General features: G+C 35.6%; 3 protein-coding genes and 1 long non-coding RNA gene across 5 annotated transcripts; 1 reads left to right on the top strand and 3 right to left on the bottom strand.

Moving 5' to 3' along the window:
• The first annotated feature begins 39,044 nt into the window (after nucleotides 1-39,044).
• On the top strand, nucleotides 39,045-44,515 carry HOT5 (GroES-like zinc-binding dehydrogenase family protein). The gene is made up of 9 exons (XM_028260633.2): nucleotides 39,045-39,327; nucleotides 39,484-39,620; nucleotides 40,308-40,354; nucleotides 40,449-40,774; nucleotides 41,273-41,355; nucleotides 41,441-41,516; nucleotides 43,595-43,752; nucleotides 43,845-44,006; nucleotides 44,090-44,515. Exons 1-9 carry the CDS (start codon nucleotides 39,294-39,296, stop codon nucleotides 44,204-44,206), a joined length of 1,140 nt encoding a protein of 379 aa, XP_028116434.2. The 5' UTR covers nucleotides 39,045-39,293; the 3' UTR covers nucleotides 44,207-44,515.
• A 602-nt stretch (nucleotides 44,516-45,117) lies between these two features.
• On the bottom strand, nucleotides 45,118-45,670 carry LOC114314615 (uncharacterized). The gene is made up of 2 exons (XR_003647517.2): nucleotides 45,535-45,670; nucleotides 45,118-45,450 (listed from the first exon to the last, which is right to left on the bottom strand). It is a non-coding gene; the product is annotated as an uncharacterized LOC114314615 (long non-coding RNA).
• A 774-nt stretch (nucleotides 45,671-46,444) lies between these two features.
• On the bottom strand, nucleotides 46,445-50,901 carry TPR2 (Tetratricopeptide repeat (TPR)-like superfamily protein). The gene is made up of 8 exons (XM_028260631.2): nucleotides 50,563-50,901; nucleotides 49,568-49,780; nucleotides 49,245-49,436; nucleotides 48,965-49,165; nucleotides 48,707-48,787; nucleotides 47,665-47,803; nucleotides 46,964-47,056; nucleotides 46,445-46,854 (listed from the first exon to the last, which is right to left on the bottom strand). The coding sequence occupies exons 1-8, from the start codon at nucleotides 50,665-50,667 to the stop codon at nucleotides 46,769-46,771; spliced, it is 1,110 nt and encodes a 369-aa protein (XP_028116432.2). The 5' UTR covers nucleotides 50,668-50,901; the 3' UTR covers nucleotides 46,445-46,768.
• An 826-nt stretch (nucleotides 50,902-51,727) lies between these two features.
• RIN13 (RPM1 interacting protein 13) lies at nucleotides 51,728-60,133 on the bottom strand. 2 transcript variants are annotated; one of them, XM_028260629.2, is made up of 4 exons: nucleotides 59,465-60,131; nucleotides 53,962-54,007; nucleotides 53,486-53,572; nucleotides 51,728-53,377 (listed from the first exon to the last, which is right to left on the bottom strand). In XM_028260629.2, the coding sequence occupies exons 1-4, from the start codon at nucleotides 59,512-59,514 to the stop codon at nucleotides 51,983-51,985; spliced, it is 1,578 nt and encodes a 525-aa protein (XP_028116430.1). In that variant the 5' UTR covers nucleotides 59,515-60,131; the 3' UTR covers nucleotides 51,728-51,982. The 2 variants fall into 2 exon arrangements, with proteins under 2 accessions (XP_028116430.1, XP_028116429.2); XM_028260628.2 differs by lacking the exon at nucleotides 53,962-54,007 and having other exon boundaries at nucleotides 59,465-60,133.
• Nucleotides 60,134-72,089: the final 11,956 nt, after the last annotated feature.

Genomic DNA, 72,089 nt, shown 5'->3' with positions numbered 1-72,089 from the left:
AATTCATATATTCGGGTCGTCTTTGTTTTAATTTCCTTTTTCAAATCATTAATTCTTTCCTTAGCCCTTCTTAATTCAGTACTGCGGCTGTCTATTCCGGTGTTACATGTATCATCGTACTAGACAAGTCAGGCAAATCCGAGAACAAAATCGGCCATGACTCTCTGGCTGCACGTATTTTCCTGCTGAAATTTATTTTATCAACTAGTGTCATACTATTGAGGTTCTCATTGCCACATGCTCCATTCATTTCAACATTACCATCGTTTGGCGAATTAAGCTGCCACCAATCAAAGTTTGCTTCCATATCATCCATACCAACATCAGCCCCATGTCCAACCCACACATTTACTGGATCAACATCAAGCACGATCCCCTAATTTTGTTTGGCCTCCTTCCCAACCGGAGCCGATTTTAATAAATAACACTCATTACTTCTTCCAACAATTTTATCATAGTTAATCTGCAAGCTGTAAATAGTATCACATACATAAATAATAACTTACAGACAACAAAAACCAACATTTTTTAAATGTTTCGTGCCATACCTTAATGGAGCCTTTCGCAATAAAATTTACCCCTTTTAACCTCCCTATGAGTATACTAATGTTCCATTTGCAAAATTGAGACATTATATTACTACGCTCCAGTTTCACAATCTCCGAGTGCTCACAAATAAGAAACTAAAATAACAATGTCGGCAAATACGTTAGATGAACACGTACAAAACACATAAATGTGTATGCGAAGCAACATATGCGCTATGGTAATTTGTATGGCATACGTACCAGTAATGCAACGACACAACCTGTAACCCTTTCTGGCTTGTTGTGAGTTTCATTTAGTGAATTAATCAGGGTGTTACAAATTGTCGTAGTCCAGTCGTATAACCTTAGGCTTTCAAGTTTGTCAATCACGGGCACAAATGCCTAACCTATATGCTCACCGGTAGTTGCGAAAATAATTTAGCATAGATATAAAGGGAAAACAGCTTCGTTACATCTTCCTCGTTCCATTCTGTACGACCACAATTTGCCTCTATGCGCAAATCTTTGATTATTTTCGAAGAAATCCGACCAACATTTGGATACCGCCTCTACATAAAATTCGATGGACCTTTCACACCGTCTGCCAAATCTAATTTGTCTTTCCCACACTGTATTCCAAACATCAATCGGATGTCGTTGTTCCTCAATGGAAGTCCAATCCCACCAACATAAAACTTCTCATCCGTTGGATCATATGTTTGAATTATTCGACAAACCGTTGCATCACACTTCATATATGCTCTTGGATCTATATTTTGGACACGAATAACATCAATCATTGGCCAGAACAGCGTTTTCTCCAATTGCCGAATATGCCTTTCACCCAACTCTAACTCAAGCACGGTCTTGATGACCCCCAAAATGTTGGATCAGTACGTTAGTCTCGCAGTGTCGATCTCAGAATGTTTAACAGTACCACACTTTACTTTATGTTTCTTGAATAGTAGTTAGGTTTGCCTCTTTGTGGCCAACCTTGTGGACGTGTTGCTAGTTCGTTGCGAACATAATGAATTGTTCTTAGCAATCCATTTCCCATGTTGGCAATCAATGCTACCTGCCGTCATTGTCACACCCACGTCAAAGTAATACCCAAAAATCAAACACGTTGATGACACAAATCGTAATATTAAGCAAACATGTAATTAAAAACCCAAACTAAATTATATTCATAATGAAAGACGCAACGTAATATGCAAAACCAATTGCAGTTAACATACATAATATCACACATCACACGCCCCACTACACATTACCAAACCAATCACAAACCACACATACAAGGGAAATCTTGTGCACACAACAACATACGTACCTCCACAAACAAATACGTCCAGTACTACCAACTCTACAGAATCTCAACACACAGCAAAACACTGTATAAGTATATCGTAAGTCTGTATTTCGTGCCATAATTATCAGTAGATTATTGTAAGTCCGTCACATTGCGTTTAAACAGCATGCATGTACGTCACGTATTTTCAAAACAACTAATGTTCATACACTAGTACCAACCAAATCCAACCTCACAAACATCACAAAAACCATGCATGAACGGCATAACCCCACAACATAATTAACTACTCCATCCTCACACCTCAAACCTCCTAACACTATTACGACCCGGAATGTGATCACGTACCAACATTGCACAGCGCTGTAAACTACGCAAAACTTCTAATTCTACAAATGACATTCTCAGAACACATTACCATAATCTAATGTACACCAAATCAAAAACAGATAAGTTGTTAACAAATTACCATAACCATTAATGTGTAAATACCCTCATATGTAAATACCCCCATACGGACAAACCCCAATCACAAATTAACATAAACAGTTAACAAAACACAACAACTACACAAAGGAATCCAAAACAACATTACCACATTTCATGTGGAATTAAAAAAAAAATTATGTATCAAACGTATGCACCCAATCCCCATTACATTCAACCCACATTTCGTTGTCTCGACCATCAACACTACTCAATAGCATCAACACTTTACACATTTCTACGAAGTACAATACACTTCAAAACACTTCCACAACTCAATCTAAACAACACTAAATATATCTAAACAACACTAAATATATCATTTACTTTACATACACAACGAAACAACTTACCGACGTTATTTGCGATGTCACAATCATCGGCGACAACGACTGGAGGTTGTTTTCTTTTCGCACCACTGCGCAACGTCTCGACGGCCTCTCCTAATTCACAACATAAACGTCTGGCCACAACATGGGGCTTCGTATGTTTCTAGGGTTTATGAAGAAAAGAAATGTTTAACTCAGAGTACCAATTTACACCGAATCAACGTGTACCCATTACACATAGATCATCAATACACCAACCAATATCCCATTAACATCGGAACAAAACACAAATTTCCTATTACGTCTCTTCCGTTCCGATTGCTTCGGAGGGAAACCAATATTCACTTTGGAGCATATTTGGGGCATTCGCGTAAATTCAACATCAACAAAACCCACAGTTACCCTTACTTTGAGTCATAAAACATGGGCAACTTTGTCTTCAACACTGGGATGAGACTTATTGGTTTACAAGATTAAAGTTAGGACTAAATGGATCAAAAGATTAGAATTTGGGATTTATTGGTGCATCTCTCATATTTTTACTATTATTAAATGAAATGATTATAAAAAAAAAAATTATGCCATAAATAAAAAATATTTTTGAGCTAATGATTTTTTTTAAATAACATTTTTTTGGACAACACTTTACAGCTAACTAAATTAAAAAATATTTACAATTATTAAATGACATAATTATAAAAAAAAATTATGCTTTGAGCTAATGATTAAAGAAAGAAACAACACTTTTATTGTTGAGCTAATGATTTTTGAGCTAATAACATTTTTTTTGGACAACACTTTACAACTAACTAAATTAAATTATTTACAATTAAGTATTAAATAAAATGATTATAAAAATAAAAATTGTTCTATAACCAAAAATTATTTTTGAGCTACTAATTTTTTTTTTAACTACATTTTTTAGACAACACATTATTATAGTAACAAAATAAAAATATTTACAATTAAATATTAAATAAAATAATTAAAAAAATAAATCAACCATTGTTTATATATATATATATATTACATGCTAATGTAATGAAATAAAAATTAAAAATAAATTATAAAGAAAGAAAAATTCATACAAAGTTTTTTCTTTGGGTTTAGATCATTTGAGTATTCGTTCTTTTTTTTTTAATAAATTATTATTTTATTTTTTTTGAAAGGAAACTATTTAAAATATCATAACAATGTGTAACAGGTTGTTACGGTACCGCTACGGCTGTTACGTAACACCGAAACAGCTATTATTGTTGGTTTTTTTGGCTTTCGAAGGTTATTTTTGTAATTGTGAGTGTACCAGCATGGATCAATCAGTCCTTACAGAATGTTAATTGCCAACCAATTATCAGACGATTGTGTTTTAGTGCTTTCAGCCTCAATGAAGAGGACTTTTACTGGTGGCTTTGTTTAGGAGAATTAAGCAAACAATAGTCAAATGAAGAACAGTTGTAGTATTTCATTAAGCAAAATGAAAGACTTACAAAGATCTTAACTAGCCTCGTAGAGGTTTACAGCAACAAGCTACCTGAAAACTACTCCTATGAACGAAATGCAATGCATGAATTTAAAGTACAGAAATATAAAGAACAAGAAATGTAAAAACTGGAAAAGAAATAAAGTAAAATAAAATTGATTTTTTGGATCTGAGTCTGGGCTTTTTCTGGGGCCTTCTTTGCTATTTATACTTCTCAAGGATAACCATCGAACTGCACTTCTAACCGTCGAAACGCTCCTCCATGATCGCTGATCATGTTGCCTTATATTTAGCTCCACTATTTCAATACCTGCAGTTAGGCTTCCCCCTTGATTTTGAATTTAAATGTGAGTAACCGTTGAAGCCACATCACTTTGCATCTCTTTGTTGTTCCAATACTACGCAGATCTTATGAAAACCAATACTAACCGCCACGTGGGTGATCACGATCGAATGTTTGAATTGTCTTCCCGTATTACCCTCAACCTGCCACGTGTTGAACTATGATTGGCTTTATACAAAATATGTAGCCAACATTACCCTCCGCATTAATATACCCAATACTTAGCGATATTAGTGGATCAAGGTATTTCCCCACGTCTTAGAATGTGCATGGGCTTTTGCATTTCTCAGAAATGCAACTGTCATTCATCATTTGCATTAAATTCTCGTGTAACCCTTGAACACTCCTACAATCTCAATATTCGAAAAGACTGATACTTCTTTTATAGCCAAACCAATCTTCTCTTCTATTGATCGAGTATACGATGAGTCATCTGATGATGCTGTTCTTCCTCGAAAGAACCTTCATGCATTGATTAGCCACCTTTACCCACCTTCCTATATTCAAGTCATGGAAGCTTTTGCAAACTATCAACCTTTGGATTACGCACTTGCTACTCATAATTCTCTAACCCAAAATTTTGCAAAAATGGACATTGGAAGCTCTTCTTCTAATCCACAATCTTCTACATGAGATGAGACTGTGGCTTCTTCTTCCTCTGGGGCTTCTGGTTGGAGAAGCTAGTCAGACCCTGAGGCACGGGAGTTAAGGGAGCGAGTTAATCATCACTTTGTTGAGTTCATTGATCCTCTAGAATTCCCTTATGATGCTCGAAGTTCAGTGGTTTATCCTTACGTGCTTATCGACCGCCAACGCAATTTAGAGGACAATCTGTTTATAGCATGGTACACATTTCCCATGTCTACAAGGGTATAACCCATCGTTCTTAGCCCAGAAGGTGAGGCTTTGCTCTTCTGACTGGCTTGATTGTGTTAATGCCCCCCAATTTTCTCCTTCTTTTGAAATGGAAGCTTCTATACCTCCTCCTCCGCAAAATCCCCGCTGGATAGAGAGACTAAAGCTTACCCTCTTTGCGGACAAGGTTTCTCTCCCCTATAAGCCTCCACCTCCCCCTACTCCAGCTCAGCGAAAGCAAGCCCAACTTCTGCTTGCGGCCTTTTCTCAATTGCCTTTCAATGTTCTTGAAGATGATCTTCCTCTCAAGAACCTTCGATGGGCATGTGATGTTATGACTGGGGGTCACGTCCTCAACCCATCGCCCAAGCAGAACTCTAAATGTTTTTGGACCAACTCCCATCGCTTCTTCATTGGCACCGGACTTCTGTGGCCACCACCCAATCTTTGAACCAACTTTCATTCCTTCGAGTTCATACCCAGTACGAAGTAGAGAACCTCATCGAAGAATATGATGACTTCAAGAATAAAGACTCTGCGTACTGGGATGACTTGGATATGGATGAGCTGGAACAAGGGTTAAAAGAAACAGCGTTTGAAATAAAGGCTGAAGAACTCTTCGATCAAGTAAGAGCACATCAACTTCAGTATTGGGCTCACTACAGCTCAGGACTCTCAAATTGTCACGGTTCTAAGTCTGAACCAAAGAGTCCAAATCCAGCAAATCGTTTTTGAGAAAACAGATTTTTTTGAGAAAAGAAGTGCCAAACATGAACTGCTTTGCCAGATACAGAGTCGCCACCTAAATGTTTTATTTTGGAAAAATTTAGGAAACCCTGACTCGTTTGCCTAAGGCCACGTGTCCGTCATCACCAAAGTTGCCTCGGCTCGGGAACTTGGGTACGATTGGGGAAGGTCACTTCGTGAGCACCCCCACTCGCCCGATCAAAGATCGGCCTCTACTAACCATGATATCGAGTTTTGAAAACATTATGTGTTCTTATTCCGGTTATTAGCCTAGATTTACTATGTGATGCGCACAGCATACAAGTATAGACTGGATCGCCTGAATTGGAACAAAACATGTCATGTTTGTTTGTTTTGAAAATAGTTTGATGGTGCTACCCACAAGTAGGCTAAGACATGGACTTGCCACCCTCGGGTGGGCTTAGAAAACATGATTTTGCCACTATCTAGTGGGCTTAAAACACACATTTGATGAATTGTTCCAATTCAAATAACCCAACCTTCACCCACAGGCATTCAGGCAGTTATATCACATAAGCACATAGCCTCATGGTAAGCATGCTATTCATGGTGGTCACTCACACGCATGCGAGGATGCTAAAGCATAAAACTTACCGAGTACTCCAAGCCAAAAAAGAAGCTAATTAGAAATCCATGCATGATCCTAATTATACAGAAGTGCCTAATGCAATACATCCAAAAATGCAACTATAGCAGGCTCGGCTATTCTAAACATGGCATATGAAATGCTACAGCTAACATGTATTCAATTTGGAATTGAAAATACAATGCAGTTAGTATGATGCGCCGAGCCCGGTGCATGCAATACAGATGAATGAATGCAAACATGCTATCATACTGTATGCTAATTGAAACATGCCCTAATCTAACCATCATAAGCTGGTAAATAAAAGGGAGAAAGACGTGGGGTTGGAAGACATACATCACACACACGCACACTTATTACAGTTGTGCCCTCGCGCAGAGGGTCCGAATAAATAGTACAGTCCAAATAATACAGTCCAAATATATACAAATTCCTAATTAATTTACAAATTAACTAAGAAAAATAATAAACTGGCATGCAAGCCAGGGACTGCCTTGACTCTTCTTCAGATAATGGATGATGCATGTCTGGGCTGCCTTGCGCGGAAATCCACTGGGATGCCCCAATTAGCCTCTATTTCACAATTACTCTTGGAAAGCGCGCCAAGCTCCGGAAGGTTGCTAATTCTTGATTTGCTGCAACAGAGAGCAGAAAATGGGCATAGCAATGTATTTTCACAAATGTATGCATGCCTCGATCCTCGTGCCACCAATCACGCATCTCGATGCATGATGGCCGAGGGGTCGAATTGTGCAACTCAATATAGAATGAATGCACATATAAACACAACAAAACCTAACTCCATCATGGATAATCCGGAGTGTCGATGACTTGGAATTGAGACACGTTCCGTCACTCGGAGTACGAAACGTACCTCATTTCCCGTGCTCGGGCTAACCCCTATCCCAAGCACGATGCAATATGCATGATATGCATGAAATGCAACTAAGATACAACCTAGCATACACAATTCTATGAAATGGCATACACGATGCACGAGATAACATGGCATACACAATGCGCTAACATACAACCTAGCATACGCAATGCTATGAAATAAAATGACATACACAATGCACAATGGACTTACACCAACACAAGTGGACCTCAGCCACACTCACATAAGAGGCCATGAGATGAAAATGAGACACTCGAGATGTGTGCACGCATGCACGCAAACCGAGGACCGACCCTAAGGCACCAAATGCAACTCTAACAAGACATGGCAAGGCATGGAATATGGAATATTAACATGCAAATTTCAGCGCTAAAATATGACCCAAAACAGTCCCGAATCATGGAAACATGGCTCCCAATGCATGAAATGAAACCGAAATACAAAACTAGGCCTATGCATTGGCCTATAGCTATACAAAACATGCACTATTTGAACATCGAATGTAAATACAGAGTCAAGACAGCCCAAAAATAAGCACATTCACAGTTCTAAGTAAGGTCAAACAATAAACACAAATAGGGCAAAACTAGCATGCAAAAATGGCCCTAAATGTGAGATAAAGAAGCAAGTCACAGCTTCTGACCCCAAACAAGAGAGGGCCCTTCAACAAAGTTGAAGAGGGGCCCAAAAAATGATATTTTCCAGTTGGTGGAAAGACCCAAAACAGTGTACAAGAATTCTCAAAATGCTATGCAAAATAAGGCCAAAAAGAGAGTTATAACACTAAGTATAAAAAGTATGCCTCAAAAAATGAAAGACCCTTAATGAAACATGAATAGAGGGTCAAAATAAGGTCATTTGTAGTTTGGACCAGAGCCCAAAAACAGAAGCATAAGAGGCTAACAAATCATGCAAAAATGGAGCCAAAAGAGAGATATAAAGGCAAGTGGCAAATAGAAGCCTCAAACAATGATGAGCCCTTCAAAAATGTTGAAGAAGGACTCAAAATAAGCAACTTTACAGTTTATGACATGCCTCGAAACAATTTATACATAGGCCAAAAATACTACACAAGAAAATGGCATACAAGAGAGGCAATGAAGCAAGTGCAACAAGGAGGCCTCAAACAGTGAGAGGCCCTTAATCAAACATGAAAAATGGCTCAAAATAAGCCTAGTTCCAGTTAGGGTCGGAGCCCAAAACATCAAGAAAGTATGGCTAATGTATAAATCAAGAAAAGGCTAGAAAAGGGAAAAGGGAAACTCACCCTTGAAGACTATGCCTTGGCAGCTTCTTGGCTTGAGTTTGGTGGCTCCTTAGCTCTGGAAAACAACTTCAAGTGGCTGCAATGGAGGTTGGAGGTATGGTGCTAGGTGGTGGTGTAGAGAGGGGTGTAGGAACTTGAGAGTTTGGAGCTTGGAAATATAGAGAAAGAGAGATACAAGGCAAGAGGCTTGGGGGGGATTTTTGTAACCCTAATAACAGAGCTGGAGCTGCTGTTATATAGACAAAAGAGGGGGGGGAAAAGGGGGAAAAAATGGAGGTAAAACAATCCAAGTTTCCCTCCAAAAATGCACCCCCCCGGATACACAATCTGGGGGGAAAAGAGATGCATATTTGGAATGTGCCTGCAGCAAGGAGCATGGCCGGCCGGTTATTGAGGTTACAGGTGGCCGGCCGGCTACCTCCCATGGCCGGCCGGCGAAGGGTCAAAAGGTTCAATGAGAATTAGTGGCCGGCCATACCAAATTGGTGGCCTCCCATGTGTGCACAACACAATTATGTGGTCAAAAGCTGGAGATAGTGAACTAGGAGGGAGAACAACCCACTTTTCAAAGGGGTTCAAAAGGTTCAAAAGCAATTACTGGCCGGCCACCAAATATTGGTGGCCTCCCAGATGTGTACATCACAAACATGGGATTTAGGGTTCAAGAAAATGGCCCAAGGGTGGTCAACATTGGCTTTGAAGTGAGAAAAAACGGGCGACGGAGGGCGATGAAGGGATAAAATTGGCTGACAGAACAATTACTGGCCTCCCACCCCTCTACGGCCTTCTTACCAATGAAACAGAGGTCCCTGCCAAAAATGAACCCAAACCGATGCAGAATGAAGGTTCGGGGTCCGAAACACGCAGCCCGAGGCCCCGAAAACTGACTGTTAGGCACCGGGAGTGGTGTTCGACCACGAAGTCGGTCTCTCGGACCACAGTGTCCCTCAAAAGGGAGCAAATAAGATGTATGCCAAAAACTGGGGCAAACAAAGGTGGTTAAGCGGTCCCGAACCGAGGCACACGGCCAACGGCTCCGAAAAACTGGAAATCGGACTCCAAACGGGCAAAATGGCCTACGACCACGAAACGTAGCCTACGGCCACTGAGAGATGGTCTACGAGACCTCTCCCTCCCTTTAGGAAGAGAAAACTGAGAAAACAGAGCCTGGTTCGCAAACCGAGGCAAAACATGAAAGAGTCCGAAAGTTCGGAGGTAAGGCTCGCAGCCAAGACTCCGAAACCTCTGAACGAGCACGATATGCAACATTACCAAGCGCTCAATCGGTGACGTCTGAGTCTTAAGGTTGGTCAAAAATGGGGTGTCTACACATAGCTGGACCAAATTCTATGATCTTTTTATTTATTCTATTCCTTACTTTTATGAACTCGAATTTGTACCCAAAGAGGGCCTTTCGATGTAATTGTTTTTGTTTCAATACAGCTAAGAATTTTCTCTTTGTTTGGCATGGTTTGACTTTATCTCTATTTCTCTTTATAAGCAAATTTAGGGCTCCGAACTCAACAATCTCATCCTTCGAATCTGGATTTAATCATCGCAAATGAAACTCTGAAAAACCAACATGAACTTTTCCAATTCATGGAATACAGTTGACAACTTTTGCTGATTTCTATTTAGAATCAGTGCTTCGAATTTAACAACCTTTCCCTTTAAAGCTTGTTTTAATCATATCCAGCATATGGTCATATGGTTAGTACGATCAATCAGTTTTAAATTGACCATTTTTGCTTCGAACAACAATTCATACTTTCAAAAATATGGAAGCCCCTTTCAAGGGCTGCACTGTTTTAATTCGAAAGAGCAATCTCTTCTGTATATTACCAAACCAACTATTGGTTTTGATACTTCAAACAACAATTTCCATCCTTAAGGGATCTCAAATTTTGCTTCGAAGGATTTATTCTCATTAAGAAACCATAAAACAGGTTCTTAATCCTTTTGAGGTAAACAAATCTCTAAACATTCTTTCACCGTGAAGCATGGAATGTGCTTCGAAGTAAGCTTTCGACATTCGAAGCTGTTTGTCATTTCATTTTGGTGCCAAAAATTGGCTTCGAAGCCAAATATTTTATTTCGAATCTGACATTAGTATTTGAGATGTGTTTCCCTCCAGAAATCATCAATATTGAGAGAAACTCTTCGCATCCGTAATTTTAATACTTCTTTGTGAATTCCATTTGTGCAACACGACTAGGTATATTTTCATACACAAAAAATTTAAAACCCTTTTTATTTCATGCTTTGAATTCACCTATTTTCCTATTACATAAACCCTTCGTCTCTACTGACCTTCCTTTTCCTCCTACTCTCTCCCGACTTTGTCTTCTGAGAAAATTCTTTTATCAATGGCTTCTTCTTCTCCGAAAATACCGGTTATGGAGCGTACGAGTCCGTCTGTGACCTTGAAAAGGATTATTGCCGAAGAGTGTGAGAAGTATAAGGCCGGTGAGAAAAGCGCCATTGACGAACGCATCTTCATTTCCCGCCGTCATGAGCAGCAAGAGTGTGTGCTTGGGTCCATCTTCAAAGAGATTCCTATTGAGCTTCCAGCTCTATATCCACGTCTAGAAGACCATTGTCTCCTTTACGGAGGTGGTCTTGACTGGGGAAACTGGAGGATGAACCGCCCCCATCGCTGCTGGCCCACGGTGAGACCAGAGTGGCAAGAATGGTATGATCGGGTTGTTCCTGATAGGACTCTGGACCTTCAAGAGCTCTGTCTTTTCGATGCCCTCTAATTATCCAAGTTCACTATTTCAGAGGACCCTTTATTAATACCTACTACCCTTTGTTTTTGGAATTCTGCCTTTAATTTCTTTCAATTCAGATGTGGGATGATGACCCCTACTGTTCTTGATATCTGCCATCTATTAGGATTGCCCGCCATTAGAACCCCCTTTGGACCAGATTATCCTGATCTACCAACCCATTTTTCCCTCCCCCCTCTTAACTCATCCTATAGTGACTTTGTCAAAGCTGATAATAAAAGGGAGGGCCCTGTGACTGATAGGGAATTCTTTTGTTTCATATTGTATTGGCTTTGCAAATTCCTTTTCTGCACCTCTTCTCAAAGAATCATGCCTGAATTTGCCCCTCTTGCCAAAGCCCTCGTTTTACAGAAAAAGTGGCCTTAGCTCCATACGTTCTAGGTCACGTATACAAAGCCTGTTCTATTTTTTGTAAGAAACCTTTGGATGCCAATCAAGGAGGTCCATTTTGGATACTTCAGCTTTGGCTTTTTGCATATTTTACTGAACTACAATCCAAATGCCTTAAGTTTTTGGAGCCAAATCCTGCTACTCATGGCATGTTGCTAGCCAGCATTTCACTCTATCCTTCTACCTTTGCTTTTTACTTCTCTTTCTTCCACCAACTTCCAGTTTCCTTTCCTTCCCATAACTTCCGTCCCTTCGAACCTACTACCATTGGCTCATCTTGGTTGAAAACCTTTCTAAGTAATAGGTTCTGCTCTCACTACAAGAATCTGCACTTTTAGCGACCACTTTCCGCGACCAATATAAAAGTTGGTAGCTAAAAGTTACCTTTTAGCGACCAAATATTAATTAGTCGCGAATGATCATTATTTTTGGCGACCAAATATGAGTTGGTCATAGAAGGTCATATTTTGGCGACCAAAAAATGAGTTGGTCACAGAAAGTGGTATGCTTTTGGCGACCAACTACAAATTTGGTCGCGGAAGGTCACATTTTGGCGACCAAAAAATAATTTGGTCGCGGAAGATCAAAAATAAATTGGTTATGGAATTGGCGACCAAAATTTTAGTCACCAAAAACTTATTTTTCCCGGCCAAATTTTTTTTAGTCGCTGTATATTAAGTTTTGGCTACTAAAATAATTTAGTCGCTGAATGTAAAATAAAAAATTATTTTTTTTATCTTTGCCGACCAAAAGTTTGTCACCAAAAACATATTTTTAGCTACAAAATTTTTTTTTAGTCGCCGTATATTGACTTTTGGCTACTAAAATAATTTAGTCGCCGAATGTAAAATAAAAAATTATTTTTTTATCTTTGGCGACCAAAAATTTGGTCGCCAAAAACTTATTTTCAACGACAAAAAAAAAATTTAGTCGCCAAAAGACTAAAATATGTAGAGGGAAACATTTCAAATTTTGGAAGGATTTTATAAAATTAATTGGCGACTAAAAGTATTTAGTCGCTAATGGTGTGATATATATATATATATATATTTATATATTTGGTTTCCAAACTCAAACTAGCGTCTGTCTCTCTCTTCAGCATCTCTCTCTCTCCCCCTCTGCCTCTCCGTCTCCGTTGCTCCTCTCCCCTCCCTCACGGTCTCTGGAAACTGGAGCACCGATTCACCTCGTTGTTGGTCACCGTCGCCTGAGATCCATAACCCAAGGAAGCTCAATCGGTGGCTCCTCCCTCGCAGCTCCTAGCATTGTAAGGTTTTTAGTTTCCTCTCTCTAATCGACTGATATATATGTATATATATAATAATCTCTACATCGATTGTGAGATCAATTATTGTTGCTTAAACATATCGATCTGATCCATCTCTCTCTCTCTCTCTCTCTCTCTCTCTCTCTCTCTTCAAATCTTACAAATGAGTCTGTGTTTTCTGCAAAATTGGGAAAATGGTGGTGATTCATTAGCTTGTTGATTGTTGTGGTTGAATCGATTCAGATCTGAATGTTTCTTGTATGCGTAATTCACCACAGCTTTTGTTGAATTTTGGGATTTGCGTGTAGATTTGTTTTGGTGACTTTGATTGATATTTTTTTTTTTGTAGATGATGGGTTGAGAGTGAAGCTCAACAAGATTATGGCTTCGGATTATTTCACCCCTACGCTGGAGATGAAAGCTAATGGCGGCTGCTGCTGCTGCTGGAAATTATGCATCTTTTCGGGCTCCAATGCATGGTTCTGTTGTGCTAGTACAAGCCGACGATTCGGATGGGCAATATCAGCAGGTAAAAATATGTTTTCTTCAGAAATTCGGGTGTTCAAGATTATTTTTAAACTCCTATTTGATGTTGCCGTGAGTGTGGATACATGCTCCATTATGGGCAGGACTGTATCATTATGATTGATTTCTTTCATTTGATTTATTTATTTTTTGGATTTTGGATTTTGTTTCTTATCTTCATTGGTCAATAGAACTTTACCAAGTATGCATCAATTTTTTTGGTGATGTTTAATTTCCATTATAGTGATTAACAGGGCTGTATGTGAAATCTATGTTTTTGGGGGTTTTTAGAGTTTGGATCAACATTATGTTTTTTGGGATTATTTGACTCTTAATGTCGGGTGTATAAAGTTCTATTGTTGTTGTCGCCTTTCCTCTATTGACAGCCTTTTGTGAGTATAGTGTGTTGTGCTGTAACTAGAGCATTTGGTGCAAGCAAAAATGTTGTAGTAAGTTTCCATTATTTTGCATTGTTTGATGCTGGACCATGGTTATTTCTGTTTTGCTGAAGAGTCACTTTGCCATGTGGGATAGGATTTTATGAGGTAATAAGATGATCTTTTGGTATTCTTATTTTGCGTTTGAAGTGATTAAAAGTTGCAATAAATTATGCTTATATATTGTGTTGTTCAATTTGGATTTTTAGGTGAAGCTGTCTATGATTATTGTCCTTGTGAATATAAATAAGAATAAAAAATGTTTGTTTGCTATTTTTATATAGTTGAAGTGATTAAAAGTTGCAATAAATGATGCTTATATGTGTGTTTTTCAACATTTGAGTCATAAATTGTGTAGACTCCAGACTTCATTGTGGACCATGAATTAATTGGCAATGATTGTGACTGAGCTGATAATTTGTGGTTCTAAGATGACTGACTACTAGGAGAGATGACCATAAAATTATTTTCAAAGCCTTCGTCGGAGAGTAGAGAATACAAGAAAGAAATCTACCAACAGCAGTATTATTGTATTAGTAAGCATTTGAGATAATACTTTTTGAGTCCTAAATATCATTGCCACAATCACCATTTCAGGGATGGCTAGCATGAGGAGGAGGACAGACTGCTGTTTGTTTATTATTCTTACTTGCTTGGTCGTCTCTTTGATCTTTTCCGTTTACGCTTCACTTCTTGGAGATACACTTACAGTTGGGCCAGGTTATGAAAGACTGGGAATTCTCCGAGCATATCTTTTCAGTGAACTTTCATCATTTTTTTTATTTTTTCTTTTTTTAAACATTTTATTTGAAGGTTTGAAACTAATATCCCGAGGCAATATTGTGCGAAGCATTAAGTATTCTTCATTGCTTGCTGTATACTTGTAATTTTAATTTGGATTTTTAAGATACTTTAACATTGCTTTTTATTTTTTAAATGTTATTGTTCCTTAATTATGGTTGGGTTGAATGAATTTTGTTTGATATTGGATTGAATGTTTATAAACAAAAATTGATTGTTCTCAAAAAAAAAAAAAAAAGAGATTTGGCGACTAAAAAATTGGTCGGCAAATTCTACACTTTTGCGACTAAAATCATTGGTCGGCAATTCCTTACCTTTTGGTGACTAAATTGTTAGTCGGCGATTCTTCAACTTTTGGCGACTAATCTATTTGGTCGGGAAATGTGACAATTGGCAACTAAGATATTTGGTTGGGAAAATATCACTTTTCGCGACCAAAGTGTTTTACCGACAAAATTGGTTAGTCGCAGTAATAATATATTTAGCGACCAAAAATTTAATCGGCAAATCCAACTTTTCCCGACTAACAAAAAATTTTGGTCACGAATTACTTTGGCCGACCCTCAATTGGCGACCAAAGTAGCGACCAAAAAAATTGGTCGCGGATAACTTTTGCCGACTAAAAATGGGCTTTTAGCGACCAATTTTTTGGTCGGCAAAAATGTTATTTCTTGTAGTGTCTTCACCCCAACACAAGAACATATGGACCTCTATTCTGATCCCTAGAGAGTTATTCATTGGGACTATGAACCCCAGAGCTTACAAGTGCATTGCTGAGCCCTATTGTCCTGCTCAATTTGCTAGGCAATTTGGCCTCACACAAGGGATCCCAATACCTCTCTGCAGCCAGACCAATTTAAGTCTTACCGGCAGGGACTTAAAGGTTCGAAGATCCAGATTAGAAGAAGCAACTTCTAAATTTATCCAGGACTTGATTGAGTTTGAGTATTTCCCTTTCATTCCTCAGAGTAACCTATTGAAAAGGTGCCAAAACTGGTAGGTGACCAATATGGAGGTATACTTAGCCATTCCTTCCCAAGACCTAATAATGGTATTGGATATACCTCAACCCAAATCGAAAGGGGCTGGAATTGTTACTTTTTCCACTGTTCCTGCTACCACAGTTCTTGCACCTGTCATTACGAAGCCTATTCCTGTTGCCTCAACTCCTGCTAGAGTTACTCGGGCTGCCTCGAAAAAAGGTGTATACCCTTGCTTCTTTTTTCTTCTCCTTCTTTATAATGCTTTTAGCCTTATCTCTAGTTCTTCTTTTGGTGAAGGTGGTTCGGATGCCTCACAGGGAGATTCCCCCCAAAAGATCCAAGCTTTAAATCTTCTCAGGAGCAAACAACAACAAAAGAAAAGGAAGCTTTTACTTGATCTTGAAGAGGAAACACATGGGGTTCAGGCAACAAAAGAAGAAGAGGCAGATCAAGAGCAAGAGACACCCTTAAAAAGAAGAAAGAAGATAACTGTCTCTCTTACTGATTTCATTGGAGATTCTATTCATGAAGCATCTGCTAAAGCAGTGCAAGTAGAGCATTCCAAAGAGCTTATTGTATTCTAAAGGGCTGAGAAAAGGAAACAACAGCAAATGCTCAGGGATGAAGCTGCCGCCGCTGATGCACTCCAGAAAGAGATTGCAAGGAAACAGCAAGCTGCTAGACACTATACTCTTTGTTGCTTCCCAATCATAGCCATTACTTCTGAAACCAGTAAACTCCTTTGTACTTCTATTCATCTTTCCAAAATTCTCAATGCTGAGGCTTGACATTGTTTTGTATTTCTTCTTTTGCAGACACAACTACTTTGCCTATTCTTCCAATAAGGACTCCATCAGTTTCAATCGAAATTGAACAACTTCAAGATATGGAGCCCATTCAAATAATTCTCCCACTTCATGGCCCTATATTTTCCATACCCTTCTTGAGGCCAAGTATTCCTGCTCCTTTTCCCTTTGGCTTAACTCCATACCTCCCTCATTTGTCTTTTGATTTTACTCAATTTGATTCTCCCTCGAGCCCTGTTTCTCCTCATCTTCCTAAGGAAATTCCAGCTGCTACTTCATCTTTGATGGTAGCTGACTCTCACATTGAGGGTACTAGTAGCTCTCCAATCCATCATCCATTACCTTTGTCTAGCTCCAGTCCTTCTTCTCTTGACCAACTGGTAGCAAAAACTATAGAGACTGCTAAGGATACTCCACCTTCTTCTCCAATTCCTATGCAGTCATTTCTTCCTTCTACCAGAGCTCTTTCTGCACCTTCCATGTCAATGGATGAAGTGGATATTTTTTAGGCTAGACTGGCTAGTCTTTTGGACATACCTTCCACCTCTCCAATGACTAGCAATGAGACTGAGCCATTGGTTCTAGCTGATTCTTTACTAGAAATTTTTGAGAGCTCTTCCTCTAGTGGTAAGACTTCCTTGCCTTCGATAGACTTGGACAACTGTCTGGAGCTACTAGCATCTTTTTCGAGGATTCCTTTCGAAGCCTTACAAAGGCCTATAATCAAAGATGGCTTCCTCCAGTGCTACAAGATTATTGAACAATCCGGCATGACTGTTTCAAGTCATTTATCTCAGGCAGCAGCCACCATAAATTTTTACATCAACATCTGTCATACTGCTAAGGCTGCAGAGGAGAAGTTGCTCAAAGATCAGAGTTTTGTTTCTAAAGTTCATGCTGAAGTGTCAGAACTGAAAGAACAACATTCCTCTATCTCCCAATTTCAAGCTCAACTGTTCAAAAAGAAGGCTCAACTTGAGGAAGAATTATCAGCAATTAACCAAGCTTTGGATCAGACTACTGCCAAGCTGCAAATCACTAATCAAGAGCTAGCTAATCGAAAGCAAAAGATGACTACAGCCATTCAATTGTTTCCATCCCTCAAGAATAGAGCATCTATTGTAAAATAACAATTTAAACACTGTACTGACTTTTGGGCTAATCTATGGCTACATGTATTTGACTCTTTATGAAATAAATTCTTATTTATCATTGAAGTGTTCTCATGTTCTTTTATTTAGCTCTTATTCTATTCCTTGTATTTCCCACACGGTTAGATAATAAGGCTTCAAATATCTGTCATTAATCTTTTTGGGATGTACATATCCATTCAAATTTCTCAAATGGTATGCTCCAAAAGACAAGACTCTATGAACTTGATATGGTCCTTTCCAGTTAGGTGACCATTTGCCAAACTCATGGCTTTTAATCCCTATTAGGAGTATTGTCTTCCATGCCAAATCACCTTCATCAAAGCCAATGTGTTTGACTTTCTTATTATAGTTTTTGGATGCTTTCTTCTTTTGGAAAAGAATACTATTTAACGCCAAAATTCTAGCTTCATCTATACTTTCTAACTCCAAGCACATACTCTGATGGTATTGCTCAAGATCTAATTGATCCTGGCATCTCACCCTCAAAGACTTAACATTAATTTTCACATGTAGCACTGCATCATGCCCATACACTAAAGCATATCGAGTGATTCCTGTACTTGATCTTGGAGAAGTCCTATAAGCTCACAATACATCAAACAGCAAGTTATGCCAATCCCTGGGATTATCTTCCACAACTTTCTAAATTCCTTTTTTCAAAGACTTATTGGATGATTCAGCTTGACCATTGGCTTGTGCATAACAGGGTGTAGAATTAACAAAACTAATCCCAAACTCTGTTACAAAAGACTTCACCATTTTCCTATCAAATACAGTCTCATTATCAACAGTTATAGTCTGTGGGATACCAAATCTATGGATCAAATCTTTAATGAATCCAATGACTTCAGTCTGGTCTACAGCCTTATATGGCTTAGCCTCGACCCATTTGGTGAAGTAATCTGTGGCTACTAAGATGAAACAATGATGTTTCGAAGAGGGTGGGTGTATTTTTCCTATCATATCTATAGCTTATCCTCTAAATGGCTAAGGCTTCACAACTGCATGCAGGTCAGTTATGGGCACGTGCCTTATTGTGCCATGCTTTTGGCATGCCTGGCAACCTCTTGCATATTCTATACAGTCTTTAAGGATAGTTGGCCAATAGTAGGAATGCCTTCGAAGCTGCCATCTCATCTTCACACCAGGCTGATGAGCACCACAGATGCCTTCATGAACCTCAGCCATAGCCGTCAATGCTTCTTTTGGGCCAAAACATTCTAACAATAACCCATCTCCCCCCCCTTTTGTAGAGAGCATTACCATATATTATATATTGCATAGACTACAATTTAATTTTTCTGTTGGCTTTCGAAGATGGGCCAGCCAGATATTGCATTATTGGATGCCTCCAATATTGTTCTTGTAAGTCATTATGATTGACTTCCAGGACCACATTCCTTTTATTCAAGGGTGGTATTACTTTCTGATATGTTGTTTGGCTTATATCCCTTCGAGTATTATCCCTTCTCTTGAAATTCGAAGCTTTCTGAGCCACATCATTAGCTTTATTATTCAAGAATTTTGGGATATGAGTTACATTTGCTATCTGAAATTGAGAAAGCAGATGTAATACAACAACATAGTATGTCAACATGCTTATACTTTGACATTTGAAAATCCCTTTCACCTGGTTAGCTACCAATTGAAAATCCCCAAATATGTCAATTGCATGAGCTTGTAATCCAATAAGTATTTCCAGTCCCATTATTAAGGCTTCATATTCAACTTGATTATTGGAACAAGTAATTTCATCCACTCTGAAACCATGTGTGGTTTTTACTCCTTGTGGTGACTTAATTATTATACCAATTCTAGTTAAACCATTGGCTTTTGATCCATCGAACCACATTTGCCATGGTTCAACACTAGCCATACTAAGTTCCATAATCTCTTGGTTTTCTATTTGAGATGGATGATTTGCCAAAAAATTAGCTAACACTTGTCCTTTTACTGCCTTTTGGGGAACATATTCTAAATGAAATTCTGATAAGGCTAGTATCCATTTGCCAATTTTTTCCCTCAACATGGGTCTAGATAACATATATTTAACCAAATCTGTGGTTGCAATTACCAAGACAGTTGTAGGCAAAAGATAGTATCTTAGTTTCATTGCAACAAAATACAATGCAAGGCACAACTTTTCTACAGCAGAGTATTTACATTCACAAGAATTTAGAAACCTACTAAGGTAATAAACAGCTTGCTCCTTGCCTTCTTCATTGTCTTGGGCTAAGAAAGCTCCCAATAAATCCTCTGTTGCAGCTCTGTACAACTTTAAGGGCTTATCACCCTTTGGTGGCATCAGCACTGGAGGGTTGGCCAAGTAGGCTTTGATTCCTTCGAAAGTAGTTTGATGCTCTGCTGTCTACACAAACTCCTCTTTATCTTTCAGCCTTAATAAGGAAGAAAATACTTTAGTTTTCCCTGCAGTATTAGAAATGAATCTTCGAAGAAAATTAACCTGTCCAAGGAACTTCTGTAATTCTTTCTTACTTGATAGAGGTCTGGCTTCAATGATGGCTTTGGCTGTATTCTGGTCAATCTGTATTCCTTTCTTGTGTACGACATAACCCAAGAAGTTTCCAGATGATACGCCAAAAGCGCACTTAAGAGGATTGAGTTTCAACTTAAACTTTCTCATTCTTTCAAAAGCTGCTTCTAAGTGAAACAAATGTTCCTCCATGGATTGGGATTCCACTACAATGTCATTAATATAACACTCCAAATACCCTTCAATGAGGTCATGAAAGATAGTGTTCATAACCCTCTTATATGTAGCCCCAGCATTCTTCAGGCCAAATGGCATTTTAACCCATTCGAATGTGCCAATATTCTCAGGACATCTGAATGCTATCTTGTGGACATCTTCCTCTGCAATGCAGATTTGGTTATAACCAGAGTGCCCACCCATCATTGATAAAATTTGATGCACTGCTGAACTATCTACTAACAAATCTACTATAGGCATAGGATACTCATCTTTTGGGGTTGCTAGATTCAAGTTTCTGAAATCGATGCATACCCTCATTTTACCATTCTTCTTAACTACAGGCACAATATTAGATAGCCATTCAACGTACCTAGCTGTCCTAATAAAGCTTGCCTTGAGGAGTGTAAGAATTTCCTCCTTAACTTTCTGAATCATTTCTGGACTCATTCTTCTTAGTTTTTTCTTGTATGGCTTGAAATTAGGCCACATAGGGAGCCTATGTTCTAATAATGACCTATCCAATCCTGGTAGTTCATTATAAGACCATGCAAAGCAATCTTTATATTTCTTCAAAACAACCAACAACTAGTCCCTATCAAGATCATTCAACCAAGCACTTATATAAGTGGGTTGTTGTATAGATCCTTCCCCTAAATTTACTTCCTCCAAGGGGTCTTGTATCTGAGAACTTACTGGTGCTCCTTCTTTGATTCCTTCTGACTTCGAAGCAATCTTCTTGCCTTGTTCTGCTCCCAGCTTCTTTGATTCAACATCTTTACCCTCCTCCTCATAGACAAAGTCTGTCCACAAGGCTTCTTCCTCCTGTATCTCTTGGACTTTTGTTTCAATGTCCAAAGCACAATATTTATCTAAGGCCAAAAATATGACCTGTTGCTGTTCCTTCTTACAACCAATCATCATGGCTTCTTTCTCTTGCTTTTACATTTTCTAGACTATTGATTTTACATCCAATACTCAGAACTTAATTAGAGCCAAAGATCTAGCTTCTTAGGTTCCATCTTTTTACCTACAACCAGGCATCATTGTCATCCTTAACGACAAACTCTTCATCAGCACTCTCCTGGACCAAGTGTTTTAGGTGTGCAAATTCTTCATCAACCGTCACATCGGCCAATCCATCAGGTTTTCTCAGTATACTGAGTGGTGCCACTCCTTCAGTATATAATTTGGCCTCTGCAAAATTTGCACAAGCTATGAAGGGTTGAGGATCTGCATTGACCTCCTCCGTCTCTCCATTGCACAAGGTCATCATGATTTTCTAATGTAAAGAAGATGACACACATTTGTTGGTGTGAATCCAATCTCTTCCAAGTAAAAACATTATACTTAGCATTGCTATTGATAACAAAGAATGTTGTCATGCAGTCCCTAGTTCCCACACTCAGGTTGATGGGCAAAATACCTTGGGCTATCTGTTTGTCTCCAGCGAAACCAACAATGGCTGTACTGGTTGGGATTAGTCTGGGGTTCTTCTTTCCTAGTTTCTTCAACGAAGATTTTGGAAGCAGGTTTACTGCTGCCCCGTTATCCACCAGTACCCGATTCATCTGTATTCCATCGAAGAAGGCCTTGATATGCAAGGGTTTGACATACTGCGTCATGGACGTTGTGGGATACTCAAAAGGGTATGAGAGGTTAATACTTATCTCTTCCTCACTCTCGTCTTCGGTTTCCATTGGTGTGGCTACTTCAGATTCGTCTTGCACCATACTTACTTGTGAGTCTTCACTGGAGACCGGAATTGGGTCAATCTCCTGACCTTGGCTTTCATCTTCAGCTTGCAATTCCTAGGGTAATATAAGCACCATATTCACTGACACCGGGGGAAACGGGCCAAATTGGACGACTGGCTGTACCTACTTTTCCTCTTGGTCACCTTGTTCAATTACTTCAAAAACGTCATCTATGCTGCACTCTGGCACTTCTGTATTAGTAACTTCCTTCGAATGGTCTGTTTCTGTTGGTTTTTCGACCAAAAATGTATGTTCAGCCATGAAGGTGTCACGACCCAAACCCGCCCCTATGGGTTTAGCATCGTAACCGGCCAGTAATCCGCGATTACCAAAGGCCTGCTTAACAGTAATGACAATAATACAGAGTAGAGGGGCTGGTGGAAGCCAAAACAGTAAATAAAATATGTCCAATGAGTTGTGAAAACCTGAATGCAAAAAGACTTTTATGCACAAGCCACATTCATAACTAAAACATATATACATGCATCATATACACAACATCCGGATTATGGACCAAGTCCCTTCAACAAAACTGTACAGTCAAGTCTTAAACATTTATTACAAAACAGAGACAGAAGGGTGGAACTAAGACACCCCAGAGCAGCCCTAGCTTGAACAGACATGGAACCTCAAAGTGAGGCACAAAGGTTGGCTTAACAAAACAGGAGCTTAACTTGATGCTCCTAGCTTCGGCCCGGTGCCTGGACACCTACATATAAATATAAACAGTGAGCTAAAGCCCAGTAAATAACATATGCGTAAAAGGGTTAAGAATGAGTGTCCTTTCAGTAATTAAAACAATCAATTGTATCAATAAAACAGTTACTCAATCAGTGGCTCATATTTCATGCCATAATAGTTATTCAGAAACCATAATAGTCATATGTGGTACATCCAATAGCAAAACAGTATAGTAGGTCTTAACAAACCGAACAGTCAGTTGATGGCCATCATAACAGTAAACAGTAGTAGTTCCAAACATTAGAACCGATAGAGATCTCTGTAACAATAGCAGTAACAGTAACAGTAAGTTGCTATGGATGCCACGGATACAGTTTACAAATAGGACAAACATTCATTCAGTAAACGATGCCATTTCAGAAAGAAGTATGATCAATCGTTTAGAAATAGTTATAATTGAACGTATCTTTACAATATTGTTACTCACAGATTACTGGGCTACAGATAGGCTAGTCCGCGTCCTCGGGTGCCAACCCTACACAGTTGCAGAATGAACACACACTAAGTTACACACTTGGGATTAATAGCTTAGCCCCTAAACTTGACTTGGTGTGGTTCTACATCAATACCCTTCTTAAGATACCTTAAACATGGCCTAGAAAATGCTTAGGATAAAATGAGAATGCAAAGATGTACTTTAAAACACTTTTCAAAATTTACTGAAAACAGGGGTCTCGCTCGAGCGTGGCTTTCTTCGCTCGAGCGAGCTTGCCAAACAGTGGGGTCACTTGAGCGGTCTGTAAAAATGCAAAAGTACTGGATGTTGAAAATCCCCGCTCGATGCTCACTCGAGCGTGAGACACAGCTCTTCGCTCAAGCGTAGGTCTTGTCGCTCGAGCGTGCGTCTGCATGCACAAAAACTTGAAAGCTTGCAATCTACGCTCGAGCCAGCATTCCGTCGCTCAAGCGAAGCTCTGAACAAAAGATGGTCGCTCGAGCGTGGAATCCTTCGCTCAAGCGACGAAGCCAAATTCTGGGTTTTCCAAATTGTCTTCAAAGCTCAAACCAAGCATTCAACACACCAAAACTCAACCTTTGGGGCCAATTTTCTAGAAAACACTTGGATACTCATAATACAACATGTTTTGAATATCAATTTGTAAAATCAAAGCCTAAGGGTAAGTCAATTGAACACAATTTCAAAGAACTTCAAGAACAATGCAAGAACTTAACATGCATGAGTTCACATGAATTCCAAATGCTCTAAAACATGACCAAAAGTAAGATTGAGCTCAAAATCAAGGTGAATTCATGGACTATAACAAAAACATGAACATGCATTTAGAAATTTTCATAGAAATACCTTAAAACTCAATGACATGGACATGCATGCAACCATAGCTACTCAATACAACACTTTGAGCCAATTCTAGACTCTAATCACCAATTTTACCATGGACCAAGCATGTAACAACTTAAATACATAAACCAAAGGATGAATATCCTACCTAGGTCTTGAATTTCAAGGTATGGAAGCCCAATTTTGCAATCTCCTCTTCAAGTCTTCTAAATTCAAGCAAGAATTCTAGATGTATTCAATTTTCTCCTATCTCTCTCTCTCTCTCTCTCTCTCTCTCTCTCTCTCACAGTTAGGCCTAGAAAGTAGCTGAAGAAAGGTGTATCAAAGTGCATAAATTAAGTCTCAACAATGAATTTGAGGAAGGCCCACTCAATGGCAATAAGGTAAATAACTAAGTTCAATGATTTAACATTAACAGTGCTAATTTAATCATCCCAAAATCAATTTTAATTAAACCCACCATAAAATCACATAAATTCTAATTAGCATAAAACACTAATCAATTTATGATTCAGTCGCCGATAAGGCCTTCAATTTACAGTTCGAAATTAAAACACGAACAGATCATTCAGAAATCAAACAGATAGAAATGCATTTAAACCGATACACTCCGGTAATCAGTTCAGAATTTCAGCTTAAACAATTACTTATCATGCTTAATCATAGATTAGCACTAATCGGAGGTGAGGGTTGTCACAGAAGGCTTCAAACATTTCTTCCTCAACCATCCCCTTCCCTTGGCTTGGGACGACTTCCTCTTCTATCTCACTATCACTTTCCATCAAAGCTTTTTCCAATCCTACCAAGTTGGATCTTTCCTTGGCCTTTAGTTCAGAATGAACTTTGGCCAACTGCTCCCTGCTTTAACTCCTTTTGTCTGGAAGAGTCGATTTTAGATTATGGTCTAACTTTGAATCTTCTTCTCCTTCTGCCTAGCTCTTTAGCTGAACCAATAAAGAACTTTCTCCACCTTCTTTCAGATCCTTCTGGTACTGAGTGTACCTTCGTTGGATCTTCCTTCTTTGGGACCTAGAAATCACTGGGACCATATTTGGTTCTTTTGTTTTCGGGTGCTTAAGCAATACCCAATTATTTGGAGCCACCAAATGAGGTTTGACCATCCTACCTTGGTTCCCAACAACATTTCTTTGGGTAGACATCTCCCTAGGTTTGTTCTGCATGACAAACCAATTTGGAACTCCAGGTACCCACGAACCTACTGACCCAGCTGTTGAACTGTTTCTTTCTTCCTTCGAAGCTATCTTCGAAACTGGCTGTGAAGGCCACTGCTTGGCCCTAACTCCTTGTTTTAGGCCTAACTCAGGCCTTTGATGAAGGTGGCCACTTTCCGTCCTGCGTGAGGCTAGTCTAGGAGGCCAATCTCTAGCTTTGATCCCATAAACTGAACCCTTCTCCGGCCTCCTTTCAGGATGACTGCTCTACATTCTGTAATAATTAGGTGATCTAGACTCATATAAAGGCCTCTTGCCTTTAGAATGAATTCTAGCGGCCATTGGCGCAACCATTAATGGCTGCTACCTAATACTAGTTAGCTATGGCCTTTTGTTATAAGCACTGGTTGGTTTAGGACGCCTCTGCACATCCTTGTAATATTGTTTCCCATCAATTGGAAGCCTTTTCAACCACTTGTAGCTCAGCCTGCATCTAGGACACATTCTTTGCATGACAACTGCTTCTAAAGAATCGTCATCCAGTGCTTCTTCATCAGAGTCTTCCCTCTGGTCTGAGAAACCTTGTCCAATAGCTGGTAGATTTCCAGTGTCTTTCTTGATAGTTGTCTGGCTGGCAACATGCATCTACACATTGACTTCTTCCAATTCTTTCAAGGACAAGTTCTGGAAGTTTGACGTAATAACATTGGCTGCCACCTCTCCAATTTCGGGGAATGGATTAGTATCAATCCCCATGGCCTTTTCTGCTTTAGCTGGGAATTTTAAACTCCCCTTTCGAATCTACTCTTGGATCCTGTCTCGAAAAACAATGCAGTTTTTAGTTGAGTGAGACCAAGAATTATGCCATTTACAATACACTTTTCCTTTAAGTTCCTCTGGAGATGGAATTTTGACTCCTTTTGGTAACTTCAGGAAATTTGTAGCAAGCAAATAATCAAAAATGGCATCTGCCTTTGTTAAGTCGAAAGAATATTTTCTATGAAGGTCTTTCTTTTTAAACTGCTGATCAATTGTTATGTCTTTATGAATTAATGCCTCGCAGATCACATGTTCTTTCCCTACAATCTCTGTTGCATCAATTTCATAATTAGGATCTCTATAATACGTCTTGTTTAATGCATTACTTCGATCTTGTTCTTCTTCTAGTAATGTTTCATACTTAGACACCTTATAGGTTAATTCCACTAAGTCTCTAAACTTAGTTGAGTCAAACTTCTTTCGAAGCCTAAACTCTAGACCATTTTGAGTCAATCTCACAAATTCAGGCTCTGGTAAGATGATCCCACATTTATTTCATGTTTTTTTAAATCTGGCAATAAACTGAGTAGCCTTCTCATCAGGCCTTTGACTCAATCTTGCCAATCTGCCATAGAAACCTTTGGCTCTATTTGGAAGAATTGGGCATGAAATGTCTCTTCTATTTGTTGCCAAGTTTGGATAGAGCCAGGTGTAAGGTTAATATACCATACAAATGCTCCCCCAGTTAGAGAATTTGGGAATAATCTTAACTTCATATAGTCATTATTAGTAAATTCACCGCACTGAGCCGCAAACCTAGCAATATGCTCAACTGTTGACTTTCCATTCCTATAAAAAAGGGAAAAATCTGGTATCCTGAAACCTCTTGGGTATTCATGTACCCTATCTACCCATTCTGGGTACGGTTTCCTGTACATAGGAGTCTGAACCCCCCGAGCCATTGGTCCACACATCTTTCTAACAATGTCAGCAATTTGGTCCCTAGGGACCATATTCTGTGCCTGTTGAACCACTACTAGAGGAACAAACACAGGATTTGGTGGACAACCATGTGCTTGGGGTCCTCTTGGTCCATAGGGTGGTATATTTGGGACTGGTTGTCTCTGTGGTGCTGGCTGCTGTTGAGGGTATGGATGACCTCATTGAGCCTGTCCTGCGAAAGGTGCTGGAACAGGTGTTGTGTCTCTTCCAATTATAGGAAAACCTTCTAACCCCCCGAGTATAAATTCGAATAAAGGGTTAGTGAACCCCCTCGTGCCAGGTATGGCTTCGAACATGGGATTTGGAACCATCTTTATACCATTTTCTTGTACTGGGCCAGATCCATCAATTTGCATGGCTTCACTGAGTAATGAGGTATTTTGACTTGCTATAGGCCTCGAAATAGGTTCATACCAAGACTAAGGTGATGGTCTTTCATAGTTTTGATTACTAGTTTGACCATTAAAATGTCCATTAATTTGCATAGGTTGTTTATCTCTAGCCAATCTTTGCTGAGGGACATTTGAAATTTACTCCATGTGTTTTGTATTTGTTGGTTGGTATTCATTCGATCCAAAAAAGATGTTGTCTACGTTTCCATTGTGTTCATTAACTGCTGTCCCATGGCATCTACCAGGCCACCCCATAGATTCACTGGATGAGTAGATGGAACAGTGGATGGTCCAATTCCTTGGCCTCGTCTAATATTATGAACATGTGGTACTTGTTTCGCAGTACTGGTCAATTCGACCATAGGTTCTGATAAAATGGGTGTTTCCACAGGACGTGTTATCACACTATTCTCTGGATTAGGTATTTCTACCTCTCCTTTCACGCCTTCTTCCTTTCACGCCTTCTTCCAAGCGTTCATTTTCTCCTTGTCTCCTACGTCTAGCCATTTGAATTAGTCCCACCAGGCGTGCCAAAAATATATGTTGGCTTTTTTGGCTTTCGAAGGTTATTTTTGTAATTGTAAGCGTGCTAGAAAGAATCAATCAGTCCTTACAGAATGTTAATTGTCAACCAATTATCAGACGATTGTGTTTTAGTTCTTTCGGCCTTAATGAAAAGGACTTTTACTGGTGGCTTTGTTTAGGAGAATTAAGCAAACAATAGTTAAATGAAGAACAGTTGTAGTATTTCATTAAGCAAAATGAAAAACTTACAAAGATTTGAACCAGCCTCGTAGAGGTTTACAGCAACAAGCTACCTGAAAACTACTCCTATGAACGAAATACAGTGCAGGAATTTGAAGTACAGAAATGTAAAGAACAAGAAATGTAAAAACTGGAAAAGAAATAAAGTAGAATAAAACTAGTTTTTTGGATCTGATTCTGGACTTTTTTTGGGGCCTTCTCTGCTATTTATACTTCTCAAGGATAACCATCGAACTACATTTCTAACCGTCGAAACGCTCCTCCATGATCGCTGATCATGCTGCCTTATAGTTAGCTCCACTACTCCAATACCTGCAGTTAGGCTTCCCTTCTGATTTTGAATTTAAATGTGAGTAACCGTTGAAGCCACATCACTTTACATCTCTTTGCTGATCCAATACTACGCAGATCTTATGAAAACCAATACTAACTGTCACGTGGACGATCACGATCGAAGGTTTGAATTGTCTTCCCGTACTGCCCTCAACCTACCACGTGTTGCACTGTGATTGACTTTATACAAAATATATAGCCAACAGTTACACATATGAATTTGCGTCACACCACAAAAGCGAATGTAACGAATAGTGTTTACCACCTCAACCATTACGTAACACTGCTTTTTGAAACCTTGGCAAAGTAACGTTTCAAAAAGCAGTTGTAGTTACGAGGTGTAAAGGTCGTAACATAATGGATGCAGTAACCAGAACTGTAAATTTTTAATTTTTTTCACATAATTTGAAAAAAAATTGCCGATACGTATATATATATATATATATATTAAAATTCACATTTATTAGGGTTTAAAATAGATTTTGATCAATTTTTGTTAAATTTTAAGTATGATCCAATATATTTCATATTTTTAAATCACTATAAAATGAGTTTTTTACATTTTATTTCAATAGTTAATGATTTTAAGAATTATTAATTTTAAATGTCTATAAAATTATTTTTGACCAAAACTGAACTAACTTAAATAAAAAAAAAAATTTACAATTATTAAACGAAATGATTATAAAAAAAATTTGTGTCATAAACAAAAAATATTTTTGAGCTAATAATTTTTTTTAAATAACATTTTTTTGAACAGCACTTTACAGCTAACTAAATTAAATTATTTACAATTAAGTATTAAATAAAATTATTATAAAAATAAAAATTGTGCTATAAGCAAAAATTATTTTTGAGCTACTGATTTTTTTTTTTTAAGTATTTTTTAGACAGCACACCATAGTAACAAAATAAAAATATTTATAAATATTAAATGAAATGATTATAAAAATAAATGCAACCATTGTTTATATATATATATATATATATATATTACATGCTAATGAAATGAAATAAAAATTAAAAAATAAATTACAAAGAAAAAAAATTCATGCAAAGTTTTTTTTTTTTTGTTTAGATCACTTGAGTGTTCGTTCTTTTTGTTATAAGTTTTGTTTTTGTTTTTTTTTAAAAGAAACTATTTAAAATATTATAACAGTGTGTAACAGGTCATTACGGTACCGTTACGGCCGTTACGTAATACTAAAACAACTGTTACACATGTAAATTTTCATCACACCATAAAAATGGGTGTAACGAGTAGTGCTTACCACTGCTACCATATAGAAGTATGTGGGAAAATTTACCATATTGGTTGAGTAGGATGATCAGAAATATTCGGTAACTCTCAGATAACTTGTAATTACAAATATGGTGAATTGATTCTTACCTGTTCATGTGATCAATCAGGGCACTTCAATATTTAAGTCAATAATTGAGGGGTAATTGCAGATAGAATTCTCAATATGAGCGCAAGTATAAGCATTAATTGTTGTGTTCCTTGGTTGATGAAGCTCAATTCCTCTTACAGCAATGTTAAGTATCATGAAAAAAATTTTATTAAAATAATTATGAAAACTTTATAATCCATAGAATAAAACACCACATATTAATCAAGGTAATTCAAGGATCATAAATTTTTCATGATCACTTTCATGAAAAAAAATTTATGATCCCTAACTTTTCCCTTCCTCTTATATCAGATGTCTTTATCGTATAGAGTTTGTACAATCATCAGGCATGTTGCTTCACTTAACGCGGAGTTGTATCCTTGATCTTATGTCTTTTTAAGAAGTGATAAGTATTATCTTAGTTTTTATGAACTTACTCTTGATTTGGTTAACTTCATATCAAGATTTATTATCTGAACTCCATGTGTAATCGGACACTTAACTGAATATTTATCTAAACACGGAACTACACATCTTATTCAATAATATTCTTTCATACTCACCGAGTACCAAAACCATATAAAATTACCGTCCACAGGAAAAGGATGGCACAAAGTAAAATGTGGAGTGGAATCCATGTCCTCAAATTAATTACTACTTTATATCTATTACATGTGAGGAGCTTATTAAATTAATTATTAGTATTGGTGGGAGGTTGACCACATTCATAACCATTATCAGTTGGGGATGAGTGTCCAAATTGGCACAAACTAGTGTAGTGTCCTTGAAAAGGTTGAAAAGGACTAACTTGTACTTCTATTTAGCAGGCTTCATCCATTGAACCCTAATTAACAACCCTAACACATATAATACAGAAATGTTACATATATACCAAAAAAAAAATCTTGAAAAATATAAAAAATTTGAATAACTTTGTGCTGTGACTATAGACAAAGATATATATATATTTATATAGATATAGATACAATGAACTAGGAACATATAAACAAAAACAAGAATAAGTCAACAAATAAAATGATTGAAAATGATGTTTCTAAATAAATCCTTTCATTTTCTAATACAATGCTTACGTTAAACAAAAGTTGACATTTGAGAAGCAAAAACAAAAATACCGTGAATCTTGCTTAGAGGGGCGATTCAATTACAAATAATAGTCAAAAATCAATATTTTACAAATGCAACATAAAATAAAAAGAAATGAAGAATATATGATGACAAAATAGTAGTTGAGAAAAAAAATAATAATAATTGAGAGGTAAGTATTTTATTTATAAAAAATATTACAATGACACTTACAATAGATTTTAAAAATGAAAATAAAAAAATGTTTATCTATTTTATATGGTAGATGCACATGAAAAGATATGTAATGATTTTCTTTCTTAAAAATTAACACAAAATAATCATTTGTTAATAAATTTTGTTCTTATATAGACTTTTTCATATATGTTGTCCTTGATTATTCATTATTAAACTATACTAAAATCATAAGTTACAGCCCGTTTTTTTTTTTTTCCTCTTCTTAAACAATGATTTAATCATGATTAACTTCGCAAAATTATAATTAAGTCACCATTGAAATGTATTATTAATTTCTACAAAATCTATCTACTTTTCTATCTAAAAGCTTGAAGACTCAATCTCAGTATATTTATGGATCCTTAAATCATAGTTTTTGCAAAATGAATCATAAAAGGAAAGTGCTTTTGAATTTCAATCTACATAAATCCATCTTTGAATCTTGAATCAACTAAAAGAAGAAAAAAAAAATGTAAAAGAGAGATAGAATTACCTATACATATAATTTTTTTATAAATAACTAAACCAAAATAATAATAAGAATAAGAATAAGAATAATCTGTGCCAGTAATAAAATTTACTTTATTTTCTTACATTTTCCCTTCACAAATCTAAGATATGAAGTCAATCCTAAACCATTTTATTGTGCCAATAATAATCTGTTTCTAAATTTTTTTTTCTCAAAACACTTATAATTACGGGTATATTTAATCTCAAAGTAACCATGAAATTATTTAAAAATCTCAAAGTGTAATAATTTTAAAGTGTTTTTTTACTAGGTAGGCTACCATTTTTGGACTTGAGCTGCGAATGAGTGTTATTAGCGCACAATAGCTCAGGTCCAAAACCAAGCCCAAACTTGCCACAGCCGGATCGTATCAGCGATCCAGATTATTGAACTTTTTTTCTTCGAGTATCCGAATCAGATTATTGAACTTTTTTTCTTCGAGTATCCGAATAGTTTGTGGCAGGGGCATGGGTCGGTTGTGGTTACGGAACTTTTAATTTGTCATTCGTCCATTAGATTGGTAGATTAGAGAAAATTAATCTGTATCCGTCCGTCATTTCGACGGATATGGATTGAACGGATTGGCGGCTTGGCGGATGGATGCGAATCGGTTTAGCGATTTAAGATTTTATAAATTTTCAACATAATTCAACTTGTGCACTTTCTCAAAAAAAAAAAAAAAAAAAATTATAGTCAATGTCTTAAAAAACTATTACAATCACTGCATGCCTTATCTAAAAAAAGAAAGTTTGAAACTTTAGAATATCACAATCCCTGCATAGTTCATCCACATATAGGGATGGCAATTTGAAACCGGCCCGACGGGGATCCCCGATCCCGACCCCGATTTAAGCGGGTTTTCCCCGAAAAATATCCCCGCGGGGACGGGGATGGTATTTAAAACTTAATCCCCGAACAGATTCGGGCCGGGGACAGGGATCAATTCTCCAACCCCGGCCCCGGCCCCGGCCCGACTAATCCCCGACTGTCCCCGCTGAGTAATTATAATATATATATATATATATTATTTGTTTAGGGTTACTATATATATTATAATATATATATGTATTATATTATTTGTTTAGGTGCTCTCTCTCACTCAAATCACACTCTCAGCCTCTCTCCCTCTCTCTCTCCTCTGTGTAGATTGAAGATCAATGGTGTTCCCTCCGATCTCACCGATGGTGTTGGCAGCAGCTTCCCCGCCCCGCGCCGATCTCCCTCCCTCCCACGACGACCTCCGTCCGACGCCGATCTCCCTCCCTCCCACGCCGACCTCCCTCCTTCCGACCTCACTGCTCCACGCCCCGATCTCTCTCCCTTCCTCCGATCTTACGCCGATCTCTCTCCCTCCCTCCGATCTGCCTCACACCAACTCTCTGCCTCCCTCAGATCGCCCTCCATTTCGTCGCTTCTACCGCCTCATCCATCAAAGCTCGGATCTGATGAAGATCAAGATGAAGAAAATTATGTGTTATGTATTTTATTTTTTATTTTTATTTTTTACATAGCTCAGATTAGATCTGCCTTTCATCCAAAAATAAATAAAAAAAAGGCAGATTTTTTTATTTTTATTTTTTATGCAGATCTGTTGATGAAGTTCTTGTTGTTGTCAACATGTTGATGAGTGTGTGTGCTCAGATCAGATCTGATGGATGCTTATGAAGTTGTTTTTTTTTTTTTTTTAAATTTTAGCCGGGGAATTATCGGGGTCGGGGAAACCCGATCTCCGTTGGGGTCGGGGGCGGGGGTGGTAATAGGCTCCCCGTCGGGGATCAAGGCCGGGGACGGGGAAATTCCTACCATCGGGGATCGGGGACGGGGAGTGTGATCCCTGGCCCTGCCCCGCCCCGTTGCCATTCCTATCCACATATTACAATTACAGCATGATTCATCCACATAAAGTATTACAATCTGTGGTTCTTAAAATATAATAACAATTCAAACTACCAAAATCATGAACAGGACAGTAATAGAGATTGTATGTCTCTGTATTGTTACATCTATATATGTTTTTGAAAACAAAAACCAATCAGCATATATCATATTTTCTATTTATTATTTTTTATAGTCAAATTTAAAAACTAAAAAAATATAGATAAATAATATGTTTATTTTTTTTAATTCAAAAAATATATTTAAATTAAAAACTTTTTTTCAACAGAATATTTAAATTCTTTTTTAATTGAAAATATAAATAAAACATTTAAACAAATTGAAAACATAAAGTCTTATAAATTATTAGGGTGCTCGCAATTTGGCGGTTCGGTTGTGACGAAAGGAATCTCAAATCCGTTATCCGTCCGCCAAATTGGCAGATTAGAGAAAATCAATCCGCAATCGTCCGCTCGTCATCACACATCCGTCCAAAACGCGACAGATCGATTTAATTCGATTGATTTTGACAGATCGATATATCCGTTAGAGCATCTCCAATGGTTGTTGCTATTTTGCTATTGCTATTGCTATAATTTGGCAATGAATAGTGTTATTTTGCCAAATTATAGCAATGATGCTCCAATGGTCATTTGCTATATTTGGCAAATCTCAACCAACTTTCCTCCAAGTTTGTAGGTGTTGTTTGGATATAGGTTTTTTGTGATTTTATTTTTGTTTATTTTTTATCTTTTGTGACATTTTTTTACCTGTTTGTTACAAAAATTATATATTTATATTATTCCCAACTAGACAAATATAAAAAATTAAAAAAAATGAAAAATTGGGGAAAAAAAATTGTTTGATTAACTCACCCCACCAAAAAACATATCACTACATATTTAATAAATTTTTTTAACTACACATAAAAAATAAACAATCACCAATTACCCACCAACAACCAACCAAATTAAAAATTAAATGACATTACTAAATTAAAAAACAAACAATCACCAATTATCGCGTAATTATTCATCAGGAGGCATGGGGAAATAATAATTTGGGCTGCTGACATTTGAGGACCACTTGGCAAAAATCTCATTTTTTCGCATTGTGTAATATGCTTTTGTCTGAGGGTCCAAAAGAGAAATGTCCGTAGTCATTATCTCATGTTCTTCTTTTCTGATCTCAAGTTCTTTCATTTCCTGCAGTGCTTGAATCATTTTTTCTTCTCTTTCATCTTTTTTCTTTTCCTTCTCAGCAAGTGTTGGTTAAATGTCTCCAATTGTATGCTCATTTTTTGGACTTCAGCTTCAACCACTTGATTTCTCCGAAATAATTCTTTTGAAGATTTCCTACCCATCGGCCTTTTACCCCTTGTAGAGACACTGCCCTCACCAACAGTTGGATTGTTACCAACACTTGAACTGGTGTCATCTTCAAGAGAAATGGAGTTATCCATAGGGGAATCGGGGGTTGAATTAGGGGAAAGCGGTGTATGTATTCTTGACTTCACCGTGTTCGTAGGAGTTACATCTTGCCACCTAATATTGTTTTGCAAGATTGGCCAACAATGTTCAAAAAGAAAATGTTTGTTTTCATCTTGATGGTATAACAGTTTTGCTTGAAGCATCTATATCAATAAAATATTAAATTAATTAATCAGGTAATTTTTATATAAGACAAAATAAAAAAACTAACATAATAAATGGAAATGAAATCTTACTATATCAACTTGTGATGCCCCACTTGGATGTAGATTTTCGACTTGCGCTAGACACCCACGAAATTTGTTACAACATTTCATGATTACACCCCATCGAGATGAAATAGACACTTGTGTTCTTGAGTAATCATTCTGCAATGAACAATAATTTTCAAAAATTCTTCCCCAAAAATGAGCATGAGATTGTGAATTCCGAACAATTGGGTCTTCAGTAATGTGACACCAAGCTCTACAAATTGCCACATCTTCTTGCGTGGTAAATGATTTTCCTCTCTTTATTTTTGATGAACCTTCCATAGTGATTGTGTGAAAAAACAAAGAAGAAAAATAAAATTCAGATGACCGTTTGGGGTGAAGTTTGGTGTGAAATAAAATTTAGATACAAAATTTAGATAAAGAGAAGAAAAGAGAAAAATGAAGTTTGGTGTGAAATAAAATTCAGATAAAGAGAAGAGAAAAGAAAAATGAAATTTAAAATGTTTGGTGTGAAATAAAATTGAGATTAAGAGTTTTTATTTATAGAAATACAAAATATGACCGTTTGTAAAAAATACCCGTTAATTTATAGTTGTTGTTTCAAAAAAAAAAAAAAAGAGCCGTTGTTCAAACCCATGTGCCTTCCTTTCACAAAATAGCACCGTTGGATTATATAATCCAACGGCTCATCCATCTATCTATCTAGAACAATCCGTATCTATCTATCTATGACACCAAGCTCTCTCTCTCTGTCTGTTTCCTCTTCATTGCCCTCACCCACCGATCATCATCTCTCTCTCTTCTTTTCTCATCTCCTCTCCTCAAATCTTCCAAATCAAACCCTAACCAAGTCGATCTCTCTTCACTGATCTTGGTCTCCATTGATGAAGCCGATCTCTCTTCCTTGATCTCGATCTCGCTCCACTGATCTCGATCTCCATCAACGAAGCCGATCTCTCTCCACTAATCTCGGTCTCCATCGATGAAGCCGATCTCTCTCCACCTCTCTCGGTCTCCACTTCTCTCTCTAAATCATCTGTATCTATATACAATCATATACACATATATACGTATACGTATCTATATCTATATACGTATGTATCGTATATCTCTGTTTCTCCTTTAATCATACAATTGAGCTGTGATTGGAGCTTTTTGCTTACTGGTAATACCACTCAGTTATCTTTCTCTTCATTGTTCAAGTTCATCAAATGCTTTCATGTTTATACACACACATAGATACATGTGTTTGTGCTTATCTGCAATGTTTTATGTGCCTTTTTTGCTATGTACCGATGCTTTGTTGATTATAAATCATTGATGGTTTGATTCTATTTGCAAATTTTATTTTTTTGATGCTGGTTTATTTGCTAAATCACTTCGGCTCCAATCAGATTTCTATCTAATATATCGGATCAAGTCTCCGAATGAATTAATCAGTTTTTTTTTTTTCTGGAATCTGTTTGATGAATCTGTAAATTTTTTGGATTTGGATTTGTTTGAATCTATTTGATGAATCTGTGAATATGTAATTTTTTTGGATTTGTTTTTTTTTCTGTGAATCTGTTTGATGAATCAAATTGAGAAACATATAATATTTTTTTTTTTCTGTGAATCTGTTTGATGAATTGGTTGAGTTAGCATGAAGGGAGGGAAGGAGGGAGGGAAGAAAGGAGGGAGTGAGGGAAGGAAACCGTTGGTTTTGCCTGAGTTGGCATGAATGGCAGCTGCCAAAGCTGGTGTCAAATTTGACACAAACTTTGGCATTTCTCAAATTTGACAGCTGCTATGTTTTGTCATTGGAGCATCAAAATTTAATGACAGCTGCTATATATAGCAATGGCAGCTCCAATGGCAAACCATTGGAGATGCTCTTACCCACCCATAATTTGTGGTCGATCCGGCCGGGTAGACAAACTAAAACAGTTGTCAGATCCAGGTCAGAAATTATTCATAATGAGAAGTTATTCCATACCCCTAGGGTATGAGTTAGGTCAAATCATGAGCTTCTACAACTGATTTAGAAGTTAAGACTTATAAGACAAGTTTCTCTCCGTATCTCATTTATCTCATTTAGACCGACATTAATGATTCGAACTATCTATTTTGTAGGCCTCACAATAAAAGTCATTTATAAAAAATTAACTTCATTGGACAATTATAAAAAACAAATCACATTTTATTTTATAAAATAAATAGATTAAATTTGATCATATTTATTATTTATTTTATAAAACAAAATATGATTTTTTTATATTTATAATTTTTTGATGAAATTAATTTTTTTATGTGAGTAACCTTTATTGTAGAACCTACAAGACAAATATTTGGAGAATTGACCAGTAAATCCCGTTTTGTAGACTTGTAATTCATAAAGTTCTAAATGTTTTTTTAGTGACTAAATGATCCTTTAAACTATTTGTTGACTGTTTTGCCATTGTTAATACAGTTAGGGGACAGGTAACGTGGTTATGTATGAGGAAGATGGTAGGGTGCTTGTATATCACGTTGTTCGAAAAGCACACTAATAACGTTTTAAAGTTTGGTTGTTTGTAACATACGCAGTGTGGGACGTTAATTCCTTACTAATTATTTTTTGGCTCGTGACGTGAAGACATGCAGTAATTCAATCAAATTGGGTATGTCACGTTGGAGTACCACATGTCACGTTTAGGAAAAGTACACTAAGGAGTTTTTATGTATAGGAAAAGTGATAGGATGTTTGTGTGTCACGTTGTTTGAAAAGCGCACTAGGAACTTTTTAGAGTTCAGTTGTTTTTAACACACGCAGTGTGAGACGTGAATTCCTTACTTCTAATTTTTTTTGGCGCGTGACGTGAAGACACGCAGTAATTCAATCAGATTGGGTCTGCCACATTAAAATGTCACATGTTACATTTAAGAAAAGTTTACTAAGGAGTTTTTAATTTTTTTAGAGTGCCACAACATACCCGTCACATTGTCACATTTGAAAAAAGCATACTAAGAAGTTTTTTTATTTATTTTTGGAGTGTCACATTATACCTACCGCATTGTCACACTTGCAAAAAGTACACTAAGGATGAGTAAAATTTTAGAGTGTCACATCATAAATGCCACGTTGTCCCATTGTTGGAGTATCATATTAACACTTGTCACATTGGAGTATCACAACATATCTGTCGCACATTCCAAAAATAAATAAATAAACTTTCCTAATTAACTAGTGAGGATATATCTATCTAATCAATACTCATCCACGTTTAAAAAATGAGTTATTGGTCACACATTGCACCTAAAGAGATTAGACAATGTGGCGGGTATTTTAGAGTGTCACCAATGCCAATATATTGAAAAAAAAGGGTCTCAACTTATTTTTATAAAGAGATTAGAGGAAAGTTTATCCCTTTCGTATTAGGTGATGAGCAACAGCAGGGAACGTGTTATATTTTGATTGGTCAGTGACATGGCACGGTCGCACCGAATAATTTTCCCTACATAATTGAGTTCGGTCTCCATTTTCTATCTCTCTCTCACTCTCTCTCTCTATCTCTGCTATCCGATTTGGGCCTCATCTCATATCCATGGCTACTCAAGGTCAGGTCATCACCTGCAAAGGTACTCATCTCTCTCTCTCTCTCTCTCTCTCTCTCTACAATGCATAGATTTATATACGTATGTATGTATGTATGTATATTAGTTTTCAACTTCTTCCCTTACGAAATCTGAAGTTGAACTGGTTGTGATGTGTTTGGTTGCAATGGAATCGAAAAGCTGCGATTGCTTGGGAAGCGAACAAGCCGTTGTCGATCGAAGACGTTCAGGTGGCTCCGCCGCAAGCCGGCGAAGTTCGAATCCAGATCCTGTTCACTGCTCTCTGCCATACTGATGCTTATACTTGGAGCGGAAAGGTATATATATATATATATATTTACTATAGCTCAGAAGAACTATGTGAATTGTCCTAATTTAACTTACTATGCCTTGGATTTATACATAAAACAATTTGTATACTCTTGTCTGTCTGTTGAGTGTGATCTAACTGGTGGTTTTGGTATATATTTAGGGCATTATTTGATTATGAAATTTGGAATTTGAAGTTTTTAAATAAATAAATAAATAAAAATGTTATTGGTATGATTCTCCAGGGAAGAGTATTTCTTAATAGAACAATTGGATTGTAATTTGTTGTAATTTTGGGACATTTTCTTGAGGGGATTACGATTTCCTTTGTTTTTTCCATTTGGCTTTGTAGTTAGAGTTTGTTTTGTAACAGTGTCCCGGTAGGACTTGCACGGAGTTAGGCTGAAGGAATGCTGTGGACTTAACTAGATATTAGTGGTTGATGCTTATCTTCTTGGCGTTTTGAATGAGATAATGGGAAGGAAGGGAGCGGGATAAGGAATTGATAGTTTGACACCTGCATTTTATTTCATCACTACCATTACTTCTTTGGTTTCATTAATTGTATCTTGGAAGCTTCAGGCATTTTATGGCTTTCAGGTTGTGGTTTTTATGTTTATTATTTCTATTAAGGTTCAGATTTCTATAATATTCATTATTGTCTTGTGATTTGAGTTGGAAAATAAATATTGCAGGATCCTGAAGGTCTTTTTCCATGTATTCTTGGTCATGAAGCTGCTGGGTACGTATTCTTGTGTATTTCTGTCAGTTTATTAAAAATTGTGGTGTCTTTGATGCTGGAAGATGAGAGTATGGTTGAAATGTTCTGATAACAGGATTGTAGAGAGTGTTGGCGAAGGTGTAACTGAAGTTAAGCCTGGAGACCATGTCATACCTTGTTACCAGGCAGAATGTAGGGAATGCAAGTTTTGCAAATCAGGGAAGACAAATTTATGTGGCAAAGTTAGGGCTGCCACTGGAGTTGGAGTCATGATGACTGACCGTAAGAGTCGTTTCTCCGTCAATGGAACTCCCATTTATCATTTCATGGGAACTTCGACATTTAGTCAGTACACTGTTGTCCATGATGTTAGTGTTGCAAAGATTGATCTAAATGCCCCGTTGGAGAAAGTGTGCCTTCTTGGTTGTGGTGTTCCCACTGGTAAGCAACTCTTTTGCTTCCAAATATAAATGGTTTTACACTCTAGTGGTTAATCTTCTTACTAGCTGATAAAGTGTATTCATAATAAGTTTTACCTTCCCACAAATCCTATGTGCTTGGTTTCAGTTCTACCTGCTTGCTGAGATTTGAATCCAATGGTATAATGCATTTTTTGCATATGCTACTGAAATGTGTGTGCTACTGAGGTGTCTTGCTGAGAGAGTCTATGGTGTTCTGTTGTTTTCAAATTGCTCAGAGCTCATTGTACCATTTACTTTTTCAGAATGAAATCACGGGATTGTTGCTAAGATATCCAATATTTTGCACTCTTTTGAAAATGTAGGATAATTTTGTGATGGTGGCCTATCAAATATTATATGCCGCAGCTACTGTTAATGACATGATAGCGGTTTATGGTTTCTTAATTTAAATTACTATTATTTGTAATCTAATATTCAATTATCTAATTGAATGTATTATATATTTGTTGTCTCTTAGGTCTTGGAGCAGTTTGGAACACAGCAAAAGTAGAACCAGGTTCCATTGTTGCTGTTTTTGGCCTTGGGACTGTTGGCCTTGCAGTGAGTTTTTGAACCATCAGGCCATATTTTCTTGTGCTGACTGCCATACTTGTATGACATAAATAATTAGAGTATTACTTGATAGGTGGCAGAGGGCGCGAAATCAGCTGGTGCTTCGCGAATTATTGGTGTCGATATTGACAGCAACAAGTTTGATATAGGTATAGCTTCACATCCATCCCCCCATGTTATGGGGTGGTCCAATACGTTGTCTTTATTCTCTCATTGAACAATTATTTTGTTGCACTCAAGAATTATTGGTGTCAATATTGATATTGACAGCAAAAAGTTTGATATAGGTATAGCTTCACATCCATCCCCACATGTTTTTTGATGGCGTATAGTTAAAGTTCTGGGGTGGTCCAAAATAGATATTTTCTCTCATTGAACAATTACTTTATTGCAGTTAACTAAGACTAAACCACAGTGTCTTATGTGTTACCCTTTGACTATATGTATTTTGTTCTCGAGGGGCCCTATTTCTAAAAGCACTGGCAATGCATGGCCTCACGTGTATAATATCAACTCATATTGGTGGACTTCATGATTCAGTTGATTTCCTTGTATGAAATTTTATGCAATTAATGCCTATCAAGAAAAAAAGGAAAGGCACTTAATCAAAACATTGGTTTGTTTTATTGAGGATTCATTTTGCTAATATCTTAGTACTGCACATATTGTTTAACTTGGTATTAGGAATTATTGCACATACAACCTAACCTATTGTACCACACTAAGTTTATTTGTTAATATTTTCAATGTTTTTATTTTATCTGAGTCAGACAAATAGAAATCAATCGCACGAGATATGTTATATATGTGATTTCTGAATCTATTTTCCCGTGATAAAAAAATTCTTGCTACCTCCACGTAAATCGGTGGAAAGGGTGGTGTCAGCTAAATATGGTAGTTCTTGAGATTTTCTAGTTTCGAGGTGGGGATGGGGGAAAGTTTTGGCTTATAAGTGGTGTGGTTTTCATGCAGTGGAGAGAGCCTTTCCTTCTGTATTTCTCCTGACTTCTGATAAAGATGTTTGCTTAGCAGATAATGTCTCAGGTGCAGATATTTTTTTATTTTTTTGAGATGGTGGGTTGATAATGAATGTGCAAGATTGGAAAGTGGAACGGTTGATTAATCTTCTCAATATGTTGTACGGGATTAGAAGTGTTGGGGAGCAATATACTTTGGGGTGAGTTGAAGATAAGAAAAGGAGGTTTGATTTAAAGTCTTATTATGGGGCTTTTGTGGTTAATATGAGGACTTTTCCTTGGAATGACATTTAAGAAGTTGGGGCTCCATCCAAGGTGACCTTTTTCTTTGGAATGCAGTCTATGAGGATATTCTTATGATTGCCAATCTTATTAGGAGGTTACGGATTATTTTAATTTCTCTCTCATTTGACTTTATGCATTGTAATGTTGCTGGGGTTTTGTAGGGGCTGATTTTGGCTTTGTTTGGAATGGAGTGGGTTTTCCATAGAGATGTAGTAGGGATCATGCTTGGATGATGGCAGAAGGGTGTGGAAGCGTATGCAGGAGATGACATTTGGCTCCTCTGTGTTTGCTGTGGCTTTTATGGAGGGAGGTAAAAATGAGGGTGTTTCAACGTGCAAAAAAACCTGTGTGGGATTCCGAGTTTTTTTTTTTTTGTGTGTGTGTGTGTGTGACTATTTTGTTTAGTTGATTGAGTGGGCAAGTTATTTCTAACCTTGATCAATTTTGTAGATTTTGTGAATTCTCTTTGCTTGTGTAAGAATTTAGCAGTTTTTCCTTTGCTGTTTTCTTTTTTTTTTTGGGTTTGTTTTTTTGTTGTCTTTTATATGTATATGTCTACAATTATCAAAGTTTAACCTATTCTAAACATGGGCAGCATCCCCTTTATTCTTATATTTACAACTTGCTTTACCTATTGTCATACAAAGGGGCCAGGTATTGTTACGTGAACCTACTTGTCAGCTTTATGTGGGGTTGCAGACTTCAAATGCCATCATGATTCATGAGTATAAATACTAAATCAACCCTTGCCATTGTTAAGAGTGATTGGTCTGTACACCCAGTTGTACTAATTTTTTCATCACCTTAGACCAATAACCAAAGACCTGGTATGGATCAACCAAACAGTGAACAATCATATCAAGGAGTATGATAATTTATGTTATTTGTTTGGAGGGGTAATGGTCGAACACGAGTTCATCTGACTAACACTTTTATTTTTTTGGGGTGGAAATTATAATTTGCAGCAAAGAATTTCGGGGTCACTGAATTCGTAAATCCAAAGGACCATGACAAACCAATACAGCAGGTTATTGTTGATCTTACAGATGGTGGTGTTGACTATAGTTTTGAGTGCATTGGGAATGTCTCTGTAATGAGAGCTGCTTTGGAGTGCTGTCACAAGGTAAGGTGTCCAGAATTGGTGAGTGAAATTGTAATTTCATATTGCTGCAGAATTATCATTAAACACATCTGCATTCTTAAAAAAAACTTCAGGGATGGGGTACCTCTGTTATTGTGGGTGTTGCTGCTTCCGGTCAAGAGATATCCACTCGGCCTTTCCAGTTGGTGACTGGCCGTGTTTGGAAAGGAACAGCATTTGGTGGTTTCAAGAGCCGTTCACAAGTGCCTTGGCTTGTGGAAAAGTACATGAAGAAGGTAAATTCATGATTCCGTGTGTACAAGGTCCTTTTTGTGTTTATGCCATTTACTGAAATATTTTTGTTTTGCTTTTGAAACAGGAAATTAAGGTTGACGAATACATCACCCACAATTTGACCCTTGCCGAGATTAACAAAGCATTTGATTTGATGCACGAAAGGGGTTGTCTCCGCTGCGTGCTGAAGATGCACACATGAGATGATCACTCCAGTCATATCATCGTTAATAATATATCGTTTTCCCTTCTCTTCTATCGTTCTTTTCTTTCTTCGTTTTTTCTTTTTTCTTTTTTTTTTTTTTTTTTTGACTGGGAAATTTCACTTGCATGCCTTCTATAAGCATAGTTGGGGACTGTTTGTGTTCAGTTGCTACATTACATCCTTTAAAAGGAGTTTGTGCTATGGGTGCTATTTCAAATTTAACTATAGCTACTTGGATTCTGGGCATGTTGGAAAGATTTTGTTTGGTTGCCAAGAAATTGAATAGCATCCTGCGAATTGTAGATTGATAGCCGCTCTAAGTTCTTGAACTCCACGCACCAAATTGTTGTTTTAGTTGTGAAGTCATAAAGCCATGGACGAACTCTAAGCTATCTCGCACAAATTCATGCATGATTGTATTCATTAACGTGATCAGATATGGTTCTCAACGCGTGGTTATAAGCTTTTGTAGACAATTGTTCTAGATTTAGCAAATTTCATTCAGACACCACTCTCTTGCCCTTTTTTATATGCATTTATTGTAGATTTAGAACAAAGTAATTTTTTTTTTCTGAATTTTCCAAAAAATAAAATTATTTATGAAAATAACTCACTTCTGAAATTATTTATCAAACTAACTTCTTTTTTGAACATGTGATTTCATCTTGAAATGGCAACTTCAACTTACAGTTTCATGTTGACATGTCTCCCTCAGTTATTGTTGATATGTAATGAGGTGTCATGAGGGGTCAACATGACGTAAAGAAATCGCATGTTGAAGATGCGATTTTGAAATCGCATCTTAAAAACCTGATTTTGTAGTGAAATTAGATTTTGAAGTTGCAATTTCATTGACAGATTTAAAGAACTTGTGGAAAAAGTTTTGAGCATTATACATAACTTTGTTCATAATCACATAAAATTTGATTAATTATGTTGCAAATAATATTCAATTATACATAAATTTTTCTTCTTCTAAATACAAAATTTTAGGTATCCAATGTACATAGTTGAAAGTATCCTCTTATATTTAGGCAAAATATACAATAAATAGTATTTTCAACAATCAAACAAACCACAATTGCCAGGTTGAAAGCAGTAAATTTGATAAATTGTAACATTTTGCCAAAAATGTAAGGCCAATTGACACTTGTGCACTACCTATTCCTCTTTTCTGGACAACATATTTACTTTTTTTCATGTTGAGCACTAGGAATAGGTACAAATGAAAGTTGTGATGCCTGGTTTAACAATCAATTATTAGCAAAGCAAGTGATTGAATCAAAAATCAATAATGTTTGCATGAACGGAAAAGAAAAGAGTACCTGAAAGCGATTAGAGGATTGTTTGTGTTTGATCTTAGATTGCAAGGCCTTTTGAAGATCGAAATCAAAGGTGGGATTGCAAGGCCGGTATGGAGGAAAACGATGATGGAGTTAATTCGGTTCACCGTGAGAAGCTGAAGATAGATTTCAAATAGGGATTAGGGATTTGAGACTTGGGCAATTGAAATCGTATGTTCAACGTGCAACTTCAAAATCACATCTTGAACATGCGATTTTAAAATCGCATTTTAAAGATGTGGCCTTGTTTGGTTTGTGTTTTTCAAAAAATTTTGGAAAAAATTCTCTACAAATAAGTTTTCAAAAGTAATCAAACCAAACAAATTTTTCCAAAATTTTTTTCCAAAACTTGTTTGGTTTACAAATTTTCCAAACAAATCTCTCTCTCATACACATCAAATCAATCACTTTTTCCAAACTTTCTCTCAAAATAATTTTTCAAAACATCTTTTAAAAAAAAACCAAACCAAACAAATTTTCATACTTTTTATCTCAAAACATGTTTCTCAAATACAAACCAAACAAGGTTTTTTTATGCCATGTCAGCAATATCTAAGGGAGACATGTTAGTACGAAATCGCAAGTTGAAGTTGTGATTTCACAAAACCGGTTAGTCTGCTAATTACTTTCAAGTGGATTATTTTCATAAATAGTTTCATTTTTTAAAATATTCAGGAAAAAAAAAACTCGTAAACTGATGCCATCTGAAGAAATTCTGTGAGAATGATTGAAAAGATTAAAAAATGATTAGTTAAGAAACTATGTTGTCTCTTGAATAGTACATAACCAAGGAAGATGCAACCATCCATTCATTTTTCCATTTGTTCATATTCCAGAAAGAACTGCTGATATGCCACTTGTAATGAACTCGAGATTCAAAATACCAACTGAATTTTGAAACAAGAAAGATGATTCAAACTTCTGGCAGTTTACAGTTCAAACAACACGGCAACAAAGCTCACATCCATAAACAGAATTTGATCCACCCCCTCTCAGCATCTCTTTCTGTGTATCCTCCTCTTACAGGGTTTAAATAGAATTTGATATGATTTAAACTCAGTACAAGAACTAACAGGCCTCTGTCGCTGCCCTATCTGTTATCTCTGTTATCTATTGTTTGATATGCAATAGATATACTTGTGCGTACACATACAACTCGTAAAACTCATTTAAGAATAACCTTTGGAGTCGAAGTCCCTGTCTCAATCAAGCAAATTTACTCGCCATGGAGTCTTGGGGGAGTCCACTTTCCAGCTCTGAAATCTTTGTAAAAGCTGGAGCTCTTTGAAACAATATAAAATACTGCAGCATAGAAATTAAGGTAGAATTTCTGAATTAAATAAAACAGAACTATCTTAAATAGCAAAGATCTTTGCATGTTATGTAGTTTTGTGATGAAACTGCCATGTACCTGGGATTCCAGGGATAACAAAGTCCAGTTCTTTCAAAACATCATACAGAGTTCTCTTTTCATTGACTTTGACCCATTTAGAAGGACCCCTGCCTGAGGAAAATCATATGAAGTTGATGCACTACAGCTTTCAGCAACTTAAAATGCCAAATATTCAAGAATGCAATCAAAATGATTTTTAGTTTGAACTAAAAATCAGGGATAAAAGGATGACAAAAAGAAAAATCATGGCCTGAAACTCACTGGATGTGCTGAATATAAAGCAAAATGACGAAAAGAAAAGCATGAAGCAAACCCCAAGTAGTCAAATAAGGGTTTGGTAACTTGACTATTAATTTTAATGCATTCTTATTTTCTCCCAACAATCTGCACATTCTTATGTAATTACACAAGGAAATTAAATAATATTTCTGTCCAACTAAATTATCTTTCCGTGAAATTTCAATTGTTTTTTCCAACTGATTTTGAAGAAGGGCAGCTCCGCAATTCAAGATCAAGGGCTGTGCCAAAGTCAACCCCTAGTAACTTAAAGGCAGATGCATCAATGTTGGCTTCTTATTCACTGAATATATTTAATTGTAACCAGAAAGCTTTTTAGTGTCCAATATAGCAAGAACAATAATACTAGTCAACAAAACACTAGTTACAAAAAAAGGTAAGGACGGAAAAATCACATCATGTGAACTCTAAAGACATACTACCTGCTGAGGTGCCATGATCTAAACTATCTCCTTCTGCATGTTTCACATTGTCCCCTAAGCTTTCAAGATGTGAACCAGCAGTCCCCTCTAAGAGAGAGCGAAGAATTTCCTTCTTTGATAAACAAACTTCAGAGCCAGCCTGATGAATAGGGTTTTAAGAAATTAAAAGAGTAGTACTGAAAAGATGGACTCATTGAACTACGGAATGTAATTTAACAGTAGAACTTAGAAGTAAAACATTTCAGGGAGCAAGGATGCTAATAAGAAGACATCCAATGTCACGAAAGAAACTCTCTTGGAACCGCCTATTTCTGGAAGAGATTGTAAAAAATAGGGGTGCAACTCGGGCAGGTTCGGTCGGGTTGAAAGGTTATCCAAGCCCAGTCCAAGTTGTGCTGAGATCTGTCCAGGCCTGCGCCAAGCCCGAATTGTAACCCAAGGTTGCATACCCCAACCCGACCCGAGTTAAGCTGAGTTGCCCGAATTGTAAATTAATTTCAAAATTTTTTTTTTTTTTTTTCTTCTTCAACTACATTATTAAATTATTAAACTTGGACTCTATTTACATTTTTTTTATATAGAAAATTATTAATACCACCAAAACAAATAATTTATATAATATAAAAGAGATGACGCTATAGTAGTCTTTATAATTTATGAGTGAAAATAAAAAAAATAAGATTTTATGCTATTTGTATATATAATATATATTCAATGTGATTTAATAATCTAAATTACTTTAATATCATATAATGGCTAATAATATATATATACACATATTTAATATTTTTATATATTTATATATGTATAATTCGGGTTTCGAGTTGTTCGGATTATTTAATATCTTTGCTCAAGTCCGTCCAAATTTAATTCGGACTTCTAAATATTCGTTCAAACCCGTACCAAATTTGAAAATATTTTGTCCAAGCCCTAAAAAAAATCGGGTTGGATTCGAGTTGTTCCGGTTGAGCCCGCCCAAATTGCACCCCTAGTAAAAACACAACAAAAATTGTAAAAATAAATGTAATATATGAAGGCCTACCTCATAATAAAGTTCAACAGCATCTCGAGTGTAATTGTTTTCTTTATCCCAAGGCAACGGTGGAGCACTTTCTAAAAACATGTTCGGAAGCTAAGGAGCTCACAAAGTGATTATAAAGTTAATGATCTAAGGACATAGCAAACCAGGGCATTACAAGAACATGATCCATGCAAACATCAAATTTAAGGTATACAAATATTAAAAAATACACATCCATTGACCCAAACACACAACACAAGTGTGTATAACAAAGGATATCATATCAAGGTGTTCTGAAAACATGTCAGTCTCACAGAAGTCCTCAATAATGTCACTGGTCATAATTTCTGCGTATAGAATAAGAACAGGCCAATGAAGAATATTATCTTTATCTAATATGGGCTTTTTTGATCCAGTGAGTTCTTGAAAACTAGCCTTCCCAATTTTCAAATTTCTACCTTCAATAGCAGAAACAATGGCCTGCATGTTGCAACAGGAAAACGACATAAGCCTTCAGGATAGCATAGATTTTCTTCTACATCATATCACAATATCAGACCTTTGCTTCTGCCACAGCCTTGGAAATTTGAGCCTCATGGCGTTCATCTTCTGACTTCTGTGAGTCAATTTGTCTGTCTAGCTTCCTTAGTTCCTCGTTATCTGGGGACTGCTGAAGTCCTTTTTCACAATATTGTTTTGCTTCAGACAACAGATTCAGAGACAATGATGCTTTCACAGCTCTATAAAGTGCCTGACCAAAATGCATATTGCTTAAGAACATTGACAACACAGCTGCAAAAGGAAGTGGAAGTGGACATGGAAAATCTTCTTATATAAAAAAAAACAACACAAGGCTAATAACATGAGCATGAAGCTAACAACCTTGATATTTGTTGGACAGAGCTTAATTGCCTCCTCGGCATCCACAAGGGCACGTCTATAATTCCCCATCAGTAGATTAACATGGGCTCTATTTGAAAAGAGAATGGAGTTTTCAGAATCACTTAAAACATTCTGATTTATTGCCCTGGTGTAACAATCAATAGCATCCGAATAGTGTTTTTTACCCATCTTGACATACTTGTTGCCTTTCTCCTGTGAAGGCAATGGAAGAGTAATGAAGAGCAAAAGATGTGAACAAAATAATGTAAAGAAAGGTTGAAAATTATACAGTCTCAACAGTCACTAAAACTATGATAAGGCCCATGCTCAATAAATCAGAATGTTTATAATTAATAGAATAAGGCAGTATAGTTGATTGTAAAGAAGCACTCCACAAGTAATTTCTGCCTATCGAATACTAAGACCATTGTTTATAATTAATAGTACTAAGAAAATTTTCTTGAGCTCCAACAAGCTATAATTGGAAGATGCCAACATAGAACAATAGGAATTGCATTCATATGCAAAGTGCCCGGTACTTTTTCAATTCTTTATTTTTGTGTGTGTAATGAATGCAATATCCAAAAATTTCCATGCATAGCGTGAAGATGCAAGTACATTATTGCACCAAATAATTTTTCTCCTAGAATACTCAAAAAAATTGGAATGCCCCGCGAAATGTCTCTTTTTGGACTACAGTGTATTATAATTACCAGTTTTAGCAACTATACAGCTAAATTACTGTAAAAAATTATTGCATTTGCATGCAACTAGTACAGAGCTAAATTATTAGAGCTAAAAAAGGCTGAAATCAATCTTCATGAAAGCAGTCAAATCATTCACAGCATATGAATTAGTATTAAATCAGTTATATATATATATATATATATATATATATATATGCATCAAAGGAAGCAAATTTAGAACCCTAGATCGGAACTAGTACAAGAATAGAACGCAGACAGAGAGAGAGAGAGAGAGAGAGAGAGAGAGACCTTGAGTTCAATAGCTGTAGATTCCTTAAGGGCGGCTATGGCCTGAAGGTCGGCTACCTCGGTTTCGGTCAAAGGTTCTGAACCTTTGTCCATCCATAGAGCCATTGCTGCTTTGATTTTGCTTCGCTTTGCTATTCACAGACAGAGAGAGAGAGAGAGAGAGAGAGAGAGAGAGAGAATCAACAGAGTTTCCCGAGTCGAAACGAAGAAGAAACAAGAGAGAAGCAACAACACCACTACGAGCAGTCTCGCTCGATCGCGTCAAGTCTGGGGCCATGTTTCTACAAGCGTGGCGTCATGGACTAGGCCCATATCTGATTATTGTTTCTTAACGGGCTTACGGCACAAATAGTATGCTATGTATTATCCAATGGATTTTATTATATTTCATTATCATTTTTTTTTAATGTGAATTCACACGATAAATACTATGTATATATTATCTTCTTATTTATTTATTTATTTATTTTCAAAAATAAAATTGAAAGAGTAAAATTTAGATTTCTCATCACATTATTCTTATAAGATGAACAGATCTGATTATTTACCACAAGGCTCAGATACAAATATTTACAAGATGATTCAGCTCATATGAAGAACTGGAGAGAAACCCTATCTTCCTTTTATAGTCAGGCAGTGTGATTACCTCTCATCGTCTGATCCAACCAAAGCAACACCTTCCAAAGGCATATCCCATAAATCTCAGAGGGCAAAAACCCGACTTGTTCTGATACTGGTTTGGGCTAGAGCGGCTGAAAAAACAAACAGAATTTTGGGTGGATCTCAGGCATCGGCAAATGGACTCTCTATCTCCATCATCAGTCATGTCCATTCGAGTCAAAGAGATGCCTGAAACCAAAATTGTGTCGCCAACAAACCACCTGCGATTAGCCAAAAATGGTGGAGACAGTTCACCTATTTACTAACCCAACAAAGTAACAGCAGCCATGTAACAAAAGAAACTTTCTAGGCTAACAGTAGGGTGCTACCACAAAGGTACACCGGTTCACCTCCCACCTATTAAGAAAGAACCAAGTCAAAGAAAGAACGGAAATAAAAATAAATAAATCCAGCTCTAAACATGAAAACAAAAAACAAAAAAATCAACTCTAGGTATTGAAGCAGCTTCAAGAAACAGATGTCACATTTGAGTAACTTAAAATAATTGGAGAGAATGAAATTTGTGATTTCATAGATAATATTCCATGAAAGATGCCGGTGCTGTACATTTGTAAAGCAGCCTTCAAACAAGGGCTATATGTGCACCTCATAATATTAAAAAAATATAAGACTGTTCCTCTGATAATGGTACAAACCAAATTACTAATCCTCTCATCCAAAGAATATTGTCATTTCCATTCTTTGCCAAACAAAGCGCGGAGTGGCTAGCTTCACACGTGTTAAGACATTTCCAAGAGTTTCATAAATCAAATAAAAAACCTGCATCTAGAGGGATATGTTCTGGAGAGTATACATTCAATCCAGAAGGAACAGAATTTTCTAGATCCCCAGAAACAGGCTGATTCTCCAGAACCCAGTTTTCAAATTGGAAGTCCGGTGAGCTTGGATTGGTGCTTATGGGAATCTGAGGATCAAACTCTGTGACAAGTGGAGGATGATAAGTCGGCCTTACACTTTGAATTTCGGAATTATCTGCCAAAGATAGTTGGTTGCTCTGCCCAGTAGAGCCAACCCAGCTTGTGTTGACATCTGAAAAAGTTGAATCCAGAGCAATTTGAGCGCCATTTCCTTGTTGGAAGCCGACTTGGCTATATACTTGGGCTTGAGAAGGCACCGGATGTACAAAGCTGCAGCCCATGTTTGGCTGGGGAGATACTAGCGGTTGAGGGACTGAATTTATAAAATTGCTGCCCATGTTTGGCTGGGGAGATAATAGCAGTTGAGGGACTGAATTTACAAAATTGCTGCCCATGTTTGGCTGGGGAGATACTAGCGGTTGAGGGACTGAATTTACAAAATTGCTGCCCATGTTTGGCTGGGGAGATACTGGCTGTTGAGGAGGGACTGAATTTACAAAATTGCTGCCCATGTTTGGCTGGGAAGTGGCTTGCAGAGAAGACACTGAATTGACAAAGCTGCTTCCAATGTTTGGCGGGGACGACACTTGGGGTTGAGAAGGCACTGAATTCATTAAGACTCTGCCAGTGTTTTGCAAGGAGGGGGCCTGATAGACATTTGAGTCTGAAGTCATTCTGTTGGGAAAATCTTGCCACCTAGTTGGATTTTCATCATATGAAGCTGCCATAGGAGAGGGATTTCTGGAGTTTTGAGCTACATGATTGTTGTTAGATAAGTGGTACCCAGATCGATTAGTCGTCAAAGCATCCCCAGCGGATCCTGATCCTGATCCTGTCCTTTTGAAATTTGCATGAGAATTGATAACTTGAGGCCCTAAATTACCAAGATTGTGCCTTCTGTCCCTTCGAATGATATTGTTACGTGTACTCGGTAACTTCTGAGAGACCAAATGTGAGTGGAATTTGCTTCTGGACAAACCATATAGAGACTGTTGGTTTGGGATACCAAAATCAGCTGATGTAGAACAAGAAGGAATTGTGGTTGGGCTGAAGTCCTGATTTTGGGCCAGAGAGTCAGGTTGCATCAGTGCCAGTGGTGGAACTTGGGTTGTTTGTGGTAGTCCCATTGGTAGGGGAGCTTTCTCCCCATCCTTGAAAATACACCTTAGAAGTTTCCAGGACTCAACTTTATCAGTGGCATGACAATGGTCGTTACTCGAAGTGCCGTTGCCCCAATAGACACATGGAGCAAGTGAGTCACAAACATAACAGTGGCACTGAAATTTAGAAGAAGTATAAATCAAAACAACACAATGCTTGTAAAGGTCCACAACACCATGCAGTACTCTTAACAGACGCTAAAATTTTAACATAGGTGACCTTACCTGGTGACATTGCCTCTCATGTGGAGTGGAAGTGAATGGAAACTTAGCACAGAGGTGACGTGGATGAGGGTAATCTCTACAAGCAATCTGTGACCAAAACAGAAAACATTGAATAAACCAAACAGAAAATTATGAGAAAAGGCCAAATGCAAGACAATGAAGCTAATGATGGAACATGATGCCACTGGATAACCTAGCCACCTGGGCCCAAAATAGATACACCATGTAAATAATCGCACTTCAGGTTTTTATCAGTGAGCACCATTAGAATTTCAGCCAATTTGAATTCATTCTCAGACTGCATATTAACTTAATGCGTTATTCAGATGTCAGACGTTAATATACCTCTAATAATTGGTGAATCCTATCAACAATAATTTATCCTACCACTGCATATATGGAAAAACAATTTCATGTCCTCAAGTCAATCATGTGATCCAACCATTTTCTCTTAATTTATGATTGAACATCTGTACCTTTGAATATGAAGCAAATGATGCAGCACTGATGCCGCTAGACAACCTGGACCAAAAATAAATACATCAAATGAGAATAGTCTCACTTAAGGCTTCTTTCAGTAAAGCACCATTGGAATTTCGAGCTGATTTCAATTCATTCTCCAAGTGAATGATAATTTTGATTTACAGTTAGACATGGGTCATTCAAATTGGTCTGTTAGATAGGGATCCCAATCAGCAATAATTTCTCCTACCACTGCACATATCAAACGTATCCTTGATAATGAACCTTTCATGTGATCCTATTACTTATTTATTTCATTAACATAGAATCAACAGGGAAAGCAAGAAAAGTACAATTACAAAAATTATAATTTAAAAAAAAGGACCAACCAAATTACCAATAGGAAAAACACTCCCCCCAAGGCAAAAATAGCTGGAAAAAAAACTTAAAAGAAATAAATCAAAACAAAAGAACACACAAATTCACAAACAACAAACAAGTGATCAAAGAAGGTGAAAAAAATAAAATAAATAAATTTAGTATAAGGAGGAGCTTGCTGTATCAAGCTCCTATCCCACCCCCTTTGGCAGGGCAGCCTCTCCACCCCATCCCATCCAAAGAAGATGGGGGAAGCAAATTAAGAAATTGGGGGACTTTTTTTTTTTACTAGATTTAATTAACACATGGATATATTTTTTTGTGTGTACATAAAAATTTGAGAGTGTTAAAATCCACCTACTCTCCACCTACTTCACCCACTTAAACCTACTCCACTAAACCTAACCCACTACACCACTACCACCTCACCTACTCCACTAAACCTAACCCACTACACCTCCACTTCACCTACTCCTTACCTACTACACACTCACCCTCTTCTATATATAGGAATCATGAATCATTGTAATTGATATAACATTACATCAATCAATAATAATACATACAATTTATTCTCTCTCTTTCTCTATACATTATTTCTTACATGGTATCAGAGCAATAAGATTTAAGCCTGTATTTCTTTCTCACCGGCGGGCAGCCGGCCGACACCTTTGCCTTTGCTGCCCGCTGGAATTTTCTACACATACCTTCCACTCTCCACAGCCGTAACTCTGCAAGAAGAGAAACTTCGCTCCATCATTTTCTTCCACGAATCTTCTTCGTGGCTTTCGAGCTCGTCTCTCACTATCTCGTGCAATCGATCTTTGCACTTCATCGCCACATGTGAGCAACCGTGGCCGTCGTAAACGCCAAAAAAGTGCAAATCTGCCGGATTCTGAATACTCCGGCGGCAAAGCAAGGGGTGAATGGCCACAGCGTCTTCCATATCTCTCCTCCTTCCACGCACAGAAGTCATGCCTAACTTAGGGCATTTCTGAGCCACCTCAGGCTCGTTTGTCACATTTGAAGTCGGAGATGCACACTGTTTCGCAGACATCGTCTCTGATTCACCGTTCTCCACCAAACGACCTTCACTAATCACGCAATTCTCAACTGCTTTTCCGCACTCAGACAGCTTCGAATCTGCCACCAAAACATCCAATTTCTGACGTTTTCTACCGTGCTCTTCCAGATTCTTCTCAGCTTGGTGATAGATTTTTCATAATGGTTGCTACCGCCGCTACTTCTGCATTTTTTCCAGTTGCATCTCCTCCACCCGATTCTGGTGCCAAGACATCCAGCAAGCTTGGAGGACCTCCAGCAAATGTGGATGCACGAGGGATTAAATCAAAATCTTCTGCCACTGGGGGTTTGCAGGTTAAGGCCAATGCACAAGCCCCTTCCAAGGTAAACGGTACCAAAGTTGGTGTAATGGAGGGGCTCAAGAGTGAGGATGATTCGCCATCACTTCACCAAAGGACTTTTATCAACCAACTGTTCACCCACGTTGGGCAGTGTTACAGCTGCAAATTTGTCTTCTTATCACGTGAGGTGATGATGAGATTTGTGAATTATTTGAAGTGGTTTGAGCTGGAATGCATATCTTCAGAAAAGGAATGTGCCGGTAAACCTAAGATAAACTATGTTAATATGTTACAGTGTGTCTCTCTCTCACTTTACTTTTTCCACCACCCACAACACATTATCATCGCCATTCCCTAACCCACATGGACTTGTTCCCATCGTTTCATACAACTCATCATTCATCCCACTAGAATATATAGAATATATATATATATATATTTTTAAAAAAAAAAAAAAAAAAAAAAAACAATACAAATTTGCACACCAAACCTTCCCTTATTTTATTCATGTTGGGGCTCACCCCGATCACCTAAAAAAAAAAAAAAAAAAAAAAAAAAAAAAAAAAAACCACAAGATTTGTTTTCTTTTCTGCAGACGGCCACCCACCGATCTCACTTTTTCGCCTATTCCGCCGGTCTTTTCTTCTTGCCTCCGTCCTGGGCGGCCCTTGACGGTGTTGCCTCCGTGTTTCCCACTCCACTGGGCACGATCACTCCACCCTGCTCCTCCACTACAGCATATGGCGGACCTCCAAATCGGAACATAACGGTGGCCTTCCGCTTCAGCTCCTTATTTTCCGCCTTTAGCACACTTATCTCTGCTCGCGCATCCTTATACATGCGTTGGAGCAGAGCCAGTTGGGCGTTTAAATGCTGCACCTCATTTGTCCTACTCTGCAACCGGTTCGACAAGTTTGTGACCGCAGTCATAGTTTCAACACAGGACTTCAATGTATACTGATTAGCTTCAATATCCGTTTGCACTGCCATTTTTTGCTCCACCGACCGCATCGGAAAGTTCAACGGAGCAAAACCAGAGGTGTTTGGTTGAGGTTCACAGGCCACCGCACCAGTTATCTCTCTTGTTGACTCGTTGAGGTCGGGAAAGAGAGTGAGCAGACCACGGGAAGAAGAGGCTATGTTCTGGGTAGCTGAACGGGAAGAAGAAGCCATGTTTTTGGGTTGCTGAGTGTTTCAGAGAAGGGTTGGTTACAGAATGTTACAGAGAACGAAGAGGTTTCAACTGGTTTGTTATGCTTCCAAGCCTCAAACTTCGCTTTGGTTTATAAAGACAGAGACGACGAGGCCGACACGCGCTCTGTCAATCACGTGCATCGCCGCGTGTCAGGCGCCCCTTTTGATGGCTCGACGCTTTCTGTCGGGCACGTCTTTTGATGAAGTGGGCGCGCCTTTTGATGGCACGCCTTTTGATGGCACATCTTTTTATGAATTGGGCACGCCTTTTGATGGCACGCCTTTTTATGAATTGGGCACACCTTTTGAGGGTGCGACTTTTTAGGGGTCCGACAAGACTCTGTAAACTGTCCCGACATTGATTCCGGGTAGCTCCTTCAAGGGTCCGACAAGACTCTGTAAACTGTCCCGACATTGATTCCGGTTAGCTCATTTATGGGTCCGACAAGACTCTGTAAACTGTCCCGACATTGATTCCGGTTAGTTTCTACAAGGGTCCAGCAAGACTCTGTAAACTGTCACAACAACTGTCACAGCATTGTCTGCTACAACGGTCCGACATGACCCCATAAACTGTCTTCTACATCGGTCTGACACCGCCATCCAGTGTCCTCTACACCGTTATGACACCACCATACAGTGTCCTCTACAACGTTATGACACCCCCATACAGTGTCCTCTACAACGTTATGACACCACCATCCAGTGTCTTCACCAATGGTCTGACACGACCATACCGTGTCTCCTATCCTCTTTTATTTTTATGTATTTTCTTATTTTGTTACTCTCTCCAAACTCAAGTTGGTTAGTTCCTATCCCCCTTGAGTTTGCGGGGGACTGTTAAAATCCACCTACTCTCCACCTACTTCACCCACTTAAACCTACTCCACTAAACCTAACCCACTACACCACTACCACCTCACCTACTCCACTAAACCTAACCCACTACACCACTACCACCTCCACTTCACCTACTCCTTACCTACTACACACTCACCCTCTTCTATATATAGGAATCATGAATCATTGTAATTGATATAACATTACATCAATCAATAATAATACATACAATTTATTCTCTCTCTTTCTCTATACATTATTTCTTACAGAGAGAGAGTCCACTTTGCACCTAATTGTTAAACTCAGGTAAACCTAATTTGGGTGAATCCTATTTTACCTAGAACGTGGATCGTTCTAGTACATGGAATGGAAACGGGAACGGGAACAAGAACGTGGTATGCCACATACTCTAAAATGTGATTCGATAGGAGTAGACTTGTATTTATTACACTTAAGAATTTAAGGTATTTCTAGAGTAATTTTCTTTTAAATATTAAGTATCCAATAATATTTTTTATTTTTTTTCATGTAGCAAATCATTTCTATAAAAATTATGACCCATTTTTTATTTTTTGTCTTGTCAAAAGTTAACTCCCTTTAGATTTTAGTTCATATATTTGAATTTTTTTTTTCTCTTGATTCCGTTTGTTTAGAAAGAAACGGATGATAGAAAATAAAAATGGTAGAAAATGAAGTGAAAGAAAGGAAAAATAAATGAAAATTTATTTCCTTGCATGCATTTGAATAAATGAAAATTTTTATAAAAAAATGATGGGAAAAAATATAATCACTCCATAACCGAGAGTTCTGGAGAGAAATATGGACAAAAAGAAAAACAAAATAAACCTTGTCAAGATTTGTGGGAAAAAATAAATTTCCTTGTATATTTTGCAAGAAATTATTAGTCTAACTAACAAGTTAATTTGAGTTGTACAATAAACATTAGTTTCCATTACTTTCTAAGACTCTTTATCTAAACAAACACATAAAATAAAATAAATTCCTTTCACTTTCTTGTATTATCTATATAACCAAACTGAGCCCTAAGGTAACATTTAAGGAAATATATTGAAAAAAAACTTTTAGGATCACTTAAGATAACTAAATTTATCATTTTAAAACAAAAGTGTATCATGTTTCAAAACATGCGTACCAATGCATAACAAGGACTAGCGTTTTCTGGTAACATAGGGTTAATCTTTCAAGACATAATGAAATCAAAAAGTAATCTCTAAGTTTTAAAATTCTATCAAAATGACAGCATTGTCTAGACCCTCCCTAAAACACAAAGAAAGACATACTCTACTTTGTTAATTAACTTTTAACCAAATTGACAACCCATTGGGTCATAGGCCGCTCAGAGAATTCCATTTGTCTCAAACCTCTTCTTCAAACAAAAAAAATCCTTTAAAATCCATCCAGCCATCACCCCTACCATCTTGAATTTACAATCTAATTTTCACCAACCGAGAACAGATTAAGTCAAACTTGCCCAGTTTATGAATTAAGAGTAAGTGCCTAGTCCCAATATAGATTCCATGAATTTTCTTTCCCATTCCATCTCCAAGAAATTGTGAAGGAGCATAACTAAAACAATTCTACAGAATATAATTGATATACTTGCAAGCTTTATTGTAACATAGATATAATTGACAAATCTCAATCATTTTGCAAACTTTAATTGGCATCACAACATGAATCTAAATTGCACAACAAAACTATTGAATTTCCAATCCAATACCTGCCCTTTCTGGCCAACAATTTGCAAATCATCGGAGTCATCATCGACATTGTTCTCAATCACATCAGGCTTATCTGGGTTGCCATCTAAGACCACACAGTCATCATCCGACGACTTCGACCTAGTCCTCGGGTTTAGCACAACCTCACCCACTACCACCACATCATCAGAATTGTCTTCTTCTCTGTCAAATTTCTCAAGAAGCTCCGATATCCAACTAACATCGTCACCACCACCACCACCAACAACACCACCATCTTCTCCGCCTCCTCTTCTCTCTCCCCAACACTCTTCATCCGAGCTTATGTCGAACACCACAGGCATCGAATCCATCGTAGATCGCTCACTACCTAGGGTTCTCGATAAATTTCCCAAACAAGCTCGAACCTTTCATGTGCTTTCCCATTACAATCAGGACTTTTCCAATACAGCTCCAACAAACTCGAAATTACAAAGAGGGGTCAAAGTTTCAAATGGGATTTTCAAAAATCTGTAGTGAATAATGAGCCTTTTCTCAGAGTTTCCGATCATAGAATTTTCCCGAGAAAATTGAGCGGAGAATGGGAGGAACCTTAGAGTGAGTGAAGAAAAATAGAAACCCTAGTCGACTTTCTTCTTTTGGGAAAAATGCTCTGTAGAAAAAATGGTGTTGGTGGAATGAGACGACTGGAGTTGAGTCACGACTCACTAGTCGTCAGTACGGGTCGATATTGGGCCGGGTCAGCCCAGACATTAAAATTGTACTGAAATCTGCTTGCGGGCTTAGTTTGATGGCCTTTTTTGATAGCTTGGGCCAGGCTTTGATAAAAAAATGTTAGGCCCTTGCATTTTGGGGGCTAGGGTCCTTCAAATGGGAATTTTCTTTATTTATTTATTTATTTATTTTTAATGTGAGTAAGCATACATATTCATTTTTCTCTTTTAAAAGATATATATATATATACATATTAAAAATTAGTGGATGTTGAGTATTTTTCTAAACTATTTGTTAGTCTTTATAATTAATTTATTTCTTGATGGTGCGAAATATTATCTAATGATATGAATGAAATTGATTTTTGGGTTGTGAAACAAGTTAGGCCTTACTATAATTAAAAAATAATATGTTTGTTTCAGTTTTCTAAATTCAGTTTTTTAAAAATTGAATTTTTTGTTTTTAGTGAATATTTTTAAAATTTTAAGTAATTTTTTTACGTTTTTTGATGTACCTTACTTAGATGTATTATTTGTGAAAAAATATTTAAAAAATTAATGAATACAGAAAAATATGAAAATGTACTGAATTTTTATTTTTATTTTTTTTTTGTATTTTTACCATGATTTATCCAACAAATTAAGATTATTAGACTTGACCCAGTGGATAATGGACTTCATTTTGGCCATCAACTATGGCTTTAATTGGCAAAGGCTAAAATTTGGTTTTTAAAGGTTAAAATTCACAAAAAGGTAAAATAAGTTAATATAATTAATAAAATAAAATGTCACATTAAATCTATAATTATTTTACTTTTTCTCTCACAAACATCTCATCTAACTACAAAAAAATCAACCATCTTTCTAAACACAAAAATTGTAGCCTATTAAAATAGTCAAAAACTAAAATAACCTACTAAAATAGCTAACTTCTCAAACAAGGCCATATATCAAACCTTGTCTCAATTAACTTCTATTACCTAATTAATATATGAATTAATTGTCTTCTTACGGCCTTAGTTAATTAGCATTTCAACAATTAATCACTATGTTTGATTTTAATTTTTTAAATTTAATTTTTTTAAATTTAATTTTTTTGTTTTTCGTTTTTTTTTTTTTTGTTTTAAAATTTTTTAGATACACCCTACGGATATGTATCTAAATAATAAAATATCTATAAAAAAAATATTTTGAAAAATGAATAAATACACAAAATACGAAAAATGTGATGAATTTTCATATTTTTTTGTATTTTTAGTATTTAATAAATTTTTTAAATATTGTTTCACAAATATTACACTTTTTAAGTGTATTTATTTAAGGTGTGTCTAAGAATTAAAAAACTGCTTAAAATACTAAGAAAAATCAGTGAAAATAAATATATATATATATATATATATATGGAAAACGAAAAAGTATGATTTTTTGAAAATAGAATTATGAAAACTAAAACCAAACCCGTTTGGGAACAAGCTAATTTAGTAACTTTTTTACTATTTGGCTAAAATATGAGCTAAAAAAAACTAGTATGTTTGTGATGACTTTTTGACTTTTTACGAAAAGATGTGCAAAAAATAGAGAGAAAAGAGAATCTTTAATTTTTTCGTATGGATTGTTGGTTTTTTGACTTTTTTAATAATTTTTTGACTTTTTTGCTAAATCAGCCCTTCCCAAACGAGTAATATTGTCCCAAAGTGATCCATTTTGGCAATGGCTTAGAGACGGACATAAGGCCCCGTTTGTTTTCAAAGATAGAATAAAGAGAATTAATAGTGAGGGGATTGATAGCAAGAGAATTAAGTAAAATTGTGTTTGTTTTTATGATAGTTGTTGGTGTAGGAATTGTTAAATTATTCATATATAAATAATAAAACAAATAAAAAATACAAAAATATTAAACATTAATGTTCAAAAAAAAAATACCCAACATGTAAAAAAATAAAAAATAAAATAAACAAAAATAGTCTGGCAGACTATTTTTCTAATACCACGTCTATCTCCTCCATCCTAATTCTCGTTCCAAGACCTATTTTAATATCAAGGAATTAGGAGTTCCTTCTCCATCTCTCAAAACAAACACCTCATATAATGAATCTTACCTCATTATCAATCCCAATCTCCTCCCTAAACGAGGCCTAATAAGTGTTGCCCTGCTTAATCTATCTATTTTAACTTCTTCTTCTTTTTTCTTAAAAGTTTGAGATTGATATTTTTAAATTCGTAAGATTAAACAATAATGAATTTTCAAGATGATTTATTAATTATAATATTCACCATGGTCCAACCTCTTCTATGCCGATTATTAATAGATATTATAAGTAAACATACATATTATGATTATGTTGAGAAAATAGTTAAAAGTTCATTTTTTTTATGTTTTTTTGAAAAAATGTATAAAAAATGTGAAAAATAATATGACCCAAAATAAGTTAAAAATTGTAAAGTGACTTTTAACTTAGGCCTTATTTGTTATCATCTAAAAAAGTTAAAAAGTCAATATTCTATTTAAATTACATCATCTTATTTAAGTCACATAACTTCTCTATCATATCACTTCAAATCCAATCCATATCCAACTCATATTTCATAAAAATTCAAAAAATATATTTATTTAGAACATCTCAAACAACCCTTTACTTTCAAAAAGAGATCTTAATTTGTGTACACGTATATTGTTTATTTTATTTTATTTTTAAATAAAAAATCGCATGGACAAATCTAATGTCCAAATCTATTTGCATGACAACGTTGGACCCACAATATGTGTCAATGAAGCGATTAGATAGTAATGCACATTAAAGCCCTGTTTGGGACGTTGTTTTAGTTAAAATAGTTAATAAATATAAAAAATATTAAAATAATTAATAAAATAAAATATCATATTTTACATATCAATTAATTATTTTTTCGCTCCCAATCATCTATTTAACTACAATTAAAATAATCAAATCATCTCAAACATTTTTTTTTCATTTTATAAAATAATTAATAAACGGTTTTGGTTTGTAGCTCGAAATTTAGGGGCCCGAATGCCCCTAAATTTCCATATAAGGCAACAAAAAAAAAACAAACTTATCCAGAAAAGGAAGTTAGGGCCATTAGGGCCACTGTTTTTAGGGCTACAATTCATTTTCCATTAATAAATTAAGAAGCCAATTGCAATAATTAGAGGTGGTTTGCCATGCCCTAAACAAGTTCATCTTTTTATCTTCTTTTTTTTTTGAATCACATCAATCAATATCTTCTCTCCATTTCTTTACGTATTTTTTTATAAAAAATTATAACATACATTCATTTAGAATATCTCAAACCACCCTTAGACTCCAAAAGAGTACTAGCCTCCGTTTGGGAAGTGGGTTGACTTTTTGGCTTTTTTAGCTATTTGAGTCTGGGCTCAAAAGCTTGATTTGGGAATGACTTTTTTGGCTTTCTGGACTTTTTTTGTGAAAGAAAAGTGTAATGATTATGGGTTAGATGTTATGTTTTGTCTGTTGTGGCTCAAATAGCTTATTCTGTCTTTTGTGGCTCAAAGAGCCAAAAGAGCCCAAATGAGCTATTCCCAAACGACGCCTTAGGTGTTAACAAAAATTAAGGTTTTTTTTGAGTATCCTAAAAAAGTTAAAAAATCACTATTATATTTAAATCATATCACTTCTCTATTACATCACTTTAAATTTAACCTATATTTTATAAAAAATCAAAAAATATACATAGATTATTCTAAACCAACCCCTAAATAAGTGATACTCTCATGCACTACCAATAAAATGTAAGTCAATCAGCAATTAACAGTACTCTTACTTTTATTTCGGCAATGCTACGTAACTCAAATTTAGTGGCTCAAAAGTGGCTCAAATGGCCAAAACGACGTCGTCTTGAGTATAGAACAACATAAAAATGGCCAAAACGACGTCGTTTTGACAATTTGAGCCACTTTTGTATCACAAAATTTGAACTACGAGACATTTTTCCTTCTATTTTTTGTCCGAGTATGATCAACACTTGATTGTGACACCAAAAAAAAAAAAAAAAAACGACTATGACCGTATTGTCTTTTTCCAACAATTGAGATCAATTTTAGTTATGGGTGGTTATTTATTGGGTTGGTAATATGTCTCTATGAAATGACGTGGCCTCAATCAGTAATTTATTCAATAATTATAAAATACTAGAGGTTGTTTTTTACTTAGCCGTAGTTTGGCAAATTATTTAGGCTAAATAATCACAAAAAAATTAAAAAAATTAAAAAGTTAAAAAGTTAACAAAAAATTTGTCATTTCAAAGTTAAAAAGTCAAAAAAGTTAAATAAAAAAACCAAACAAATAAAAAAAAATCTCAGGTTAAAAAAGTCAAAAAAAATTAAAAAAACAACTAATAAAATCATTGTCAAACGACCTCTTAATGTTTTAAATGAATTACATAACGGAAGATTACCATTGAGCATTAACAACATGGTATTGTTCGTCATAACTTAAAAAATTTAAAAAGTCATTATCCTATTTAAGTCGCATCATCTTATTTAAGTCATATCACCTCTTTACCACATCATTCAAAACTCAACCCATACCCATACCCAACTCATATTTCATAAAAAATCAAAAAGTGCACTTATTTAAATCATCTCAAACCACCCTGTAAATAATATTTCATGACGTAAATAATATTACATAATATTCATGAGGGTAAATTACAAACACATTCTCTGAGATTTACTTAAATTATAAATTACCTTGTGGTTCTAGAAATTACATTATGCTTCCTATGGTTTTTAATTTCATAACAAATAGGTTAATTTATTAATAAATTATCAAATTAATTAACAATTTTTAATAATGTTAAAATTTTATTTCAATTAATACTTCAAATAATTTTATTATTTTATATGTGAACAGTTAGAAATTTTACTTTTTTCAATTAATTCTATTAAATAAAAAATTCTGACAGAAAAATATTTATAATTTTTTAAATCACATGAGACAATTTGTATTTTAGACAAATCCTTACCCTATTCATGAAGTGTCTATTAATTTGAAACAATGTTCTGGATTACAAAAATTGAAGGATATTAGTCTTTATATTTTTTCAATTGTATCATTTTAGTTCATATAATTTTAATTATATTTATTTTGACTATTACTTTTAGATTTGGTGTTAATTTTGATCAATTAATAACGTTGATTTGGGTTTTTAAAGAAAAAAAATAGTCACTAAATTAGTTGATGTTTACTCATTGAATTAAACAAATTTATACTTTTGCCTCAAAAAATATAACATGTCACATATGTGGGCATTTTTCATTAAAAAAAAAAAATACTAACAATCATAATTTATTAAACCAAATCATAAATGCATCGTCAAAATTGAGCCAATTTAAATTATAGATATAATAATAACACAATGATCAAAATGTAAGGAGTACTATGTAATTTGTCCAAAATTTATCGTGAAGAGTAATGATGTATAAATAATAATAATAAATTATATAATGATGTAGCTTAACATAAACCATCCACCTTAAAACAAAACACTGACAAATGTGTCATTATTTACCAAAATGACATTATCACATCATTTTTGTGATCAGCTAAAAAAATATAAATTTACCCAAAAATCTCGTATGAGAAAATGTTGATTCATAGTCTTAAGAGTTGTCTTATGAATCCCTTCGTTTTTTTTTTTTCCTTTTTGTGTTTTTAAAAGTTATATTTATTTGATATGATGTTATTTAAGTTTAAGTAACTGTCCTTTTGTTATTCATTTTTTTTTTTATTCATTTTTTAGATGAGAATGGAAAAGTGAGGTGTGAATGATTCTTTTTGGGGGAGATTGGTGACTGAAGTGTTGGTTATTGAGCATGAAAATCTATATTTTTGTTAATGTGATTTTATAGTGTTACATTAGAGTATTACGTTTAGAAAAAAAATACACTAAGAGTTTTTGTATTACATTGACTGGAATGTTACGTTTGAGAAAAAATATACTAAAGTGTTTTTTTTATGTGTTACATTGGAGTGTTACGTTTGAAAAAAATACATTAAGGAGTTTTTATGTGTTACATTAATTGGAGTGTTACGTTTGAGAAAAATATACCAAAGAGTTTTTTATTGTATTATATTAAAGTATTACGTTTGAAAAAAAGTACGTTAGGGAGTTTTTGTATATTACATTGATTGGAGTGTTATGTTTGAAAAAAGTATATTAATAAGTTTTTTTGAAATATTACATTGTTACGTTTGAGAAAAATAAATTAAGGAGCTTTTTTGTGTGCTACATTGGAATGTCACGCTTAAGAAAAATACACTAAGAAATTTTTTAGTGTTTCGTTAATTGGAGTGTTACGTTTGGAAAAAGTACACTAAGTAATTTTTGTGGAACGTTAAATTGTTATGTTTGAAAAAAAATACATTAACAAATTTTTTAGTATATTACATTAAAATGTTACGTTGGAGTGTCACGTTTAGAAAAAGTATACTAAGGAGGTTTTTTCAAAATTTTACATTTAGTAATTTAAACATTATGAGAAAATTTACATTTGTCCCTCAACACATAACACATGCGCGTTTATACTTGCCTTTTTATGTAATTCACAATGGAACGAGATCTTTGGGTCCATATAAAAAAAATGGAAGATCAAATAGCTCATAAGATCACTATTTGTAATTTATTGTTCACCCTTAAAAAAACAAAACATTATTTTTGTGAAATTTGTTTATCCACTTTAAAACAAATGGGGAATTACACTAAAATCTTTGTAATTTAGGGTTTGTATCACTTTGATTTATGATCTTTTTAATTGTGATATATTTAATTATGAATTTCAAATCTTATTCCAAGTAAGGACAATTGAAAACGTCGTTTCATTTGCAAACGAAAAATACTTTATTTAAAGGGCAAAATCATCAATTGGATAAAATATAAACCAGTTTGACAAAAAAAAATGTCAAAAAATTATTTTTTGATCTTTGAAAATTATTTATACCCATCAAAAATAAAATTATATAAAATGATTAATCTTTTACATATTTATATTTATTTACTAAATTAAGTTTTAGTACGTGTTTGGATGGTGATTACGTAATAACTGGTTATTTTTATTGATGTTTTTAGATGGTTATCATGCAATAGATTTATTTATTTATTTTATATTTTTTGATGGTTATCATATAAGGAATTATTATTAAGCTTTTAATGTGTAATCAATATATTTAATATATGAAATGTTTTGATTTTGGATTTTTTGATTTAATAGATTGGTTTAATAATTACATCAAAGTTGTCTCTATGTTTAACTTTTGAAAAAATATAAACTAATCTAATGAAAATAAATATCAAAATGAAAATTTTAATTTTAAAAAATTAGTTTGACCCTTCCAAAAGATAAAATTATATAAAAATGAGCTGTATGACAATTTTGCCCTTGAAATTGATCGTTTGCAAATGCAATATCTTTTATTGTCATTATTTTGAATAAGATTCAAATATATGACAATTAAAAAGTTAAAGATTAAAGTGACACAAATTTTAAATTACAAAGACTATTAATATAATTCGTCCTAAAACAAAACACTAAAAAATATGTCATTTATTTACCAAAATGACATCACCGCGTTACTTTTTTTTGATATTTTTTTGTTTCTACTTTATGTGTGAATTACATTTTTTCATTGACCAAATATTTTTCAGTGAAATTAATCTTATTCATAATTTTTATTTTTTATTTTGTTGGTGTCAAACCAATTGTATAATGAAATGCTAGAATCGGCGTAATGTTTACCATAATATGTAAACACAGGCCAATTTTGATGTAGAAAAAGGGCCCATAATTATATCGCTCACTATTAGATCATTTTAATATCTTTTATTTATTTATTTATTTATATATTTTATTTATAAATTTTCTTTTGTTTTGTTCATAATCTCATCTTATTTATGAATGGAGATTCATTGTTTTGGTGGCCTTTTGTCTTGTTTATGAATAAAAATTAATTAGAATTCATGAATTTGATGGTGAGTTAATATTTAGAAACTCTCTATTTTTTCTAATTTAATGGTAATTATTATTTTTTTGTGTAAATTGTAAGGTCCTAGTGGCCTATAAATAGTTATTTTCATCTATTTTTTCTACATGAACTATTATTTATATTTGAGAGATTACTAGCAAAGAAGGGTATTTTTCTTAATAGAGTTTTGGATTCACCATCTTGTGCAGAGTTATCATGAACCATAAAACAAGTGGTCAGGCTGTTGTATTCTGGAGGAAACAAGTCATAGTTTTGTGACTACTACATTGGTATTTGGGTTCTTCCTACCGCAGTGAGCTTGATCTCCTTAAAGTAAACGAGATATCCATACCTCAGTCTGATCTATTTTTATCTCATTTTCTTTGCATTATTTATCAATAAAATATAATTTTTCTGGTATTTTCACCAACAATTTTAAAGAGATCAATCATGAAACAAGTACCAAGAAAAACCAATGATAGAATTGGAGATCTCAACAAGCCTTTTAAGTTCGAAGGAGTTCATTTTAAGAGGTGGAAAGAAAAAATCATTTTTTACCTCAGTCCTTTGGAAGTTGCATATATTCTTACTGAGAATAACCCAAACAAAATTCTAACCGAGGAGATAATGAAGATTACGAGGCACATGAAGCAAATGTGATTTCCTATAATACAGATGAGTATAAATGTCATTTTTTTATATCTTAAATTGCCTTTGCTGATCAATTTTATGATTACTATGACACCGCTTGCACTTTGTCTTTTATTAATTTTTTGCATGCTTACTTGTGTCATATTAACAGTAAATATGTAGGAATCATGAGTAGTTTATGATTAATTCCTAAAGTGACAAAAAATGTTGAGAAATGTGAAATTTGCAGTAAAGTAAAAATTACCAAGAGGCCTCATAAAAATGTTGAAAAACATACCGAATTGCTAGAATTATTTCATACTGATTTGTGTGAGTTTTGAGGAATTTTAACTCGGGGTGGTAGTCGATATTTTATCAGTTTTATTGATGATTTTTCAAAATACACAATCGTATATTTATTAAAAAATAAAAGTGATGCTTTTGAAAAATTTAAAGAATTCCTTCTTGAAGTGGAAAATCAATTCGGTAAAAAGATTAAGAGAATTAAAAGTGATAAAAGTTGGGAGTATGAATCTCTTGGATTCAACTCTTTTGTTCAATCATTGAAAATTATTTATGAGACTGCTCCACCACATTCACCTTTATCTAATGGCATAGTTGAAAGAAAAAATAGAACATTAATTGACTTGACGAATGCTATGCTTATAAATTCAGGTGCTCCTTCAAATCTTTGGGGCAAGGTTATTTTGACGGCTTGCCATGTGATAAATAGAGTGCCACACAAAATCACTAAAATTGTACCTTATGAGTTGTGGCGGGGACATAAACCATCTAAGGCCTCGTTTGGGAACAAGCTAATTTAGTGATTTTTTGGCTATTGGATAAATATGAGCTGAAAAAAATTAGTATGTTTGGGATGAATTTTTGACTTTTTATGAAAAGATGTGCATAAAGTAGAGAGAAAAGAGAATCTTTGATTTTTTTTGTATGGGTTGTTGGCTTTTTAGCTAATTTAGTAACTTTTTGACTTTTTTTACTAAAAATGAGGGTTCCCAAACGAAGCCTAAGTTATTTGAGAGTTTTGAGTTGTTTAGCTTTTGTGAGGCTTGCAGATCCTAAACGATCTAAATTATATGAACGAGCTACCACTTGTGTTTTTCTTGGGCATGCGTTGCATAGTACAACTTACAGATTTTTTGATATGAAAAATAATATTATTTTTAAATCAAGTGATACTATTTTTCATGAAAAATAAATTTCCTTTTGAATCTAGAAATAGTGAGGGTCAAATAATTTCTGAAAATATTTTATCCGTACCTAACTCTTCTACTCCATCTCAAGTTTTTCAAGAACAAGAAAATTCTCAAATCCAACCAATGAGGAGTAAACAAGTTAGAATTGAAAATGATTTTGGCCTTGACTATTATCTTTACAATGTAGAATAAATTCATCTTAAGGTGCAAGAAGTTTTATCATCACTTTATGTTATTTTCTGAAGAGAGGCTGTAAATGATGAGATAGATTCACTATTTTCAAATAAAATATGGAAGCTAGTGGATTTACCTCCTGGTTGTAAAACTATTGGGTGTAAATTGGTCATTTATAAAAAAACTTAAACCGGATTAAACTATAGATAAATATAAAGCGAGACTTGTCGCTAAAAGTTTTAAGTAACAAGTTAATCTTGATTTCTTTGATACTTTTTCTGTCGGTTACTGGAGTTACATCCATTAGACTATTGATAGCAGACTGCAATTCATGATTTAAAGATTCATCAAATAGATGTAAAAACAGTCTTTTTAAATGGAGATCTAGATGAGGAGATTTACATTGACCAACCCGAACGTTTTGTAGAACCTAGCCAAGAATGTAAGGTGTGCAAGCTAACTAAATCATTTTATGGTTTAAAATAAGCTCCTAAACAGTGACATGATAAATTTGATTCATATATGCTTGAGAATGACTACAAGACTAATGAATGTGATAAGTGCATATATTATAAAACTTGTGAGAATAGATTGTGATTGTTAGTCTACGTGTGGATGATCTACTTATATTTAGCTCTAATTTGCATATTATAAATGAGACAAAAAATATGCTTAATAGTCACTTTCATGTGAAAGATCTTGGTGAAGCCAATTTTATTTTGGGAATTAAAATTACCAAGATTAATGATGGTACTTTTCTAGATCAATCGCATTATGTTGAGAAAGTTTTAAAGAAATATAACTTTCTAGATTGTAAACATGTTGCTACTCACTTTGATGCAAGCATACATTTATCTGTTGTAATAAATGAAAAAGAAGTGATTAATCAAAAGGAATATGCTAGCATGATTGGTAGTTTGAGATATGCTACTGACTGTACTAGATCTGACATTGCATATGTTGTTAGAGTACTTAGCAGGTTTACTAGCAAACCAAGTCGAGATCATTAGCTAGCCATGGAAAGAATTATGAGATATTTATCTGGTATAAAAAATTATGGTTTTTTTATAACAAGTATCCTACGGTACGTGAGGGATATAGTGATGCCGATTGGAACACTTTGCCAGGTGATTCTCTTCCTACCTCGGGTTTTATTTTTACCTTGGGTGATGGTGTTATATGTTGGAAGTCTAAAAGACAAACTATAATTGTTAATTTTACAATGGAAACTGAGCTTCTAGCATTAGTTTCAGCATGCAATGAAGCGAATTGGTTGAGAGATTTGTTACATTAAATTCTTTTTTGGAAAAAATCAATTATTTTTGTATTAATTCGTTGTAATAGCACTGCTGCTATTGATAGAGTCAACAACCATTTTTATAATGGTACATTCAGACATATTCAGAGGAAACATAATAATGTCAGATCCTATTTGAGAAATGGCATCATAATTGTAAATTATTTAAAATCTTGTGATAATCTTACGAATCTGTTAACCAAAGCCTTGACGAGACATTGGACCTGGAATACATTGAGGGAGATGGGTTTGAAGCCTATAAAATCATAAACCATGTATGAGGATACCTAGCTTGGGGACTAGAGATCTTGTAATTAGGTTCAATGGGAATAACAAATCATATGGTGGTTGTAAAAAATGCACTCTTTAATATTTGTTGTTCATCCCTATGATCTAAGTGCATTTATCCTGTAATGTTGGAGGGTTGAGTTTTTATACTCTTAATGAAATTCTGTAGCTCTTGTTGAGTGGGATGTGTAAATTACAAGAACATCATTGACATATTTCACCTATGTGAGCATGAAAGTGGGGCCGTTTTTTATTAGAATAAGGCTTATTCTCAAATATACTCGTGAAAATTGGGATAAACATAAGGCCGTAATGTACTGGTTATTAAA

The sequence above is a fragment of the Camellia sinensis genome, chromosome 14, assembly GCF_055761805.1.
Source record: "Camellia sinensis isolate YWXY chromosome 14, ASM5576180v1, whole genome shotgun sequence".
Lineage (NCBI taxonomy): Eukaryota > Viridiplantae > Streptophyta > Magnoliopsida > Ericales > Theaceae > Camellia > Camellia sinensis.
Note: the sequence above shows the minus strand (reverse complement) of the source record. Positions and strands in the feature narration are given on the sequence as shown.

Coding starts and splice junctions, on each gene's coding strand:
- HOT5 (XM_028260633.2), top strand. CDS start 39,294: ATGGCTACTCAAGGTCAGGTCATCACCTGCAAAG. Junction 40,775..41,272: donor TGGTTGTGGTGTTCCCACTG/GTAAGCAACTCT, acceptor GTTGTCTCTTAG/GTCTTGGAGCAGTTTGGAAC. Junction 41,517..43,594: donor CAGCAACAAGTTTGATATAG/GTATAGCTTCAC, acceptor TATAATTTGCAG/CAAAGAATTTCGGGGTCACT.
- TPR2 (XM_028260631.2), bottom strand. CDS start 50,667: ATGGCTCTATGGATGGACAAAGGTTCAGAACCTTTGACCGAAACCGAG. Junction 49,437..49,567: donor TCTGTCCAACAAATATCAAG/GTTGTTAGCTTC, acceptor CATTTTGGTCAG/GCACTTTATAGAGCTGTGAA. Junction 47,804..48,706: donor CTGTTGAACTTTATTATGAG/GTAGGCCTTCAT, acceptor CCTATTCATCAG/GCTGGCTCTGAAGTTTGTTT.
- RIN13 (XM_028260628.2), bottom strand. CDS start 59,797: ATGGATTCGATGCCTGTGGTGTTCGACATAAGCTCGGATGAAGAGTGT. Junction 53,573..59,464: donor TTGTTGGCCAGAAAGGGCAG/GTATTGGATTGG, acceptor TTTTGGTCACAG/ATTGCTTGTAGAGATTACCC. Junction 53,378..53,485: donor ATGAGAGGCAATGTCACCAG/GTAAGGTCACCT, acceptor TCTAAATTTCAG/TGCCACTGTTATGTTTGTGA.